Raw genomic sequence first — 72,089 nt, 5'->3', positions numbered from 1 at the left:
AAACTCAGATGGAGCTCGGTTCGAGTCCAGTTGGTGCGGCAATGGCGGGCGGTGCTCCATCCTCTCTTCTCTTTCTTCTCTCATTTCTTTTATCTCCCTCTGTTTTTTTTTTTTTTTTTTTTTGACAAGGGCTGCCCTAAAGGAGGGCCTTTATAAGCCACGTAAACAACCTAGTTATTAATTTAGAACGCTAATCACCGGATTAGCCGTAGTTCGTGTTTTCACGCAAACTAAACGCCCTGAGGATTTGCTGACCGAGTGGAATCCCTTGTGCAAAGCTATAAGGCTTCCACACGGATGTGTTTCTGGCATGATGGTCCATCTGATGGACGTCCCAGATCACAAAATGGAGCCCACTTGGAGCTGGTGGGTTATTTCAGCCAATGGAGAAGATGACCCGGCCGTTAATGGCGGGTCATCGTTGGATGGCTTATCTGATGATCAAAGGCGAATAGATGGCGTGGATAGGTCCCATGATCATCGTAGGGGCCACCAAACGAGCGGTGGTTAGTGTCTTTACTTGATGGTTCCGTTTGTAATGTGCAGCGGCGGACGGAAAAGCTATTGAGATAGCTATGAAGCCCTAAGGCTGAGGTGGAACGGAGGGATGGGATCGCGTCGTGGTGAACGGTTAAAATGGAAGGATTTAGTCTCACGCGGATTTCCAGCGTGGAGGAAAAACGCGGCTTTCCGTTTTTGGAAAGGAAGGAAACATAAACAGCCCGTTTTCACTGGCGTTTGTGTCACAGAGTGCGAACCATGGGAGTGGATCTAGCATCATTCTAGTCTTCAACATCACCCAAATTAAATGGACGGTTTGGATCGAGCACATGTTCGATCGAGGTGGGCCACACTCCATCACAGCAAGGAGCCTCGTTTGAATTCGTCCCGGCGGGAGAAATCCGAAAGAAAGAATGGGATTTTCCTTATTTAGCTCGGGTCAACTAAGCTTGACCAGTCTCCTTGGTTCAGTGCATAGCGGGTGCACGTACCTTCCGTGCATATGCAGCAATTTTGGGGTCCACAGAGATGTCCGTGATCAGATCCACTTCGTTCATGCATTTTTCCATGTCAATTTAGGCCCGGCCCGAAGAATGAGGTGGATCCATGGCTTAGGTGGGCCATATCATTTAAATTGTGGCCCATAAGTGCCAACCACCATCAATTTATGGTGATATGAGGTCCACCCCCGCGATCAGAACCATTCACCTAACTAGTGGGCCAATCAGGTCCACAACCCCTTTATATCACTATCATCTTACATATAAATATGCATTATTTTATATTTGAATATAATTACTAACGTATTATATTTTATATTAATAATCATTTATCAGTTAATAAAGTTTAACTGGTAATATATATATATATATTCATAATTATCATCAAGAATATTCCAAGTGTACTATAGTTAATTTATGAGATATTCTTATACATTCATTATAATAATATTAGTAAATAATATCTTAGATTATATAATAAAAATATATTTTTATATTTGTTTAGTATAATACATTAATAGTCATCGATAAGTATTTATTTACAATCATTAATATTTATAATGTACTTTCGTGATTATATATGCTTATATTACTATAGCAAAATTAGTATTAAGAGATATATATAGTATAATACATTAGTATATAGTTAAAATTATAAAATGTTAATGTTAATTAATATACATCGATTATATAAAATGTGTTGGTATACAATTTGTTTCATATATAGTTTAAATAATATATATAATTCAAATAATTTAAGAAACATACGTATTTTTACAAATAATTATAAAATTATTTTTGTATTATAATATATATACAATTATATTCCATTTAAAATGAATTATTTCGTCTTCCTGGTAACACCCGAGTACTGAAAAGTACGGAGTGTTACATAATATTCCCGGGCTTGAGCATTATCATATAATAGTTCAGCCATAGTAATGATATTGGCTCCAATGTTGACCTGATCTAATTCTCCCAGAAGATATCGAGATGATGCCCCCAAGTCTTTCCATCAACTAATGAATTCATCATCTGATTCATCTTTCTCGTTGGCGAGCAGAGACCAATTCAGTCAAACTGAATTCTCTGGTCTCGTCTATCTTTAACTTTAACTGCTTCAACTTTCTCTGGTATTTTCTGTGGTGATGATTATATATTATGGATGCAATTTTGCATGAATCCATTGAATATGAAGTAAACAATCGCGTTAGTCAAGAGAAAAGCTCATGTATCCACTCGGTCTCGACGTTGCAGCGTCCTCTGGTACCAAGAGGGTTTAGGGATTTTCACCCAAGGTCATATATGACAGCCCAATGATAGAACAAATTTCCGGTGTCTCGTCTGGCCATCCACGATATTCTTATGGAGGCTATGGCCCTGATGTCGCTAGGGCGTACAGTAATCATAATGCAAGATGCATGAGTCATACAATCTAGTCATGCATCAATCCTGCGCATACCGTGCGCTCATGTGAGATAACATGCGTCTATCGGGGAGTCTCATAACGACAAGCTCAATGACATATGCAATGATCAACCACATCTCATAACAAACATGTAGATGATGCGTATGGGCATGTATCATGATGATATGCTGTCACATACTCATAATCAGTATCAAAAACCGACATCGACAATAGACCTTGATAATGTGAACATTTAACCAACATTGCCCCTGGGGAATGACCCTCATAGATCCTAACATATAGTGGACCCATGATCTCACACAAGGGCCAAATATATAACACTATGGGCCTCACTCAATAGCTTAATACACATCATGATGGACCTTTCATATGGGCCTAACATACATCACAATGGGCTCCATCGCCTGACCCTCAAATGCATCACAATGGGCTCTATCGCTTGACCCTCAAATGCATCACAATGGGCCTCATCACATAGACCTCATATTCATCACATTAGGCTTAAAACACGGGCCGAATATACATCATAATGGGCCTCAACTATGAGTCGCATATACACTATATAGGTCTCGACAATCGAATCGACACTCGGACTCAATCTCGACAATCGGAGTCGGCCTCGATACTTGGCCTTGACAATCAAGATCGATCGATAATTAGAATCGGCAAATCGGTCACGTCAATCGGAATTGGCAATCAGCCACGACAATCGGAATCAATCGATAATCAGAGTCGGCAAATCGGTCATGATAATCTTATCGATCGATAATCAGAATCGGCAAATCGGTCACGGCAATCGGAGTTAGTAATCGGTCACGACAATCAGAATCGATCGATAATCAGAATCGGTATATTAGTCACGTCAATCGGAATCGGCAATCGGCCACGACATTTGAGATCGATTGATAATCAGAGTCGGTGGATCGGTCACGTCAATCGAAATTGGTAATCGGCCACGTCAATCGGAATCGGCAATCGGCCACGACAATCGGGATCGATCGATAATCAGAATCGACAAATCGATCGCGTCAATCGGAATTGGCAATCGGCTATGACAATCGGGGTCGATCGATAATTAGAGTCGGTAAATCGGTCACGACAATCGGGGTCGATCGATAATCAGAGTCGGTAAATCGGTCACGACAATCGGATCGATCGATAATCAGAATCGGTAAATCGGTCATGGCAATCGAAGTCGGTAATTGGTCACGACAATCGTAATCAATCGATAATCAGAATCGGCAAATCGGTTGCAATAATCGGAGTCGGTAATCGGTCACGACAATCGGAATCGATCGATAATTAGAATTGGTAAATCGGTCACGTCAATCGAAATCGGTAATCTGTCATGACAATCGAAATCGATCGATAATCGAAATTGGCAATTGATCATGACAATCGGCCTCGATTGCTAATCGGTAATCTGCCACGTTAATCGGGATCAGTAAGAATGGGCCTAACATGGGCCTAACAAGGCCTAATATAAGGTCACGATGTAGACATTAAACCATCATTGCGCATCAATATGGCCATTTAACCGACATTGCTCCCAAGGAGTGGCCCACGTAGAGTCAAACATATAGTGGACGCATGGCCTCACACAAGGGCCTCATAAATGGGCCGCATATGCAACAAGTGGGTCGCATTACATGGACCTCATATACATCACATTCGGCCCCATTCAAAGGCCCCACATGTCTCATTGGGCCTCACTCATGGCCCTTATATACATCACATTCGGCCCCATTCAAAGGCCCCACATACGTCTCATTGGGCCTCACTCGTGGCCCTTATATACATCACATTGGGCATCAACCCATGGGCCGTCAAATACATCAAGCGGATGGCAGCTACGGGCCGCACCAATGGACCTCATATACATCAAGTGGACCATGTCCACGGGCCTTATCAATGAGCCTCATACATATCATGTGGGCCATATCACATGGGCCGCATCACATAAACCTCCAATACATCACAATGGGCCTCACTCGTGGGCCTTACAATAGGTGGGCCCTACACATGGGCCTCAGATTCATGTAGGCAGGCCCCATCATATGGGCCTTAAATACAAGGCAGGTGGGCCCTATCACATGGGCCTAATACACAACAAATGGGTTGCACCAATAGCCACACAAACTTCATATCGGGCCTCACTAATGGGCCATATATATATCACAATGGGACTCATATCTGGGAGTGGACAACGTGGAGTAAAAACACATTCATCAAGGTGGTCTCACGTCCACGTGGCTGGACGACATGTAATTACAATATATACACCATTGTGGGTCGCACGTCCAATGAACCGGACGGAGCGGCTAAAACACAAAATTCAAGGTGTGCCCAGACAATTTAGGCGAGCCCAGCTAATACAGCAGCTATATAAATGGAGTGAGGTACACCAACTGATCCTCTTCCCACAGTCCAGAGATTGGACGGTGAGGATATACAATACATCATTTAGGTGGGCCACACGGATAGGTGGTGTGGATCAGACCCACATGCTGCACACCACAGCTATATAGTTGGTGTACGGTAAACCAGTCAATCCGTTTATACATCAGGTGGGTCCCACGTGAGGCCCACCATAATATAACATTATAATATATATTATATTATAATATATTATATTAATATATATATATATATATATATATATATATATATATATATATATATATATATATATATATATTTATATATCATAAAGAAAAATTAATCGTCCAACTGTCCAGAGATGGACAGACGGCCTAGTTAAGATGCATATATGCAAGGTGGGTCCCACGTGGGGCCCACCACATCATATGTACTATATTAATATATTATATAATATATATATATACACACACTAGGTGGGTCACACCGTTCCACACAGTGGACGGTGTGGATGGAGGGTGCGGTTATAACACATACATTAAGGTGGTGTTCCACCGTGAATGGGACCCACCGTCAGATGGACGGCATGGATCACAAACACATCAGGGTAGGTACCCACTGTCCTGGAATGGACGGTGGAAAAAATACATAAATCATGGTGGGTCGATGGTTGGGATAAAACAAATGCATCATGATGGTGTCCCACCATCCAGATGTTGTTGGACGGCTGGGATAAAACACTTACATCACACGTGGCCCCACATGTATGTCACGTGGGGCCCATGGAGTATAAGGTTGGGACCATCCTAGATGCAGCAGGATGCTGCACGTCCTCCGGCCGTTAGTAGCAACTGTTGCACCTCTTTATTTTATTTTACGATTTTTTCATGATTTTTCTCAGGTGGGACCCACATCAGGTGGATCCACTCCACCCATTGGATTCTATGACTCATGATCGACCAAATGAGCCCAATATGCGATGTATTTTAGTGTGCAGAAGCGTCAAGGTAAATTTTAACGGTAACACCACTATTTCCTATGGTATGGCCCGCTCGACCATCAGATTGGCCTCATATTCTGGCTCAACGTCTAAAATGGGCAAGGGAATGGAATGGACAGCATGGATTTGATTTGTACATCATGGTGGGGCCTATGTGAGTCGTCCACTCAAAAACTCATATATATATTTGATTTTTTTGTTAGCTTGTTAGTGCACACCCATGTCAGTACACGCACTCCATGTTAGCCACACACCATTCCCATCACATCCAACGTCCAGAGGCGCTGGACGGCATGGGTAAACACAGGCATCGTGGTGGGTCCCACACGGACGTGGCCCACATTTCATCAAGGTGGGTCACACATCAGCCCACCTGGTTTGAATCAATCTGATACTTGTGTTTTTCCACCACCATAAGGTAGGGTCCACATGACTTGGATGGTTTGGATAAGACATACATCAAGGTGGGGTCCATCCGAGTGGGCCACACATCACATAAAAATGAGAAAGAGAGAGAGAGAGAGAGAGAGAGAGAGAGAGAGAGAGAGAAGTACCCACCTTTGATCTTCTCTTCCTTCATCCGCCTATAGTCTCTAGAGCTCTAAGGAAACGATTCCAATAGTTGAGATGGACTTTGAATGATAGAGATGAGAGTTAGGAAGGTGGGCTACATTAGCTTCTCCCCTTGGAAGCCATGGACGTGGGTTGCTTGGAGAGAAATGGAGTTTGAAAAATGAGAGGGAGAGAGATGAGAGAGAGAGGTGTAAGAGAAGTGATGGGAGAGAGGATGGTGAGGTGATGAAAAAGTTGACTTTTGAGATTGCTTTTGTACTTGGGAATGGGGAGAGTAATGGGTTGAGTGATGGGTGTACTTTTGACAAGTGAGGTGATTGAGGTGATGGATTCTCTCGGGATTTGCAATGCGTGGCTTTTTCCTCGAATTGAACGTGGGCCCACATCTCCTGGCCAGGGTACCGCATCGGCGTGCAAGACACGGCATCAGAACCGCGGCTACGGCGCGGTCGCACTGGTACAAGTCTCGAGTCGAGTCGACTCAGATATACGGGACACATCTCAAGGTTGCGCGCAAGCGCCGATAATCAATTGCAGGTCGTCGAAATTCGACCGGGATGACCGTGGAAGCCTACGGAACAGTATGGGCTAGGATACATATCTTACAAATATTGCAACCATTTAAAAATAATCTCATACAAAACCTTGCCTAATGCTTTGAAAATAGGTTTTAGTTTTGGGGCATTTAACAATGGAGGAGTAAGAACAAAACGGTTCCATGTACTGTAAGAATTTTATGCATCTTTCAGAACTGAAAAGGAATAAGTAATAATGTAGGAGACATGAATATAGTCAAACCTTCCATTTTTTGTCCACATTTATCTGTTTCACAGTGCTAATTTTAAGGCCCATTTGGACGTCCAGAGAAACAATCAAAAGGAGGATGAATTTCAATAATAATGATAGAAAAGTAGGTCAATTTTGTTTTTTTATTCAATTTGTGGTCGAAAAAGCTCTGTTGGTTTCAATTTTTTTTCTAGAATAGATAAACATCCTTGTTGCAATGGATGTCCAACCAGCTATCAATTTTGCAGATGGGCAGCCTAATGCAGTCTTTGTAGTCATAGGAATTCCAAGTTCATAAAAAGGATGTGCCCTGGGACAGTTAAGAAAATGACATATATTAGGATGATAACTTAAGAATAATTAAATATTTGAAACAGATGAGATAAAATAGCAACATGTTATCAAATTTATCATCATCATCATCATCATCCTCTAAGCATTATACCAGGCTCACAGCTAATTGGGGTCAGCCAAATGAATCCTGTTCCGCTCCATTCCACTCTATCAGGGGCCATAACTTTAGTTGAACCATAGGTCATCAAGTCTTCTTTTACTACCTCTACCCACGTCCTTTTGGGCCCTAAGTGTTTGAAACAGAATGACTAAATATTTGAAACAAATGAAAATCTTTAGCAAGTAGGATATAATTTATCTGAGTAAAAAAAAAAATGTTATCGAAGTGATGCTACGTGCACAAGATTATTTCATTGCATATTTAAATTACTATAACTAGTCATTTAGTACCTAATGACTTATCTCTATATGGCACAAAAACAAACAAGCTAGACAAGACATTTTCTGCAAGTTAGAAGTTGCTTGGGTAAAACATTATGAAAAGGAAAGCAAGTTACAAATCCAAGCTATAGTAAATATTGATGAATGGATTCGAACCTTGAAATAGATATCAAGTGCTCTATACAACCCATCATCAAAGGGCCTTTGCTAGAGATCGCATCTTTTCAGGTTTTAGGTTTACATTTGTCATGGATTCTCTAAAAATAGGTAACACCCATGCAAAAGCCCGTATGAACCCCTGCAAGAGCCAATGAACCGACGTACACAATCGTTAGAAAATGCTAACAATCAAAATCCATATGTTGAATCAACACAAAAACACTCCAATTATAATACAGAATCAACACAAAAACACTCCACATTTACAGCCCCTGCTCATGGGCTCATGCAGGCCCTTCTTTACCTACAACCCATTTATAAAATCAGTAATTTCACTTGCAAATGTAAACAAAGAAAAAAAGAGTAAAGTTTGAATAAGTTTCTTTGATAATCGAGATCTTCAGTCAAGAATCGAAGAAGATTTGCAAAACATAAGGAAATCAATAAAAAGAAAATGAAGAATTGCTCACCTTTCCAAGTTCGTTGAGATAGCGAGAGAGAAAATGCTAGGGCTTTGAAAATGGGATGATTAAGAGAGAGAGAGGGATGATTGAGAGAGAGAGAGAGAGAGAGAGAGAGAGAGAGAGAGAGAGAGGGTTTTGGGTGTAAAGAGGGAGAATCGGTTTTGGGCATAGAGAGAGAGAGAGAGAGAGAGAGAGAGAGAGAGAGAGGAAGAGAGATGGTCGTATATTGATTTGGGCACATGGCTCTCTTTTCAGTGCGCGCCCAATTATTTTGGGCATGGATTGGGTACCTACATGGGGCCCACCATGATGTATATGGTTTATCCCTTCCGTCCATTATTTTTATAAATACATTTAGTGAATGATCTCAAAAATGAGGTATATTGAAGGCCCAAGTGGACCACACCGTAGGAATCACGTGTGATTTAATCTCCATTGTTTCTTACCGTGTGGTCCACTTGAGCCTTCGATATACCTCATTTTATGGGATGATACCCAAAATCATATTTCAAAACAGATGGACGGTTTAGATAGAACACATAGATTGTGGTGGGCCTCAAAAAGTCCTTACTAGAGTAAACTCTATGGGGTCCACTGATATTTATTTATTTTATCCACTCCATTCATCCATGTTAATAGATAATTTGAGGTCTAGAGAACAAAAAGGAAGCATATCCAAAGCTCAAGTGGACCACACCATAGGAAATAGTGTGATTGAACCTCTACCATTTAAAATTTCTCGAAGGGCATAGAAGTTTTTGGACAATTTGATCAGTCCAGATTGAAGAGTAAATAACTTCAGACGTTTAAATCAAAATTCACTCAAATTGTTGATCAATCTTGTTTGCCCAATATTTTTCTCATATGTAGCATGGTCAGGGCGATTAACTAGTCAAATTGAGGGTAATGACCAGTAAAATAGAGTGAATGGACCAGACATGTAAAATGGGTCAAATATTCTGGTCAAAATTGCGACCCAACTTATTAACACCTTGAGAACCTAAGAATTAATGTTAGTAAGTTTTGTGGGGCCCATCATGATATGTGTCGAACATCAACACCGTGCATTTGATGTGTCCCCTTTAGCTTATGAGATATCTCAAAAATCATCCGTATACGAAACTCAGGTGGGCCATACCACCTAAAACCATGTGAAGACATCCTAAAAATTATAAAAGCACTTGGTGGGGCTTACATGAGTTTTGAATGCGGCTAAAACTGGCCCACCTGAGAGGGTTTTAATGGTGGAGATTCAATCACTACTGTTTTCCCACGGTGTGGTCCACCTGATATTTAGATCTGCCTCATTTTTAGGAACAACTCCTAAAGTGATTTGTAAAAATAAATGGACGGCGTGGATATCAGATAAACATTAAGTGGACCCTAAGAGGGTTTTAATGGTGAAGATTTAATCACTACTATTTTCCCGTGGTATGGTCCAGCCGAGATTTAGATCTGCCTCATTTTTTAGATTAACCGCTAAAGTGATCTATAAAAATGAATGGACGGCGTGGATATCAGTAAAAATGGAGATTCAACCCATTAATTCGATGGTTAGGATTGTCCTAAAACTGTACTTTTTTTCATGCAACTAATTAGACATAAGACAATCGATATCTTTTCAGGCCATTGATTAGACGACTGAGATTAAAAGTAAGAACTAAATGATGGATCAAGAGATTAAACTATTCTATCTCATTAAATACCATAAACCATCTCTCTTTTCTTTCATTTCATTTTATCTCCAACAACATCCTTTAGTAGTGTGTGATGAAACTATATGAAGACATCCTAAAAAATATAAAAGCACTTGGTGAGGCCCACATGAGTTTTGGATGTGGTTGAAACTTGGTCTGACCCCTCGTCCAAGTGGGACACACATAATGAGTGGGTTGGATATGTGAATCACATTTAGGCAAACCTAATATATGATTATGAATGTTTTAAGGAAACCCCTCTCCATTATATTATGTGGTGTGGCCCACCCAAGTCATGGATTGACTTTATTTTTAAGCTCTTGGCCCACCTAAGTCATGGATTGACTTTCTCCATACTGTTCAACACTTTTCTCAGATCATTTTAAGATATTAACTAAAAAATGGGCCGGGTCCAAAGCTTAAGTGGACTACAAAGTAGGGACTGAACGTCCACCATTAAAAGTAACATTCATAAAAGTTTTAGATCAAGCTGATGTTTGTGATTTCTCTTCATTTATATCTTTTTGATATTATGAACATGTTGGATGTCAAATAAACATTATTGTGGGCCCAAGGAAGGTATCAACGATGGAAATCATTATTCCACACAGTTTCACGTGGCATGGTACACTTGAGTTTTGGATTTACCGAAAATTTGGTATCAACCCACACCGTTCATCCATTTTTTGAGATAATTTTAGAGAATTATCCAAAAAATGAATCATATCCAAAGATTAAATGGACCACACCACAAATAAGGGGAATGGATTGGCTACTCCCCCTGACACCATCCAATGGCTGGTGGTTGGTGCTCTGTGAGCCCTACCATGATGTATGTGTTTAATCCATGTCGTCTATCTATTTTTAAAGATCATCTTATGGTATGAGACCAAAAATGAGATATATCCAAATCTTAAGTGGACCACATTCCAGGAAACAGTGTTGAATGAGCGTCAACCATTAAAAAACATTTTGGGGCCATAAAAGTTTTGGATCAAACTGATTTTTGTTTTTCCCCTTCATCTGGCCCTGTATGACCTAATCAACATATTGGATGTCAAATAAATAGTACAGTGGGCCTTAGGAGGATTTTAATGATGGATATATAATAATTTTATAATTTGTTATATATATATATATATTTGTGTGTGTGTGTGTTGGGGGGGGGGGGGGGGGCTCATGGGAACTTCTCATACGGTCAAGCTATGTGGGCCCCACTGTGATGGGTGTCGAACATCTACCCAATCAATCAGATGCACCATTTCATGGTGGGCCTGGGGCTTAAAAATCAAGTCAATCCGTGACTTTTTTGGGCCACACCACATACAAAAGTTGAGAGGGGTTATCCTCCATTAAAATATTCATAATCATTTGTTAGGACCACCGAGATGTGGTTCACAATTCTAGCCCATCCATTATGTGTGTCCCACTTGGATGAGGAGTCGGACTAAGTTTCATATGCATCAAAATTTCAGGTGGGCCCCACCAAGTGATTTTATATGTTTTAGGCATTTCTTCACATGATTTTAGATGGTATGGCCCACCTAAGTTCCATATACAGTTGATTTTTGGGATATCCCATAATTTAAGGGGGGCCCATCAAATGCACGGTGTTGATAGTTGACACGCATCACAGTGGGCCCACACAGGTCGACCTCCTGGGAAGTTCCCATGAGCTCAACCGTACAGAACATTTTCCCTATATACCCAACCCTAGCCCCTTTCCCTTTCTTCTCTTTCTCTACCCGCTGCACGCCCACCCGACGCCTGACCTAAACAGAAATCCCTCCTCTCTCTCTCTCTGTCTCTCTCGCACCTTCTCCCTCTTCTCTCTTCTCTCTCTCTCTCTCTCTGTCTCTCTCTTCCTCTCTTTGATCTCTACACCCTACCGTTGCCGCACGCCCTCTCTCTGTCTCTGAAGCTCGGTGAGGTATCTCTCTCTCTATCTCTCTCAATCTTAATACCAATTTAGGGATTTGGGGATTTAGCTATCTGTGGATTTGGGGATTTAACAATTAGGGATTTGGGGATTTAGCAACAGGGATCCACCCATCTCAGAAATTTTGGTCTCTGATAGTAGCAATCATAGCTGATCCCAGAAATATTTTCAGCAATTTTGGTTTTTTACTGTAGAAAACTCGGAACTTCCGGTCTCTGATAGTAGCAATCATAGCTGATCCTAGAAATATGATTCTCGAGATGGAAACTGAGTTGTTCATTGGCATGGCCCACCATGCATGTGGCCTGGTGAAAAACAAGCTGCTCATTAGGTGGGACACTTGTGTATGGAAAGGGTGGAACTTTAAAAAAATTACCAATGTTCCACATTCAACGTATGCATCTAGCATGACTGATACAGAATAACCTGATTTTTGGGCCATGGCAGAAGAACAGTGGGGCCTGCTTGATGAATGACCTAGATCTTACACATGTTTGTCTGCAAGGGGAATTGTAATCCTACACCTCAAGTAGCCTAGGTTGTTGAATATTAGCAAGGTTTAAGACTTGTGAACGTACTTGACTTGAAACAAGTACATTGAAGAGCATTGTCTAGTCTTGAACACCAAGACTCTGTGATATACTAATATCTAATATTTGAAGTTATATTATTATTGATTTTTGGTGAGTCGAGTTGAGCTTGGTCCAGTTTTATTGTGTTCTGTCAAGATTTTTTTACTTTGTCATGTTGAATCAATTGGGTCTTTAACGAGTCTTGACTCAATCTATGACCAAATCGTTTTGTTTTTTTTTTTAATTAAAAAATTGTTCTGTCTCCATCAAATCTGATTGAGTTGGAGTCAATTTGGCCCAGTGGAGTTGAGTTTTAGAACATAGATGTGTAGATGGGATTCGAATGTCGCTTGTAATGGGAAAAGGATAGTTGGCACACTCCACAAGGCACCAAGGGGTCATTTGGATGCCTGTAAATGTGGTTAACTGTAAATGATTTATAGGTAAATGGTTTATAGTCTGTGTTTTCCCATCATTCATGTCTGTGTGAGCTTATGAATGGATATAAGCTGATAGTTGTGTTTTCCCTTCATTCATGTCTGTGTGAGCTTATAAATAAGTTAAATAAGAGATGAGATTAGCACATAGAAATATTAAAATAAGTTCCGGCCATATGGAACCATTAATCATGCATTATGATACATTTCAAGTGATTTCTTCTTTTTCTTTGAATTTTGTATTCTAAGTTGTAATTTTTTTATTTTATAGATGTTGAATTCCTGGAGAATGGGGATTATTTTCTTGTGTGGATGGCTTGATGAATAGTCTGGAAGATTGGATCTCATTTGTTGGTCAATAGCTGTATAGATGGAATATTTCATTGGAGGGACTACCTGATGAATAGTTTGGAAGATCGGTTCTCATCCACAAAAAAAATAGATGCCTAGCTTGTTTTTAAATGTATTAGCTCGAAATTGATGGAGCAGACCCGGATGTACGTCGGAACGATCCAGATGTTGAATGGGGGTCCTTGAAAGGTGGGAACTACTGTTATGACCATGATGAAGCTGTTCATTTCCTATGGAGAGCATTGGAGTGGCCTGGCCATTTGGTTAGGCCATGTTTATGTATTAGCTCGAAATAAATGGAGCAGACCTGGATGTGCATCGGAGCTATCCGGATGTTGAGCGGGGGTCCGTGGAAGGTCGGAACCGCTGTTATGACCATGATAAATCTGTCCATTTCTTATGGATAGCATTGGAGTGGCCTAGCCATTTGGACAGGCTGTGTTTATATATTTACTTGAAATTGTTGGAGCAGACCCTAGTATAACCCTAAACCTAAAACTAATACCTAAATGTATTCTCAAATCCCTATTCCTAAACCTGCACCTGCACCTAATCTCAACTCCTTAACCTAAACCCAAACCTAAACTCGAACCCGAACCTGATTTCCTAAACCTAAACCTTAACCTATTCTCAATTCTATACACCTTAACCTATAACCTAACCTAAACCTAAACCTATAGCCAACACTTATAACCTAAACCTAAACCTAAACCTATAACCTATAACCTAACCATAACTTATAACCTAACCTAAACCTAAACCTATAAGCTACACATATTACCTAAATCTAAACTTAAACCTGTAACCTTAACTTAAACGTAAAACCTAAATCTAAACTTAAAACCTAAATGTATTCTCAAATCCCTAAACCTAAACCTACACCTAATCCTAATCTCAACTCCTTAACCTAAACCTAAACCTAAACATGAAAACCCAAACCTAAACGCGATCTCGAACCCGAACCCGATTTCCTAAACCTAAACCTTAACCTATTGTCAATTCCCTAAAGCTATAACCTATAACCTAAACCTAAACCTTAACATAAACCTAAACCTAAACCTAAAACTTAAATGTATTCTCAAATCCCTAAACCTAAACCTAAACCTAAACTATAACCTACAACATTAACATAAACTTATAACCTACAACATTAACCCGAACCTATACTTATAACCTAAACCTATTCTCAAATCCCAAAACCTATAACCTAAACCTAAACCTTAACCTAAACCTAAACCTATAACCTAAACCTTAACCTATAACCTAAACTCAATTCCCTAAACCTTAACCTATAACCTAACCTAAACCTAAACCTATAACTTACACTTATAACCTAAACCTAAACCTAAACCTGTAACCTTAACCTAAACATAAAACCAAAACCAAAACCTAAAACGTAATTGTATTCTCAAATCCCTAAACCTAAACCTAAACCTAAACCTATAACCTACAACATTAACATAAACTTATAATCAACAACATTAACCTAAACCTATGCTTATAACCTAAACCTATTCTCAAATCCCAAAACCAATAACCTAAACCTAAACCTAAACCTATAACCTAAACATAAACCTTAACCTATAACCTAAACCTTAACCTATAAAGTATAACCTATAACCTATAACCTAAACTGAATTCCCTAAACCTTAACCTATAACCTAACCTAAACCTAAACCTATAACCTACACTTATACCCTAAACCTAAACCTATAACCTAAACATATAACTTAAACCTAAACCTAAAACCTAAACCTAAACCTAACACCTAAATGTATTCTCAAATCCCTAAACCTTAACCTACACCTAATCCTAATCTCAACTCCCTAACCTAAACCTAAACCTAAACTTGAAATCCCAAACCTAAACCCAATCCCAAACCCGAACCCGATTTCCTAAACCTAAACCTTAACCTATTCTCAATTCCCTAAAGCTATAACCTATAACCTATAACCTATAACCTAAACCTAAACCTATAAACTAAACCTATAACCTTAACCTAAACCTAAAACCTAAACCTAAACCTAAAACCTAAATGTATTCTCAAATCCTTAAACCCAAACCTACACCTAATCCTAATCTCAACTCCTTAACCTAAACCTAAACTTGAAAACCCAAACCTCAACCCAATTCTAAACCTGAACCCGATTTCCTAAACCCAAACCTTAACCTATTCTCAATTCCTTAAAGCTATAACCTATAACCTATAACCTATAACCTAAACCTAAACTTAAACCTAAACCTATAACCTAAACCTAAAACCTTAGCCTAAACCTATAACCTAAACCTATAACCTTAACCTAAACCTATAACCTAAACCTAAACCTAAAACCTAAATGTATTCTCAAATCCCTAAATCTAAACATACAACTAATCCTAATCTCAACTCCTTAACTGAAACCTAAAATTGAATACCCAAACCTAAACCAAAACCCGAACCCAATTTCCTAAACCTAAACCTAAACCTATAACCTACACTTATAACCTAAACCTAAACCTACAACCTATAACCTAAACCTATAACCTTAACTTAAACGTAAACCTAAACCTAAACCTAAAACCTAAATGTATTCTCAAATCCCTAAACCTAAACCCAAACCTATAACCTACAACATTAACATAAACTTATACCTAAACCTATAACGTACAACATTAACCTAAACCTATACTTATAACCTAAACCTATTCTCAAATCCCAAAACCTATAACCTAAACCTAAACCTATAACCTAAACCTAAACCTTAACCTATAACCTATAACCTATAACCTATAACCTAAATTCAATTCCCTAAACCTTAACCTATAACCTAACCTAAACCTAAACCTATAACCTATAACCTAAATTCAATTCCCTAAACCTTAACCTATAACCTAACCTAAACCTAAACCTATAACCTACACTTATAACCTAAACCTAAATCTAAACCTAAACCTGTAACCTTAACCTAAACGTAAAACCTAAACCTAAACCTATAACCTACAACATTAACATAAACTTATAACCTACAACATTAACCTAAACCTTAACCTAAACCTAAACGTATAACCTAAACCTAAACCTTAACCTATAACCTAAACCTTAACCTATAACGTATAACCAATAACCTATAACCTAAACTCAATTCCCTAAACCTTAACCTATAACCTAGCCTAAACCTAAATCTATAACCTACACTTATAACCTAAACCTAAACCTATAACCTGAACCTATAACCTAAACCTAAAACCTAAATATAATCTCAAATTCCTAAACGTAAAGCTACACCTAATCCTAATCTCAACTCCCTAACCTAAACCTAAACCTAAACTTGAAAACCTAAATATAAACCCAATCCCGAACCCGAACCCAATTTCCTAAACCTAAACCTTAACCTATTCTCAATTCCCTAAAGCTATATAACCTATAACCTATAACCTATAACCTAAACCTTAACCTAAACCTAAACCTATAACCTAAACCTAAACCTTAACCTAAACCTAAACCAAAACCTAAACCTAAACCTTAACCTAAACCTAAACCTATAACCTTAACCTAAACCAAAACCTAAACCTAAACCTTAACCTATAACCTATAACCTATAACCTAACCTTAACCTAAACCTAAACCCTAAACCTAAAACCTAAAACCTAAACCTAAACTTAAAACCTAAATGTATTCTCAAATCCCTAAACCTAAACCTACACCTAATTCTAATCTCAACTCCCTAACCTAAATCTAAAACTAAACTTGAAAACCCAAACCCAAACTTAAACCCGATTCCGAACCTGAACCCGATTGATGTAATAATGTATAGCCTAATCACATGGCAACAAACAAGAAAATCTTGCTTTATTGGCAAGCATACTCGAACTCAGGGATCACAATGCATTTATTTCCATCTCCACTATCTCCTATAGCATAGATTATTTGAGATTTGGATTTATCTCATTTTTAAAGTCATGTCCTAACACAATATGATAATATTAATAGACAAGGTGGATTTGTCACCAACATTATTCTAAGACCCATATAACTTCTCCTTATAGGAAGTTGGGTAGGGCATATGTAGCTTGAATCCATCAAAGGAGATAAGGATCACCTCTCATATGTTCTCTCTCTTTTCATTTGTTTTTTTTTTCCATAGGATTGTTTATTTTGTGGTGTTTGCTCTAATATAAGTACAACATTTTATCATGTTAATATAATTATAAGTGGCCTAATATCACCTTTCTAAACATAACTAATAATAATTTCTACCTAATGAGAAATCACCAAGTACCATTAGGCTCAACCCAAAAGATAAATCAGCATTTTCTTTCTTTCTTTTTCTTTTAACACACACTCACACATCAGAGTCGCTTATGGCCACAATGGGTACTTGAACTTGTGACCTTGTATTGAAACTATTTTGAATCTACCATGAAGGCATGAGTAGGGACCTAAGTGTGTGTGCACAGTTGGCAATGTGTTCACCACACTGAATTTTGTGAGCCCCACCAGGAAATAGGCTATGATAATTTTTTGTATTTTATTTATTATGTTAAACTTATATGTATTTATGCGTGGATGAATGTAATCTGGAGAAGATTGTTTATGTTTGGATGAATGTAGTTTATGTTTGGATGGATTTACTTAGTTTGGGTTTAGATGGATGTGAATGTGAATATGATGAAATATACTATATAACAGGTGTATATCAGGAAGAATATGATGAACTACATTGTAACTGCTGTATATCAGGAATTTTGAGCTGGAATATTGAAAAAAAAAAAAAGACTTTTACCTACGAAATATTTCATAGATAAAAGTTTCATTCACATTTTTTACCTACGAAATATTTCGTAGGTAAAAGTCTCATCCACGTTTCCACCCGTAATAATGTAACACTTTTATCGGCGACACTTTTCATCAATAAAAGTGGTTTTTTTGGTTTTTTTACCGACGAACATTTTCGTCGGTAAAACTCTGCACCAAAATTTTTAGTATTAAAAATATAACAATTTTACCGACAAAACTTTTCGTCGGTAAAAACATTATTCCCGATGGTTTTAATTCGTCAGTAAAACTCAGAGTGAAAATTTTGTAAGTTACGAAATATAACATTGTTACCGACGAAACCGTTCGTTGGTAAAACTGGTTTGTGTTTTTTACCGATGAAAAGTTTCGTCGGTAAAATTCAGCGTGAAAAGTTTTAATCTGAAAAATATATGATTTTTACCGACGAACAGTTTCGTCGATAAAAATATTATTCCCGACAGTTTTGGTTCATCGGTAAAACTCAGGGCGAAAATTTTCCAAGTGAAAAAGATAACACTTTTACTGACGAAAATTGTCGTCAGTAAAAACATTATTCCTGGCAGTTTTAGTTCGTCAGTAAAACTCAGGGCGAAAATCTTCTAAGTGAAAAAGATAACACTTTTACCGACGAAACTTTTCGTCGGTAAAAACACTATTCCCGACAGTTTTAGTTCGTCGGTAAAACTTAGGGCGAAAATTTTCTAACCAAAAAAGAAAACACTTTTACCAACGAAAATGTTCGTCGGTAAAAACATTATTCCAGACGGTTTTAGTTCATTGGTAAAACTCAGGGCGAAAATTTAGTAAGAGAGAAACAACACTTTTACTGACGAAAATTTTCATCACTAAAAACATTATTCCCGACAGTTTTAGTTCGTCGGTAAAACTTACTGACAAAAATTTTCGTCAATAAAACCATTATTCCCGACGGTTTTAGTTCGTTGGTAAAACTCAGGGTGAAAATTTCTAAATGAAAAACATAACACTTTTACCGACGAAATTTTTCGTCGGTAAAAGTGGTTTTGTGCTTTGTACTGACGAAAATTTTTGTTGGTAAAACTCTTTCCATGAAATTTTCAAAATAGCGCGAAAATTTTCTATCTTAAAAATTAAAATAGTTTTACCGACGAAAATTTTCGTCGGTAAAAACATTATTATCGACAAAAAAAATTTCGTCGATAAAAAGGTACTTTTACCGACGAAATTTTTTTCTTCGGCAAAAATTTCATCGGTAAAAGTGTTATTTCTTGTAGTGGACTCGTTTAATGTTTCCTGTAGACTCGTATTTCTTAGCCACCCTTATTTCAGTAGATTAGTTGTGGTTGTGGTTTATGTTCTAGTTGATTTCTTTATTGCTCATTTAAATTGATTTATATATAAATCACTGCAATTAGGATATAAGTGACACCCGGGAACTTGGAAGTCGAGTGTTGCTCAACTCCCAAATTTCAGGGCGTAACAATATTGTTGTTGGACATGAACCATTACTCTAAAGCTATGGAGAACAGTTCAAGCCCTTTATCATTGGCGTAACAACAAATATTCAGTTGGCGTAGCAACAACTATAGGCACATTTGAGACTATCACAACATGCGATGGTCTAGAACAGACTGCCCAAGTAAATTTCAATAGCACTTCACCTTAGGAAAGGTGAATAATAAAATGAGCAAGTTTTGTTTCTTTTCTACTTTAAATCTATTAAAGTTTCCTTTGTAGTTATTTTTAATGACTATTACATGGAGGACATTTTATATTATTCTTTTTAGGAGTATACTTAGACATTGACTGAAATATCCAATCCAAATATTTTGGAATTTGGATGATATATTTGATTTTAATTTATTCCTTTTCTTTTGTAGACTTACCTTCTCAAATTGATTGGTTCATTCAAGGCTTTGGAGAAATGGGTATATCTAGTTTTGGATGTGTGCGTTGATTAGGCAATTAATTTTCATTAGTTTTTTAATTAATGAGAATCGTCGATGGTTATCCGATGGTTTTGACCGTTGCCCTTAACCATCAGAAACGCCGACGGTTTTAGCCGTTGAAAACGTCGACAGCTAAAACTGTCGCCCTAGCCATTGGAAACGCCTATGGTTTTAGCCATCAGCGAGCAAGGCCGACGCCCCCTTTCCCGACAAACCATCCGACAGCTTTTAATCGTCGAGGAAGGTCATTGTCGACGGTTTTTAGCCGTCGGCATTGCCCTTTTTTTTTATAGTGAAGAGAGTGTATCCGTCGGGAGTAGAGTATGAAAACTGAACTACTATACATGCTTGTATTTACGATTGTCATTTGAGCATAATTCTATTTTTTCTTATTGTTTGATTAGTTAAATCATATGAATGCTTGAGTTGAATTGAATGATAAGTACTTGACTTGCAAAGCACACAAAAGTTCACTATCTCCTATAGAATAGCTATTTAATTAGAATATCATTTGTAATGTATATGATTGGATCCACTTTGGCTTGGAAGCCTTAGTGTTTATTTACCTTGTTAGTTTAATTGGTAAATTAACTTATTATGCAAGAATTTTTATTTGGTCATAATCCCCCCTCTAGTACTTAGACGTAATTCTATAGATCCGTCAAAGTTTTGCACACGTCGTGATGACAATCCACTCAATTTCAAAGCTAACAAAGGTCAAATACCTATGGACCCTTGGGGGTATGTTTCCTTTTTTCACTTACAAAAAGGAAGCTTTTAAGGAAAGTTTTGTGGGGAAAAGTTTGAGTTACAAATATAAAGAGAGTTTCCTTACATCAAGAGAGAGTTTAAGATAGATTTTTTTTTTTGTTTTTTTCCTTAGGCAAGATTCAAGGGATACGAGGCTTTTTCAAGAGATATTCAAGAGTACTCTTAAGGTTTTCTTTTGAACGTGTTTAAGCTAAGAAGGTTTATTGCTAGCATATACAATAATTAAAGAATTTCCTTTCCAAAACTTGGATTCAAAGGAATTTTAATTTTAATTTTATTTGTGTTCTTGAGAAATAGATTCTTTAGTTTATTGTTTATAATCTCTACTTGTCATAATGGATTTTTCTTTTCTGGATTTGTATATAATTGTAGTTCAAGTGGTCAATCATGCATATGTTAGTGTTCTTTTGTAACTTGTGGTTGACTTTTTTTCTTATTTTCTTTTTATTTATTGCACATAATTCTTACATATTTCATTTAACATTAGAATTTAAAAGTATTTAATTTTATTAACAACAGTTATATTCACATCAGATTAAAATAAATATTATGGCAAAAGTCTTGCAGTACGTCGGTTATTGAAGCAAACTTCTGGCTTAGATACTATGAAACCCATGCTGCTAGCGTAAATTTGAGAACGAAACCACTGTGTATGCGTTGGGGTATGAAAGTTACTGGCATGAGTTACCAGGTCAGATACATCGGGCAGGGCCGCGAGTTAATGCGGTACTAACAAAGTAGAGAGAATGGAGGGAGGTGGACAGATGTTTTTGGCATCCGTGCAGCCCCCCCTGCCAATAGAAAACGGAACAAATGCTTCTTGTCGATCCCACCTCATATCCCGAATGTCCCAATTCAAACACCCCTTTTCCAGTACTTTTTTGTTTCTTTGTTATTATTCGTTTTCTCCTTGTTTCAGGTGGACGCAGATTGCTAACGGACGCTACTGGACAGTGCTGTGTGGACCCACCATTGTATGTGTTTTATCCACGCCATCCATCCATTTTTCCGGATAATTTAGTATGAGCCCAAAAAGAGGCACATCCAAATCTCATGTGAACCACACTACAGAAAACAGTGGTGATTGAAGGCCCACCATTAAAACGTTCCTGGGGCCACAAAAGTTTTGGATGAAGTCGATGTATATTTTCCACGTGTTTTCCCTTCATCCAGGTGTGTGTGACCTAATCAACAGGTTGGATGGAAAATGAAAACTACGGTTGGCCCAGAGACGTTTTTAATTGTGGGTGCTCAATCATCACTATTTTCTTGTGGTGTGGTCCACTTGAGACTAGGATCTAACTCATTTTTAGGCTCATATCCTAAAATGATCTTAAAAATAGATGAACGGCATGGATAAAACAAATACATCATGATTGGCTCACAGACCACTATCCAATAGCACAAGAGATAATGATTTTCACCGGCCCAACATAACGTTTATTTTCCATCCAATCTGTCCATAAGGTCACAAAGACCTAGATGAAGAGTAAAAACAAATTTCATATTGATCCAAAACTTCTGTGAACCCCAAAAGATTTTCAATGGCAGATGTTCAATACCACACTGCTTTTTTGTAGTATGGTCAACTTTATCATTAGATCTGTCTTATTTTTGGTCAAAAGCGTTAAGACGAGCTCACAAAATGGATGGACGGTTTGGATATATCAAATACATTATGATGGGACCCACATAGCTTGCTGATGTCATTACACCAACTATATAGCTGATGTGTGGTACACTAGCCAATCCGCTTCCGCTTCAGGTGGCGTGCTACCAACCTAACGTTTAGACTAGAGTGCACCACGTTGTACAGGAGTGTCAATTTAGACCACTCATATCTTAAGGCCTAATGTGGTTGTATCATTGCGCCTATATATATATATATATATATATATATATATATTATCATTGCCTTATTTTATAGGTGAAATCAATGGTTAAAATTTTTCCAATGATGTGATTCAGATATTATGATCCATCCACGTTGGATCCTTGATTCGGATGGTCTAGACAGAGAAGTGGGCATTTCACAACCATTCTAAAAATCGCCAGTGTAGAACTTTTCTTTGCCCTTGCTTTGTATTTGACTGCTCGTCAGGCTTTTTCCGCCTCTGCATCCCTGTCCTGAAATAAATGGCGCTTTCCGGTGGGCAAGCTGGGGCTAAGCTCCCGCCCAAAAGGAAGAAAACAGAAGTCTGACACTTTTGGAGCTTTTCCGCGCGCGTGTATTCGTCGTCCCATCCAAACGCCTGCTACATGCATGAAGAACATCCAATCCCTTGAGCAGGTGGGCCACATCACCTATATGGCCCAGCCTAAAATTGATACCAATCCGCTTATTAGGAAAGCGGATCTGTAGCAAGAAATTGGATGCATGTTGCTCTATGGATGTTGGATGTTGCATGTGTGTGTTCTTTGGTACATGCAATGCCCTGTACACTGTGACGAAAGGACGCGAATTGCGTCCTACCCCTGCCTGGACGGACCCTGTCATGGCAGGGGCTGTGTGGGGACCACCGAGATTATCTGCTGTATCCATCCGGTCCATCCATTCAACAGATCATTTAAAGCATGAACTAGAAAAAGGAGGCAGATCCAAGGCTCAAATGGGCCACCCCACAGGAGATATTGTAGATTCAACGCCTACCCTTGAAAACTTCTTGGGCCCACAAAAGTTTTTGATCAAGCTGATCTTTGTGTTTTCCCTTCATCCAGGCGTACGTGACGTTTTGAATACGTTGGATGGGAAATAAACATCATGGTGGGCCCTGCCAAGGTTTCTACGGTGGCATCATTATCACAATGGGTGTACATCGAGTCAAATCAAGTCGAGCTGGCCTCACCTCTACTCGGCTTGGCTACTAGCTAACCTTAGCTCGAACTTGTCTCGGCTCAGTCCTTGAGCTTGATTGGCCAGCTCAGCTCAGTTCGGTCAGCAGCTCAGGCCAGTTCGAGCCGAGTTCAGTATTGCAGCATTTTCACGAACACCTAGACTACACCTTCGAAATCTCAACTCCCTATAACTTAAATGTATTCTCAAATCCCTAAATCTAAACCTACACCTAATCTTAATCTCAACTCCCTAACTTAAACCTAAACCTAAACTTGAAAACCCAAACCTAAACCCGATCCCGAACCCAAACCCGATTTCTTAAACCTAAACATTAACCAATTCTCAATTCCCTAAACCTATAGCTTATAACCTAAATCTAAACCTAAACCTAAACCTATAACCTAAATGTATTCTCAAATCCATAAACCTAAACCTACACCTAATCCTAATCTCAACTTCCTAACCTAAACCTAAACCTAAACTTGAAAATCCAAACCTAAACCCGATCCCGAACCCGAACCCGATTTCCTAAACCTAAACCTTAACCTATTCTCAATTCCCTAAACCTTAACCTATAACCTAACCTAAACTTAAACCTATAACCTGCACTTATAACCTAAACCTATAACCTAAACCTAAGCCGAAAACCTAAACCTAAACCTAAAACTGAAATGTATTCTCAAATCCTTAAACTTAAACCTACACCTAATCCTAATCTTAACTCCTTAACCTAAACTTAAACCTAAACTTGAAAACCCAAACCTAAACCCGATACCGAACCCAGACCCGATTTCCTAAACTTAAACCTTAACCTATTCTTAATTCCCCAAAGCTATAACCTATAACTAAAACCTAAACCTTAACTTAAACCTATAACCTAAACCTAAACCTAAATCTTAACTTAAACCTAAACCAAAACCTATAACCTAAACTTATGACCTATAACCTAAAACTTAAACCTAAACCTAAAACCTAAAACCTAAACCTAAACCTATAACCTAAAACCTAAACCTAAACCTAAAACATAAATGTATTCTCAAATCCTTAAACCTAAACCTACACCTAATCCTAATCTCAACTCCCTAACCTAAACTTGAAAACCCAAACTAAACCCGATCCCGAATCTAAACCCGATTACTATAATAATGTAGCCCAATTACATGGCAAGAAACAAGAATGTATCTCTTTTAACACATGCCCCTTTTTACAAAGCTTTAATTTTTGTTGTTGTTTCGATTAACTTGAATTGTAGCCCAATCACATGGCAACAAACAAGAATGTATCCCTTTTAACACATGCCCCTTTTTACAAAGCTTTAATTTTTGTTGTTGTTTCTATTAACTTGAATTGTAACCCAATCACATGGCAACAAATAAGAATGTATCCCTTTTAACACATGCCCCTTTTTACAAAGCTTTAATTTTTGTTGTTGTTTCTATTAACTTGAATTGTAGCCCAATCACATGGCAACAAACAAGAATGTATCCCTTTTAACACATGCTCCTTTTTACAAATCTTTAATTTTTGTTGTTGTTTCTATTAACTTGAATTGAAATACTTTTTTGCATTATTTGCTTGCATTAGTTTTATTTTAATGATCAGTTTTATTTTTAAAAAGTGCCCACTTTTTTAGAAGAAGTTTATGCAATTCTTCATGATTCTGAATTATAATGTTTTGTTGGTTTAATATTTTTTTTTAGATGAAAAACACAAAAAGAAAATTGTTGTTGATTTTTTCATTTTTTTTATTTATGATGTTAAACTTATATGTATTTATGCGTAAATGAATGTAATGTGGATAAGATTATTTGTGTTTGGATGGATGGATGTAGTTTATGTTTGGATGAATGTAGTTTTATGTTGGATTTACGTAGTTTGGGTTTAGATGGATGTGAATGTGAATATGATAAAATATATTATATAACAAGTGTATATCAAGAAAAATACGATGAAATATATTGTAACTAGTGTATATCAGGAAGAATACGATGAAATATATTGTAACAAGTATATATTGACCCTCTCAAATTTGAAAATGAGCTTTAAAGACTCATAAGGGACGGTTCATGGCCATCCTTTGAAGGCTCATAAGAGACGATCCATGACAGTCCTTTTTAAGGACGGTCCATGACTGTCATTTTAAAGGACGGTTGTAATGCCCTAAAATTCGGGGGTCGAGCATAACTCAGCTCCCAAGTTTCAAAACATCACTTATGCAACATATTTTATGATGGATGTATATTGTCTGTAAGAGTACATAAACCATGGAATAGATTAAGCCAAACTGCAAACATAATTCAGGGATAAGTGAAAGACGCAAGCGGAAGACTTAAAGAAACATAAGTGTACATGTGTAAGTCCCTGAAATACGTATACATACCAAGTCATATTACAAGTGTTGCTAACAAAATATAAGCATTAAATGATAATATCTATTCCCAAAAGAAACCCAGAATTCCTGCGCATCAGGACATGGCTCACAAGAACCTGCCTGAAAACTGCATGAAAGAAAATGCAGCCTCATCATCCTCGAACTCCTGCTTTGCCTCAGGGGTCGCATCAATATCTGCAACTAAGGCAGAGTCTGGTGGGTGTTTAAACACCGCCCCAGAACGTGGGAGTGAGTGATCAACTCAGTGGAACAATAAAGCAAAGGTTAATATGTTATCAATTCAATCAAGCAGTAATGATAAAGCAGAATAATCAAACATGTCCTAAGTACTTTTGTTAGTGCAAGGATGTATGTAGAATGATGCGTGCCCTCGCCGGTACACCCTCTGCGTCTTCATCTTACGTTACGCATGACATCACCTCAAGTGCTCCACCTCTTCCAGGCACATGCAATGCGGTGCATGAACATGATTACCAAGTTGTTATTAGTCCTTTTCATACAGCAGGATTGTGAAGCTAAGGTACCTTCCTCATATCAATTTTCAAATAGTGATCCATTCTAGGGTCGTCAGTCCTAGACAATCTCATACGATCATATGGTTTTAGGTCGTTGCAAAGGGCTCATCACCAATCAATGCACGCCTATTATACCTTCGTTACTACAATAAGGCTCGTCACCTCAATGCGGTATCCAGGTATGCTCGAGGTCACTACAAAGGGCTCGTCACCAATCAATGTAGGCCGACAGCACGAATGTAGTGTCCTATACCACCATAATCGGCTCACGAGTTTGGTTGCTCACTGGTCACTAATATATTATATAACAGGTGTATTTCAGGAAGAATACGATGAAATATATTGTAATAGGTGTATATTGACTCTCTCAAATTTGAAAATGAGCTTTAAAGACTCATAAGGGACGGTCCATGACCGTCCTTCTAAAGGACGGTCCATGGTCGTCCTTTGAAGGCTCATAAGAGACGGTCCATGACCCTCCTTTTAAAGGACGGTCCATGGCCATCCTTTCAAAGGACGGCAAGGTGCATCAGAGATGGTCTATGACAGTCCTTTTTAAGGATGGTCCATGACCGTGCTTTTAAAGGACGATTGATGGTCATCCTTTGAAGGCTCATAAGAGACGGTCCATGACCGTCCTTTTTTCGTAAATAAGAATGATGGTTTTCGACCATACTTTAAGTAATACGACACGTCAAAATTTGACGGCCCATGCGACGGTCCATGACCGTCCTTTTCGGTCATTTGAGACGGTTTTTGACCGTCCTTTTTTCACTGTTTTGGCGTAGTGAGGTTTTAGGTGAACCTTGAAAAACCTATTTGATTAATGAATGCTAATATCCCGAGGGAGTGGATAGTTGTGTGGTTGTTTTCAGACAGTTGGTGTACACACACAAACCACTATAATTCTCAAGTGTTTGGTGGATGTTTGATTTATTTATTTATCATTTTGTGATTTAAGATTGTGGGATGTATTTGTGGATGTGAATATTGTAATCTTTATTATTGTGTGGTGAATGTTGTAATAGATTAGTTCTTATTTCTTTCACCTCCATTTAAGTTTGAGTTTTTGATACTCACCCATGTTCTAGTAAGGTTGTCCTACCATAAACCGTAGGTTTTTGGTGTTAGATTATCCTTAAAACCAAGTTTGTATCATCCTCTCAATACTTAATTTTAGAGGTTGCTTTCTATTATGCTATCATTTGTTTATTAAGTCTTTATTTCCACGCTTTATTTTTAAATTTAGTATTGTCCTATTTACCCCCCCTCTAGGACATTTAACTCGATCTTTGCATGTGGTATCAGAGCGTAATAGCTCGTTTTATTTTTGTTATTTGGATTAAATTCCTGAGCGAATCGATCTGAGATTTTTAGGATGTCAAATTTTGATAGCCTCTTAATCACTAGGCCTCTACCATTTGATGGCTCCAATTACGCCTATTGAAAAGCCAAAATGAGGATTTTTTTTTTTTTTAAGTTCATGGATGATGTAAGTGTCATAGTTTATAGCCCTTTGTGTTGTCAAATTTGTGGTGCTAAAGACACTACTATGAAGCTTGCATTTATGAAGAACAAAACTCTACTCAAGATCAACTTTGATTAACAAGCACTGTTCACAAGTCAAGACTCGAGAAAGTGAGATTGTTCGACTAGATTCAAGAAGCTTTCAAGTTCAAACTCAAGATCTCAAGAAGCTTTCAAGTTCAATCTCAAGATCTCAAAAAGCTCTCAAGTTTAAACGACATTAAGACTTCAAGCCCCATTACTTTCAAAAGTCACTCGTCTCTAAAGTTTCAATGTCCTTACTTCACTATTGAGGTATGACTGACCTTAGGTTGACCTTTAGAGTAGGCCATTTTGGATACATAATTTATATGTTTTATATAAGTGAGTTTGGTCTATTCTAAGACTAGTCTTAGACTTTGTTCGACTAGTCCTAGCACTGCTTCGACCTGTCTAAACATTTCCTAGATCATTCGCAAGTTTATTACAAAAATCAGAAATTTTTTGTTAGGCTTCGACTAGTCCTGGGGACTGTTCGACCAGTCGTAAGAACAGTGTTGATTGCATCTTCGACCATTCGTAAACCTACGACTCAAAGAACAGCGTTGAAATTCAGCTACCTACGACCAGTCGAAAGGATCCTACGACCAGTCGAAGGAGACCTACGACCAGTCGAAGGAAACCTACGACCAGTCGTGAAACTGCCAAATCTTATCACACCCAAATTTTCAAATATATGTTGGTTCTACGACCAGTCGTAGAGGTCCTTAGACCAATTGAAGGCATGATTTTCTCACCTATAAATAGAGCACGAATCTTAGAATAAAATAAGAACTTCAAGCTAAATTAATTCGGCCTTCTGAGAGATAAGTTGGTGCTCTATATAAGCTAAGTGTGCATATTTAATATTCTCTTTCTTTAGCTTTCTTAATTGATTTTGTTTACCTTCCTCATATCAATTTTCAAATAGTGATCCATTCTAAGGTCGTCATTTTAGAGTCTTTCATACGATCATATGGTTTTAGGTCGTTGCAAAGGGCTCATCACCAATCAATGCACGCCTATTATACCTTCGTTACTACAATAAGGCTCGTCACCTCAATGCGGTATCCAGGTATGCTCGAGGTCACTACAAAGGGCTCGTCACCAATCAATGTAGGCCGACAGCACGAATGTAGTGTCCTATACCACCATAATCGGCTCACGAGTTTGGTTGCTCACTGGTCACTACGGGGAGGCTCGTCACCCCAGCGTAGGCCGACAGCTCAACGATGGTGTCCCATACCACCATGTCCGGCTCATGAGTCTTAGCGGATCAAAGTACGATGGTTAACAGGATTTGCACTGGTAAGTTTGGTACCCTAGATTCAAACAATAGCGTCCATACATGGTGAACATACATCGGACAATCTGGTTACTTGACGAACTCGAGTAGCACGAGCGCACGTTGGGTTGAACGACATAGAGTGCGCAAACACTCCATGTGGCCAAACCACTGCCGACAACTCTAATACGACTCGGGTTCGTCAAATCACGTCCTACGTGGCGAAAATAACCTCAGCCACGATCTCAAGGCCGATTACCGATTTCCTGGACTATTCATAGTCCCAAACATATTCCACTTCAACAGATATTCATATCAACAATTTAGAATACTAATGGAACAACAATTCAAACCATGTAGTATGTGAGCATTTGCAGAATATCAACTTAACATAGATTTAAACATAAGTAATACTAGAAGTTAAACAACAAAGAATGTGGCTTGCATGTAGGAAATCATACACACCAAGAAGAGAGTTGAGAATCGCTTCTCAACGCCCACAAATAGGATAGTATTTTGTACTGTAGACCATTCAGACATTTCTACAAACACTTAGAATACATAGTTCAACATACATGAGGCATGTTGAAATACATGCATTTGGACAATTCCTTTTACTAAGAAGTTGTCACACATACATCTATCATAAATACACCATAAATAATCATGGCAAACACCTGCTCATATTTTATACGTATACGATACTTCCTACATATACATAGAATACACAAATCTCAATATAACACATGCAAATTAGGAACGCAAAATGAACATAGCATTTAGCATGTGAAAACTCATCCATAATAAGAATAAACTATTAGCTGGTATTGAAAGCCTTGAAAACCATAACCTATACGATTAAAGTCCGCACCTTAAACCAGAAATAGAGCACCGAACTGATTCAGACGATATGTCTTCGTCAACAGCGACAAGATAACATAAGGCAAGAATAGAAATGAGCTACAACAACATATAGACTCTTCTAAGCTCTAAAACAGATTAGGGTTAGATTAACTTATCCAAGAAGGAACTTAGAATCGCCGGAATAACGATTCAAAAGTGATGGTTTAAGGATATAGAGTCATAGAAAAGAATCTTAAGATGATTCACCAACTTCTTTCTCACCTTCTCTCTCTTTTCCTCTCTCTTTCTTAACTAGGGTTAGGAAATTCGTATGGAAAAGAGAGTGAGGGCTTTAAGGTCTATATATAGGCCTAACATTGATGAAAATAGCCCCAGGGCCAAGGTATACTTAGGTTATAACCAAATCAGGCCTCTCTCGATCCAACGGAACACTTCTGTTTTTTCTACGTGCGATCGGACTTAAGCTCACCGGACCATGAATGGAGGTAGAAAACCAATGGTTTTCGATTCGATGGAACCCTCTTGAAAAAGACACATTGTGAATTAGTGAATGGTCATGAAAACTCGATTTAGTCCACAAGCAATTATGACCTGGCCTAGGCCATATTAGGATGGAGGGTAAATTGGGTCGAATCCAAGTGATTGGTGAAAATCATCGCGCAACACAACTTTGTGTTGTGAAATCACATTTAATTTCTCACCGTTATCACACTCTTCACTCTAATCAAATCGACCCATGACATCATCTAGACTTGATTTTTGAGGTGATGGCCAAGTCCAACATGGTGACCATACATTTCTAAGATCATCGCTATCTGACTTTCGATCTTTGAGCCCAGTCCGATCCTAACTTCCTAAAAGGTTTCAAGAGCAACTTGGATTTAGCGATGAATCTCAGATCCAGAGTAACATAGAGCTAATGATTCTAAGGGTTTTGAGTCATGTGTATTTAATTTAAAGTGACTTGATGCTAGTATTAGGAATGACCAACTAATTGTTGGGCCATACACTTCTATGGAAAAGCTTGGACCTGACTGTAGACCAATGGACTGGACCTGGATATATTTGCATAATCCAACCCTAGGTTTGATAACCTTTCCTTTTTAGGCCCTTATAGTTCTTGGTCCTAACTCTGTTTAAGGCGCGCGCGCACACACACACACACACCAAATGGTACTCCAACAGTTAAAATATTTGGCAGGTAGTTTTTAGTGAGATTAATTACTTGTAAATGTTCTCGGGTTTTTTTTTTTGACTGTCCTTTTTTCGTCAATAAGAATGATGGTTTTCGACCATCTTTTAAGTAATACAACACGTCAAAATTGGAAGGCCCATGGGACGGTCCATGACCGTCCTTTTCGGTCATTTGAGACGGTTTTGGACCGTCCTTTTTTCGCTGTTTTGGCGTAGTGAGGTTTTAGGTGAACTTTGAAAAACCTATTTGATTAGTGAACGCTAATATCCCGAGGGAGTTGATATTAGGAGTGGAGTAGTTGTGTGGCTGTTTTCAGACAGTTGGTGTACACACAAACCACTATAATTCTCAGGTATTTGGTGGATGTTTGATTTATTTATTTATCATTTTGTGGTTTAAGATTGTGGGATGTATTTGTGGATGTGAATATTGTAATCTTTATTTTTTAAGCATTGTGTGGTGAATGTTGTAATAGATTAGTTCTTATTTCTTTCACCTCCATTTAAGTTTGAGTTTTTGATACTCACCCATGTTCTAGTAAGGTTGTCCTACCATAAACCGTAGGTTTGTGGTGTTAGGTTATCCTTAAAACCAAGTTTGTATCAACCTCTGAATACTTAATTTTAGAGGTACGTTTCTATTATGCTATCATTTGTTTATTAAGTCTTTATTTCCACGCTTTATTTTTAAATTTAGCATTGTCCTATTCACCCCCCCCCCCCCCTCTAGGACATTTAGCTCGATCTTTTCAAGTGGTATCAAAGCCTAATAGCTCATTTTATTTTTGTTATTTGGATTAAATTCCTGAGCAAATCGATCTGAGCTTTCTAGGATGTCAAATTTTGATAACCTCTTAATCACTAGGCCTCTACCATTTGATGGCTCCAATTATGCCTATTAGAAGCCAAAATGAGGATTTTTTAAAAAAAGTTCATGGATGATGTAAGTGCCATAGTTTATAGCCCTTTATATTGTCAAATTTGTGGTGCCAAAGACACTACTATGAAGCTTGCATATATGATGAACAAAGCCCTACTCAAGATCAACTTTGATTAACAAGCACTGTTCACAAGTCAAGACTCGAGAAAGTGAGATTGTTCGACTAGATTCAAGAAGCTTTCAAGTTCAAACTCAAGATCTCAAGAAGCTTTCAAGTTCAATCTCAAGATCTCAAAAAGCTCTCAAGTTTAAATGACATCAAGACTTCAAGCTCCATTACTTTCAAAGGTCACTCGTCTCTAAAGTTTCAATGTCCTTACTTCACTATTGAGGTATGATTGACCTTAGGTTGACCTTTAGAGTAGGCCATTTTGGATACATAATTTATATGTTTTATATAGTGAGTTTGGTCTGTTCTAAGATTAGTATTGGACTTTGTTTGACTAGTCCTAGCACTGCTTCGACCTGTCTAAATATTTCCTGGATCAGTCGTAAGTTTATTACAAAAATCAAAAATTTTTTGTTAGGCTTCGACTAGTCCTGGGGATTGTTCGACCAGTCGTAGGAACAGTGTCGACTGCATCTTCGACCAGTTGTAGACCTATGACTGAAAGAACAGTGTTGAAATTCGGCCACCTACGACCAGTCGAAGGGATCTTACGACCAGTCAAAGGAGACCTACGACCAGTCGAAGGAAACCTACGACCAGTCGAAGGAAACCTACGACTAGTCGTGAAACTGCCAAATCTTATCGCACCCGAATTTTCAAATATCTGTTGGTTCTACGACCAGTCGTAGAGGTCCTTAGACCAGTCGAAGGCATGATTTGCTCACCTATAAATAGAGCACGAATGTCAAAATAAAATAAGAACTTCTAGCTAAATTAATTCAGCCTTCTGAGAGATAAGTCAGTGCTCCATATAAGCTAAGTGTGCATATTTAATATTCTCTTGCTTTAGCTTTATTAATTGATTTTGTTTCTTGTATTCCAATCTAATCTGAAAAGAGGAATTGTTGTTTTCTTTTTTCTGTAATCAAAATCAATTAGAGCTAGCCCTTTTGTTTTAATTTAAAATCTATTAGAACCTAAAACCATTAGTAAGTATTGGACATTGAACTTTGACATTCAAATCTCTACTCCGACTTGGTTCTTCTGGACTGCTATAACGAATGAGAAAATTAGATATTTTACAATTTGTGTAATTTACATTGTTTGGTTTTATTTAAGGTTAAGCAAGAAAAATCTCAAAGTTGTTGGTTATCTGAGGAGAGCCAGAAAACTCATAAGTGAGGGTTTTTGAATTGTGTATGCCCTTTGAAAAAGACACGATTGTGAAGGTTTTGGGTGAACCTGTGAAAACCTATTTGATAGTGAACGCTAATATCCCCTGTGTGAGGATATTAGGAGTGGAGTAGCATTCTCTGTGGCTGTTATTTAATAGTTGGTGAACACACAGGCGAACCACTAAATTCTGTGTTGTGGATGTGTGATTTATATTTCCTATCTCTTATAATTCAGAATTGTGGAATGTATGTGTGGATGTGAATGTTGTAAATTTTACATTTCAAGCACAGTGGGGAATGTTGTAGTAATTTAGATTTACATTTCAGCATAATATTTTTGTTATCTCTTTATTACTTTGAGCTTCAGTTTCTCTATTTGTTCTAGTAAGGTTGCCCTGCCATTTTTATGGTGCATGGTTATCCTTAGAACAATCAATATTTTGACCTAGCATTCAGCTGTGTGAATTGATCTATTTATTCATTTCTATCTTTTTATATTTTCGCTGTATTTATCTTAAAATTTGGCATAGTCCTATTCACCCCCTCTCTAGGACATATAGCTTGGCCATTTCAGAGGCGCACCGTACAAAATCCACAATGACCAATTGGACCCCTCCTACCACTTAAGTGACTGGTACTGATGGATCCAAAACTATAAAAGGTACACCTTACTTTTCTTGGACCGCTCTTCAGAAAAGTAAGAGTAGTGTCAATGTAAAGGCTTCAAATGCTATTACTTGTGCACTATCACCGGATGAATTCAAGAGAATTATATCATGTGATACTGCAAAGCAAGCTTGGGATATTTTGGAAACGACACACGAGGGTACAACAATTGTCAAGAAATTTAAAGTTCAAATCCTCACAACTAAATTTGAGGAAATACGTATGGAAGAAAGTGAAACTTTCATGGACTTTTATATAAGATTGAATGACATTGTCAACTCTATGTGGGGTCTTGGTGATAGGATTCCAGAAAGTAAAGTCTGTGCAAAGATACTATGCTTGTTGCTTGATCGGTTCAATTCAAAAGTGACCGCGATCCAGGAACTTCGTGATACAGATAATATGAGGGTAAAAGAGTTAGTTGGGTCTCTTTAAACATATGATTTAAATTTTAAGGCCCCTAAATATAACTCAATCGCCCTCAAGTCTTCTAAAATTATTTCTCATGAAAATAGTAATAATTCTGATTTAGAAACTTCTAAAGATGATATGACTCTTTTAGCCAAAAAGTTTTACAAGATTTTCAAATGTAAAAAGAGGGTTGATTTGCAAAAACCTATTGAAAAGCAAAGACCTAGATCTAAAAATTAAAAATTTCTAAAAGACAGTTAATGCTACAACTACCATGAATATGGGCATCTAGCGAATAAATGTCCTAAGAAGGACAAGTCTAAAAAGAAAGATATGTTGGCTACCTGGGATGAATCTTCCTACTCTGAAGTCTCTTCTGAGTCAGAAGATTCTGAAACCGACTTAGCTAATGATGTTAAAGCCCTAATGACTCTAGCCAAGTTTACTTTCTCAGATAATGATGATTCAACCAGTGAAGAAAATCTGGGTAGTGAACGTGAAAATGAAGAAGACCTTCAAGATGCTTATGATGCCCTATACAGGGAAAGTTGCAAAATAGCTGTAAAGTTAAAATTTCAGAAAGAAAAGTTTTCAAAACTAAAATAGAATTTTGATAATTCAGTCTTAGAAAAATCACACTTTTCAAATTGCTCTGAAAAAACTAAGTGCGACTTAGATTTCAAAATGTCCCAAGTTGAAAACTTAAAATCTGAAAATGAAAAGCTAAAACTAGAAGTCTCTTCACTTTTGAGTTTGAAGGACACATGGAGGTATGCCCAAGGTGATCCTAAATTAGAAAAACTTTTATCCAGATCCAGAAAATGTGGCGATCGATCTGGATTGGGTTATGATAAAAGTATTCCTCCCAAATATAAGAATACTCCACCTAAATTTGTTAAAGGGGAGTCTTCTAACTCAAAAGGGAAAAGTCTGAATCAAAATAATTCTAAAAATACTAAAACTTTTTCAGACTTTAAAACCTAAAAGCAACCATATCAACTATAAAAATTAGAATCGTTATCCTTTAGCCAAGAAAATTGTTGACTTGCTTAATGAGCTCTTAAAATCTAACTCAGTGGGTAGGACTTATAACAACTATAAACATAGGAAGACCAACTGTGCTCCTAAACCCAAAAATGTAATGAAATGGGTCCCTAAGGTTGCTTGTTTGATTGCCCACACCGCTTTTAAGGCTTCGAACCATTTAAAGTGGTACCTAGATAGTGGTTGCTCCAGACATATGACAGGTGATAAAGGTCTATTCACCAGTGTTAAAGACATGACTAATGGTTCAGTCACATTCAGTGATGGTAGCAACTGTAGAATTGTTGGCCAAGGTACGGTTCAACTTTTTAACCTCCCTCTATCTGAGAATGTTTTATATGTATAAGGTTTAAAACATAATCTATTAAGCATCTCTCAAATATGCGATAATAATCATAGTGTAAAATTTACTAACCAAGGGTGTGAAATTTTAAATAAGAATGGTTCTATAATATTAACTAGTCGTAGAACTTCTGAGAACTGCTACATAGTCAATGATTCAAGCTCATCTAAGCTATCGTGTTACATGGTCCAAACCGATGAGACCGAATTATGGCATAAGTGCCTAGGACATGTACACTACCGCAACTTGTATAGATTAACAAAAGTGAATTGGTAAGAGGTCTACCCAAAATAAAGAAAGTGGATAAAATATGTGGTGAGTGCCAGATTGGTAAACAAACCAAAAGTGCTCACAAAAAAGTGAACTCCAGTTCCACATCTAAACTACTTGAACTTCTCCACATGGATGTCACGCCCCAAATCCGGGGACGGACAGCTTTCGTGATGCCCCGAATCCGGCACTCGATTTTCATATACCAAGTCCCGAGTTCGGTGCACTACAAGGAAGATTTTTGATTAATTTTATTTATATATATGTAATAATACCTGAGCATGAAGATCCATGATCAAAATACCAAGCAACACTCTCCATTATAAATCCTGATGAGTACAAGTACAATGCTTTCTAAAAGGTACATGACGTCAATATTGCCAAATCGAAACATAGATACAATGCATTGAAAAAGGTAAGTCTTCCAAGTTACTCCAGCCCTGAAAAAATGGGAAATAGGAAGTTTAGGCAAAAAGCCTAGTGAGTACACACGTGTGTGTAGTGTGTCCTATATGCAAGCAAGATAAATATGCTGCAAGGAAATCATATACGTGAAAGGCGTAAAGCACGTAATGTGTGATGTCAATGTCAATGCAATGCATATGCATCATAGTGATACTCCGAGTCAATGCTACCAGCATCACCAAGTCATCTTTTCATTTCTCCTATACCACAGCCATAACTATATTACACGCATCCGTAATCACATAATCATCATCATATTGTCATACCATATCATAACTGTATATCTCGGAAAGCACTGTGGTCGATACCATGCACTAAACACTAGTAATCGACCTCCCATACCCGCCCTGTGGTGGACTTTCACCAATTGTATATCATGGGAAACACCGTGGTTGATACCCTTGCACCAGACACGAGTAATCGACCTCGTATACCCGCCCTATGGTGGACTTCCACCTGGCATGCCAGTAGCGGACTTCATTTGCACTTCTCGCCGACGAGTTAGACCGGTCCCTGTTTGCACCTCAACCCTTAAGCAGTTTGGACCCACCTCTTCTCAACCCGACCTCATCAGTGGGAGTCAAATTCATGACCCATGTATCCACTCCGCCCGACAGTGAGGCAACCCTAGCTAGCATCGGGGTTTAGGGACTTTCAACCCAAGGGGCACATCATCCCCTACTATTTCCACACTTCCGGTGTCCCGTTTATTTTCAAGGATAACCCAAGTCATCATCATAGATGTACATTTCGTCATCAAGATCCAACTCATGTTATAAGGCACGACTGTGGCATTTCGATCATCATGTATGCCATGATTATGCATGAATTCAAGCAATTATGATAAGGCATATGTTCAAGTGCATGTGATATGTATATAATGCCATGAGTTTAGGGTCTGCTTAACCTTTAAGCTAAAAAATCATCATATGCCACAATCGACTATATCAATCCATAGTCATGTGACTAAACTGAAGAGGACATATCTTACACATGAACAAATGTATTGAAGTACACTTGCACATACCATCATTCCATAGTGCATGAGTATGATTAATAATAACATGGTCAAATAAATGAATTTAGTATGCTAGGAAATGGAACGACATTAATCAAGATATTAAATCACATACTTCTATTAACCATAATAACTAACATCATTGATATCATCCATAGCTATTATAATCACGGGCATTAATTGTATTCAGAGTTACACCATATCCTTCGCAAGATAGATATTCCATTAGCGACTTTGGCCCAACATGATTTTCTTCTATTGGGACCACATGGTTCTACCCTAACTGGGCCTTATGGTTAATGAGTGGTGATGACACAAAGTACATGCACCAAGTGATTATGAGATGAGAGGCATAATTATAACATGAGCCACAAGATGGATGGTGCTGGTGAAACTCATATAATGTAGTAGACTTCACCTTCACGTGGGTTGTTAGCAGATTGGATTTACAAATAATTATTGTAGTAGTTCTACAATGGTTTGGAAGGCACAGGTAAACCTCATAAGATATAGTGAGCCCTAAGTTGAACGACTTGGTATATAATATACACATAAGGGTTAGTCATAGTTGGATGACATGGGTTTGTCTCATACAACGTAGTGGGTCCTACTTTCAAGTGATCCTGCAAGCAGATGGGTCACACACAAACACTACGGTGGGTCCCATCATGTAGATAATATAGATAACTCACATATAATAAGGTAGTACAAGGAAGAACAGTTCAGATGCACAAGGCACACGTTAGCGAGCTCCATGATCGTACTGCTTGGTTGGCAAAACAATTAAATAGTGCAGATAAAATACATACATTGAGTGGCTTCACAAGTGTTCGAAATTTATACATTCAATTGACACTATTTCATATCGTCTGACTCATTTAGGAATTGGATATAGGTCATTTTGGAGTCATGTTCTAGAATTAGCTAGCCTAATGGATAAATGGTGAAATATGCAATACTTACATCAAGGTAGGATCCAAAATCAATCTGACATACACCCTAAGTTCACATAGAAAAGAGGTTACACCATCAGCATAGTCCACGAGTCTGAGTAATCACACAATTCTCATATACCCATATGGTCTTATGGCCACTCCATTATCAGAAGTCCATATGGTTGAGTGGCCACACAATTGTCACTCTACTTGTCATAATAATTCAAAATATCCAAACCTACTTGAACAATCACAATTGCACCCGCCATTCATGGCTACACTACATTATACTAAGTCTTATACTACAACCACTTCACACGTCACATACCTAATGACTCATATTCAGTGTTACATAATTAAGGGCCAAGTACTACCTTCCATCACATCGCATATATTTTAGTGGTCCCAACATCAGTCTCACTAATAAGCATAATATAATAATTGTATTTATGTCATATTACACTGAATTGAGGGTCATGCTAATATCACGTTGTATAATCCAACTGCACATCACAATTCATATCATGACTAGGTAATCCAAACATACAATCTGGTTGTACATGATTCAAGTACCATAAAATGTCCATAAGAATGTGGTCACGTTGTTGGGCGGCTACCAATGCCACTTAATTTCATACTATTAGGTGGCCTTGTACATCTTTCACAATTATATGATTAGATGGCTATATATACACCACCTTTGTACAAGATTAGGTGGCCATACTTATACTACATGACCTCATGATCAAGGGATCGGCCTCAACTCACTACATTGCATTGTTCATACCCATCCACTCCATCACACCCTCACACTAGATTAAGCGGTTATTCACACATCTTACAAACATAATATTAAAAGATAAGAACCATCATTTTGAACCAGTAAGTGGGCCATACAAGATCACGAGGTCGCACAGGTAAGTGGCTCGTAAAAATCACCAGTTCATCGGTTTAAGTGTGCTAGGGAATTTCAACTCAAATGATATCTTCATGTTTTTAGTTAATCTAATGGCGGATAACTCTTCTATGGTTTGGATGGCCTATAAACATAATAGTGGGGCATGCAACAGTCCCCAACAAACTTGGATGGCAAATAAACTCTATAGTGGGTCCCACATGCTAGTGGACCCACTTGGTTTTGGGTGACAAATAAACATTAAAGTGACCGTGAGAAGGTTGGCAACGGTAGAGGGTCACCATCTGTGCAACACAAATGGACTGGTTAGATATCTTCTAGGCATTATCGTGGATCATTAAAGGTTTCAACTATGGGCATTTGGGCTTGTCCAAGTGGGTGAGTCCCACTAACGTGGTAGGGCCACACTTATTAGGTCTGTAAAAGCTGATAGATGGTGTGGATCTAACATACATATTATGGTGAAATTATAGGAGGTTTTAAGGGCAGGCATTACAACAACATTGTTTCTTTGGCGCCAAAATATACAGATGGTTTGGATGTAGCTTATACATCACAATGGGCCCCGTGGTCTGGCGGGCCCTACATAGGTATCAAAACGAGCTCCTACTCCAACTTATCCCCCTTTATTTATTTATTTGTTTTTATCCAGGTCTACATATCCTTATTAGTAGGTTAGATGTCAAGTATAACAATATAGTGGTGTAAGTGCCATAATTTATAGCCCTTTGTGTTGTCAAATTTGTGGTGCCAAAGACACTATTATGAAGCTTGCATCTGTGAAGAACAATGCTCTACTCAAGATCAACTTAGGTTGACAAGCACTGTTCACAAGTCAAGAATCTCAAAGATGCTTTCAAGTTCTACCTCAAGATCTTAAGAAGCTTTCAAGTTTGAGCTCCATTAAGACTTCAAGCTTCACTACTTTCAAAGGTCACTTGTCTCCTATGTTCAATGTCCTTACTTCACTCCTGAGGTATGACTGACCTTGGGTTGACCTTTAGAGTAGGTCATTTTGGATACATAATTCATATGCTTTCTATAAGTGAGTTTGGTCTATTATAAGACTAGTCCTGGACTTTGTTCGACTAGTCCTAGCACTGCTTCGACCTGTCTAAGAAATTCATGGATCAGTCGTAAATTTGTTACAAAAATCAGAAATTTTCTGTTAGGCTTCGACTAGTCCTGGGGACTATTCGACTAGTCGTAGGTACAGTGTCGACTGCATCTTCAAGCTGTCGTAGAGCTACGACTCAATGCACAGTGCTGAAATTCGACTTGCTTCGACTAGTCGTGTGAAACCTACGACCAGTCGTAGGAGACCCACGACTAGTCGTAGACCACCTACGACCAGTCTAAAACTGTCAAATCTTATCGTGCTCGAATTTTTCAAATATCTGTTGGTTCTACGACCAGTCGTAGAGGTCCTTAGACCAGTCGAAGGTGTGATTTGCTCACCTATAAATAGAGCACGAATCTCAGAATAAATTAAGTAATTCAAGTTAATTTAATTCGATCTTCTAAGAGATAAGTCGGTGCTCCATTAAGCTAAGTGTGCATATTTAATATTCTCTTTCTTTAGCTTTGTTAATTGATTTTGTTTCTTGCATTCCAATCTAATCTGAAAAGAAGAATTGTTGTTTTCCTATTTCTGGAATCAAAATTAATTAGAGTTAGCCCTTTTGTTTTAATTTAAAATCTATTAGAACCTAGAACCATTATAAAGTGAGTATTGGACATTGAACTTTGACATTCAAATCTCTACTTTGACTTGGTTCTTCTGGTCTGCTATAACAAAGGAGAAAATCAGGTATTTTACAATTTGTGTAATTTACTTTGTTTGGTTTTATTTGAGGTTAAGCCAGAAAAATCTCAAAGTTGTTAGTTATCTGAGGAGAGCCAGAAAACTCAGAAGTGAGGGTTTTTTGAATTGTGTAAGCCCTTTGAAAAGACACAATTGTGAAGGCTTTAAGTGAACCTGTGAAAACCTATTTGATAGTGAACGCTAATATCCCCTGTGTGAGGATATTAGGAGTGGAGTAGCATTCTGTGTGGCTGTTGTTTAACAGTTGGTGAACACACAGGCGAACCACTATAATTCTGTGTTGTGGATGTGTAATTTATATTTCCTATCTTTTATCATTCAGAATTGTAGAATGTATGTGTGGATGTGAATGTTGTAAATTTTACATTTCAAGCACAGTGGAGAATGTTGTAATAATTTAGATTTACATTTCAACATTATATTTTTGCTATTTCTTTATTACGTTGTGCTTTTGTTTCTCTATTTGTTCTAGAAATAAGGTTGTCCTACTATAAACTTTCATTTTTGGTGTAAGGTTGTCCTTAGAACAATTTGTGTTTCTATTTCTCTATTTTAGGTTGCTTTCCATTCCTATACTGTGATTGTTGTATAGTGTTATCTATTCTTTGGTTCATATTCTGCTGTATTTAAATTTTAATTTGGCATAGTCCTATTCACCCCCCCTCTACGACATATATAGCTTGGCCATTTCAAGTGGCCCATTGAAATTTTTAACGATAGACCTATAATCCACTACGGTTATGGTGTGATCCACCCTGACGCATGTTGACCCTCAACACCATCGGTCAGATGCACCAATCCGTGGTGGGCCTGGGGCTTGAAGTCAAGTTAATCTGTAGCTCATATGGGTCACACCACACACACAAGTTGAGAGAGTCACCCTCCATAAAACATTCATAATCATTTGTTAGGCCACCGAGGCATGGTTCATAAATCCATCCCATTCATTATGTGTGTTCCACTTGGTTGAGTGGTCAGTCCAAGTTTCAGATGCATCCAAATTTCAGGTGGACCCCAGCAAGTGCTTTTGGTCTCCGAGTTGTACAAATAGTTTAAAGGAGATCAAGGTTACATGGGTTCCATAATGATATATTTATTATGTCTACACTATTCATTTATTTTTAGAGATTATTTTAAAGCATTATTTAAGGAATGAATCATATCCAAAGATTATCTGGACCATACCACAAATAGTAGTGGGGATAACAATACACAGGGCCCACATAATGTTTATTGTCCATCCAATCTGTTCATTCGGTCATAAGGATCTGAATTAAGAGGAAAAACAAATTTCATATTGATCCAAACTTTTGTGACCCCAAGAAGGGTGACAATGGTAGACGTTCAATCCCCTACTGCTGTCATGCCCCAAACTCAAAAATCGGATTCATAGGAATCCCGATCGCTGAATTTGGTGCCGACAGCCTCTGTAGTACCCCATTCTCGGTTCCTAGCACTCATACACCAGATTCCGATCCTGGGATCCTACAAGGAGGATTTTCAACATGAATTTGTCTCATAAGAAGCATAACCACAAGTATACCCAAATCATAAGAACTACATCATCACCACATATCCACTAATATAATCATTTGAGTACAATGCTAAAAAGGAAATACATGCATATAATAAAATCTCTAGAAGCTCTGCCACACACTCCTGCCCCAGCTCGACTGCGTCCTATCGTCACCTGCACACATCTATCGTGCATAAGCTTATAGAAAGCTTAGAGGGTGGTATAAGTGTGTGCACAAGATAAGTGTCAAGTATTCAATATAATGCCTTAATCATACAATATCGGAATTACTGGCATGAATCATATGATATCAGAGTAAGCGGAAATACTGCAAGCCCATAAAAATATCATCAACCTCATCCAGGATATGCGATGAAAAGACATAGCAAGCCAATGTCATATACTAAGAAAGTAATGTAAATCGGCTATGTAATGCGGAAACATAATGAATCAGATATCAGATATCGAGGATACAATATAATATGCAATTCGAAAGAGCTACTAATACCATCAGCCTTATCTAGGTCATATAAATGCAGAAATATAGCAACCCAAAATGCCATATGCCGTGGATGTAATGCGATATGCAGTGCGAATGGAATGACCATGCTGGAGTGTGAAGTCGGGATGATAGTACATAGTATCGCAGGCTATGGGGTCCATCACAAGGGACTTCTATCCAAACTAGTCTCATACCTAATTTGGATAGTCAGACTCAATGTGGTAAACTCCTGATCTCAGGTTAGTCACGTGCCCCAACCGAAATCCTAGCCATTGCGAATGTACACGTAATAAATAGTTGCGCACCACCAGCCCGAGTGGATAGTGAATGAATGAATGTATGAGTATGCAACTCCTGCTTAATAAGTCCACATAACAATACTGTACATCTCTGGGATTATCACCGGGGTCTAGTACACTCCAAACTGGCTACCGCCCCTGCAGGCCGCGCAGCCTAATGAGTGGAAAAGACCTCATTATCTGTCTACCAGCAGTATACCAATGCCTACCCAGCTCATCGATAGCAGACCCATTTAGGAGCTGGTTAGAGTCAGCCTAGCTATGCCTACTCCCCCAGGTGGGTAAGGCCACACCCCCTCCCAACCGACCACGATATAGTGGGAGACGCGACATACTAGTATACGGCCTTCATGCACTCATATATATCCACTCGGTCTCGACATTGGGGCGTCCTTTGGTACCAAGAGGGTTTAAGAATTTTCACCCAGGGCCATCTATGGCAGCCCGATGCTAGTAACAAATTTCTGGTGTCCCATTTGGCCATCCACGACATGACTATGGAGGCTACGACCCTGATGTCGCTAGGGCGTACAGTAATTACAACACATAATGTGATGTGCATGAGTTATGCAGTCCAATCATGCATCAATCCTGCGCATACCACGCGCTCATGTGGGATAACTCCGCCTATCAGGGAGTCCCAAAAACCATCTGTATTATAGCATATGCAATAGTCAATCACATCTTATAATAAACATGCAGATGATGCATATGGGCATGTATCATGATGCTATGCTGTCACATACTCATAATCGGTATCAATAACTAGCATCAACAATCAGCCTCGACAATGTGGACATTTAACCAACATTGCCCCTGAGGAATGGCCCACATAGAGCTTAACATATAGTAGACCCATGGCCTCACACAAGGGCCTAATGTACAACACCATGGGCCTCACTCGAGAGCTTAATACACATCACGATGGGCCTCTCTTATGGGCCTAATATATATCACAATGGGCTCCATCGCCTAGCCCTCAAAATGCATCATAGTGGGCCTCATCACATAGGCCTCATATACATCACATTGGGCCTTAAACACGGGCTGAATATACCTCATAATGAGCCTCAAATACAGGCCGCATATACATCACATTAGGCCTCGACAATCGGCCATAAATACATCACAATGGGCCTTATCAAATGGGCCACAAATACATTACAACAAGCCAAATACTTGGGCCTGATACACATCACAATGGGTCACATGACATGGGTCTAATATACATCGGAATGGATTACTCACACGGGCCTAACATACATTAAGTCGGGCCTCATCACATGGGCCTAATATGCATCGCAATGGGCCGCATGACATGGGCCTAATACACATCACTATAGGCCTCGGTACATGAGCCATAAATACATCACATCGGGCCTCAAATATACATCACAGGTGGGCCGTGCACATAAATCTAGTGGGCCCTGAAAACTGATGGATAACAAGGATAAAATACATATTACGATGGTCCCCTGTCCCTGAACAATGTGGATGAAATCACACATCAAGGTGGATCACACGTCCCACGGACGGTGTGGATAAAACATACATTGTGTGAGGTCCACGTCCTATAGACAGTCAGGATATAAGGCACATACATCACCTGTGTCCCATGTGGATAGCAGAGATGAAACACATACAAAATGGCAGGCCCACCATCCCATGCTGGACGGTGCGGTAGATACATCACCTAGGTGAGCCCCAAGGTGTAGGTATCATGATGCTATGCTATCACATACTCATAATCGGCATCGATAACCAGCATAGATAATCGGCATCGGCCTTGATAATCGAAATCGGCCTAATAAAGGGCCTAAGGGAAGGTCATAATGTGGACATTCAACCATCGTTGCCCATCAATGTAGACATTAAACCATCATTGCTCCCAAGGCATGGCCTACCATAATCATCATTACATACATCATGGAGTAATATACATCGCAATGGACCTCATATGCATCACATTCGGCCCCATACAAAGGCCCCACATACGTCTCATTGGGCCTCACTCGTGGCCCTTATATACATCACATTGGGCCTTAACCCATGGGCCATCAAATACATCAAGTGGATCACATCCACGGGCCGCACCAATGGGCCGAATCAAATGGACCGAATCAAATGGGTCGAATCAAATAGGTCGAATCAATGGGCCAAATCAAATGGCCGAGTCAAATGGGCCTAATCAAACGGGCCGAATCAAATGGGCTAAGTCAAATGGGCCAGATCAAATGGGCCGAATCAAATGGGCTGTATCATATGGGCCGAATCAAATGGGCCAAGTCAAATGGGCCGAGTCGAATACACCATTCATTCATTGTTAGAGATCATTATAGAGCATAAAAAATGAATCATATCCAAAGGATCATTTAGACCATACCACAAATGATAGTGGTGATAATGATTTCCACAGTAAATTTTTAGTGGGCCCACCATAGTATTTATTTTCCATCCATATTGTTCATAAGGTTATAAAGACCTGAACTGGGAAGGAAAACAAATATTATATTGAATCAAAACTTCTGTGACCCAAAGGAGATTCAAGGGTGGACATTCAACACCACTGTTTTCTGTAGGGTGGTCCACTTGCTATTAGATCTGCCTTATTTTCATCTCAGCCTTAACATGAGCTGACAAATGAATGGAAGGTTGGGATGAATCATATATATCAAGGTGGGGTCCACATACGTGGCTGCCCACCAAAGAATAAACGGTTTGGATGGAAAGCATCCATCATGGGTGGGGCACTGACTGTCCAGCAGATGGACGATCCAAAACCCACTAAGTGGATGGACAATTTGGATGGAAAATACCCATCAAAGTGAGGCCCATAGCTACGTCAGATGGATGGATAGTAGGGATAAAGCACAGGCATCATGGTGGGGCCGTATGCATGTCAGATGGATGGATGGCATGGCTGTCATGCTTGTTGCACCGTCCAGTAACTAGACAGTGTAGATATATACATCATGGTGTGGTCCACGTAGTGGCCCACTGTAATATATATTATATTTTACATATACCTGCACGGTGGCAGCACTGCCAATACTCACCGTCCAAACCCATCTGGACGGTGCAGATCTCATAAAAAGAGGTGGGTGCCACAAAATTTGGATGGACAGCGTGGGTAGCACAATACATCAAGGTGGGGCACATGTGGCGTGCCAGATGGATGGATGGTTTGGGATCCATCAGCGTGGGGCCTACAAGAGCGAGGACACCAGCCACTCTGCTCGTCGGGTGGGTCCCAGGTATGTGGGCCACCCCACTTCCCTCACTCTCTCTCTTATATATATGTGTGTGTGTGTGTGTGTGTGTGTGTGTGTGTATAATATACACGTGCATGTATATATGTAATATAATATAATATAGTATAATATATAACAAAACATATAATAATATAATACATATATTCATAACTTAAAGTACCTACCGTCCAGACTCTCTAGACGTTTTAGACGGTAGGGATTCATTGCATATATGATGGTGGGTCCACACGTGTGGCCCACCTCAACGTGTTATGATATATATATATATATTATTTAAATATTAACTCCTCTCCTTTTTAAAAAATTTTTTAAAGCTGCTAGAGTGTTTTCCTTACACAGTCCAGCAGTAGAGACTACTGGATGTCCAAGGTATGGATGTAATACCTTCATCAAAGTGGGGTCCACATACTCGTGGCCTACCAACCACATATATATGTATAGAGGTGGCCCCACTTGTATATGGTCCTTAGATGGACGATGTGGATCTAATTCATTCATCACGGTGGGGTCCATACGTCCCAAAACAGACGGTATGGATATAATATATACGTCATAAGCGGGCCACTCTCATCATCATCACCACCAAAAGAAAAGGAGAAAGAGAAAGAGGGAGAGAGATCGGTGTAGTGGAGGGACCCCACCACTATGGGCCCCTCATATGATTACAACACAAATCAAACTAGATCCCATCACAAGTGGGCCATTAAATTAAAAATCAACGGTGGATCCCCCACCTATCGGCCTCCTTCTTTAGCTCCTTGGACTCCTATGCTCCTTACCTTTAGTTTTGATGGAGGTAGATGATGAATGAATGGCTGAGATGAGAGATGAGAGAGCGGAAAAGAAAATGGGCCACACTTGGATTGCTCTTGAAATGCTTGGACATTGGGTGTTGCCTTGGAGGTTGTTGGAGAAAAATGAGAGAAAGAGAGGAGTGATGGGATGATAAGGGATGAGAGTTGTAAGGAAGGGATGGTTAGGGTATGGGCTTGGTTGAAATTTGGGTGAAAGAGTGATGGGTGGAGAGAGAGAGTTGACTTTGGGAAAGGGAAAGGGATGGGTTGCTTGTACTTAGGGTATGGAGTGTACTTGACTTGATTGATTGATTGATTGATGGGACATGTTGTAGAAATTCTCTCAAAATTTGCAACACGCGGCATTTTTTCAGAATGAACGCTGGTCTACATCTCCTGGCCTGGGTATCGGATCAGTGTGCGAGTCATGGCATTGGAACCGTGGCTATGGCGCGGTTGCAGGGGTATAAGTTTTGAGTTGAGTCAACTCTGATATACAGGACTTGGCTTAGGATCGCGCACAAATGTTGGATACAAGTCGAGGGTTATTGGAATTCGATCGGAAGGACCGTGGAAGCCTATGAAACGGTATGGACTAGGATACAGGTCTTCCAACTACTTTTTGCAGCGTGGATCACCTGATAGTTAGATTTTTCATATTTCTCTTCTCAAGCCTTAGGACGAACTCACCCAATGGGTGGACGGTTTGGATGTAATAATACATACCTCATGATCAACTTATTTATATTTTTATTTAATTTTATATGATTTTAGATGGTGTGGGACACTTGAGTTTCGTGTACGGCTGATTTTTGGGGTATCTCACTTTTCAAAGGGGACCTATCAAATGCACGATGTGGATGTCTGACCTACATCACGGTGGGACCAGTGGTGGAGCCCACCTTCCTCCAGCGTCAGCAGCAGACACTGCTTGTTGCAACGTTAGACGTTGACAACAACAATGTCAATGCTGTTGTTATTTTTTTTTATAGTTTTTCAAATGTGGGGCCCACAGCAGGACGATCTAGTCCGTCTGCTGGGTTCTACGGCCCGGGACAGATGTAACAAGCCCAATATTCAATATATTTTGACATGCAGAAACATTTTAGTGGGCCCTGACAGATTTTAACAATTAATATCACTGTTTTCTATGATGTGGCTTGCTAGAGATTTGTATTGGCTTCATTTTTTGGCTTAATGCCTAAAATGAGCTGGAAAATTTAATGGACAGTGTGGATTGAATATATACTTCATGGGTGGGGCCGTTGGGGACCCACAGCCCCTTCCCTTGCATTCATGTAGCTGTGACGCTACTGGACGTTGGCAGCAGCGTCTCTCTCTTTGTTTTATTTATTTATTTTTATTATGTGCACGTGTGTGTCATGGGTGTACATGTGTGAGTTATGGGTCCCTCATCTTCATCCAAGTGGGCCACAAGTCTTTGATCAAAACAATATTTGTATACTCCCTTCATCTAAATAGGCATGGTTCTGTGAAGGGTTCAGATTGCATCCAAATGCAATGGTGGGGGCCATGGTTAGGGAGTCCCATTACATCATCATTATCATTATCATCACATTATCACTACAATTAATCAACAAAGAAAGCAAACCACAAGAGTGGAGGGGGGTGTACTCACCTTGATGGATTAGATGGAATAGTTGAGATTGATGGAAGGGATGGGATTGATGGAGTTGATGACTCACCAAGATCACTCCTCTCTCTCTCATGTGTAGAAAAAATGGTGAAATGCTAAGGGATGGAGGTGCATTTATAGAGAATTGGATAAACTTTTGGTTAAGTTAGGCTAATGTGATTAATATTAGCTTAAGCTAGGATTATGATAAGTAATTTATGATTTATAATTAATGGTGGATTAAAGATACATGAGATGGCATGGTGTGATGATGTCATACATGAGGTGTGGCATGGAGGAGAGTAGACTTGAGGTGTACATGAGAGATGGGAGGTATGAGTTGTGACATCACACACATGTATGATGTCTCTCACCCATGTGTGGCATGTGCATATGTGTATGACATGTGTTGTGCACATGTGTGGAGTGGAGTACGTGGCGCCTTGCGCGCATGATACACTAATTATTCTTCACGGCGTATCTCACAAACGGAGTATCGTATAGATGCACGGGTTGTACCTCCACGATCACGGCGACAGGGCGGTCGATATGAAATAGGTTTCAGGGTCTTGAGGTTCCGGTCAGTTGGGTGTGTACTATGAACGGTCAATCCAGGTCTAGCTAAGAGCGCCAATTAATGTGTACATAAGCATAGAAAGTCGTACGGAACAAACGAGGTCTTACAATGGATCTCATTGGACCAACTAGAACGAAGAGTCGAGGTGGCAAGAAGTATATTCTGGTCATTGTAGATGACTTTACCAGGTATACTTGGGTAGTCTTCTTAAGAAATCAAAAACTCTCGACGAAGTGAAAAATGGTACTTAAACATATCCAAACTGAAAAAGAATCACAAGTCACTAAGATTCATAGTGATCATGGTTCTGAGTTTGAAAATAGCAGTTTTGAGAAATTTTGCAGTGACCAGGGAATATCACATGAATATTCTACGCCCAAAACACCACAACAAAATGGGGTAGTGGAAAGAAAAAATAGAGTACTTCAAGAAATGACAAATGTAATGCTAAATAGTATGAAGCTTCCTAAAAATCTTTGGGCTGAAGCCGTAAATACTGCTTGTTATATAATTAACCGTGTTTATATAAGAAAATAAAATAGTAAAATAGCTTATGAAATGTGGTTTGATAAGAAGCCTACTGTCAAATACTTTTGAGTTTTCGGCAGCAAGTGTTACATCTTGCGTGACCGAGAAAATCTGGATAAATTTGACACCAAAAGTGATGAAGTGATATTTTTAGGGTATGCTCTGAATAGTTAAGCGTATCGGGTTCTTAATAAGAGGACTGGTGTAATTCAAGAGTCCATTAATGTGGTTATAGATGATCACTTGAATACACCTGTCTCAAGTTTAGAAAATGATGAAGTCCTTTCATTTGATAAACCAGACTCTTCATCTAGTCAAAATAATACTGAACTGCAGACAGTTAAAGACCATCCATCTAATCAAATCCTTGGAAACCCTCCCACTAGTGTGCGCACCCGTAAACAAATAGAATATATGTGCAACTACGTGTGCTTCACATCTTAGATAGAACCGGCTAACGTAAAAGAAGCCTTTACTAATGAAAAGTAGACATAGAAATGCAAGAAGAGCTCAATCAGTTTGTTCGAAATGATGTTTGGTACTTAGTTCCAAGACCAAAAGATAAACACATTATTAGAACTAAATGGATTTTCAAAAATAAGTCTGATGAACTTGGTAATCTTATTAGAAACAAGGCTAGGCTAGTTATATAAGGGTACACTCAAATTGAAGGCATTGATTATGATGAGACCTTTGCCCCAGTAGCTTGTCTTGAATCAATTAGACTATTTATATTCATTGCATGCTTTAAAAAATTCAAAATATATCAAGTGGATGTAAAGAGTGCGTTTTTAAATGGCGATTTGCATGAAGAAATATATGTTGAGCAACCAAAGGGTTTTGAAGACCCTAAGCATGCTAATCATTTCTATCGCCTAAAAAAGGCACTCTATGGTTTGAAACAGGCTCCCAGTGCATGGTATGAGAAATTGACTAAATTCTTGTTAATTCATTACTTTGTTATGGGGAGTGTAGATAAAACATTATTTGTTATGAAACATAATGATCATATACTAATAGTACAAATCTATGTTGATGACATTATCTATGGATCTACCTATGTTAACATGACTATTGAGTTTGCAGATCTTATGAAATCTAAATTTGAAATGAGCATGGTTGGAGAACTAAACTATTTCATAGGGTTGCAGGTCAAATAGCTTCTTAATGGATTCTTTATCTCTCAAACCAAATATGCTCTGAACTCAGTTAAAAAGTTTAAATTTGAGAGTGGAAAAAATTTTGATACTCCAATGGGTATTATTCTAAAACTCTCTAAGGATTCAACAGGTAAGGGTATGGACCCGAAGTTGTATCTTAGTATGATAGGAAATTTACTTTATTTAACTACGAGCTGACCTGATATTGCTTTTAGCGTAGGAATTTGTGCTAGATATCAATCAGACCCTAAAGAGTCCCACCTGATTGCTGTTAAGCATATTTTGTGATATGTCACTAGTTGAGCTAATCTTGGTCTTTGGTATCCACATGATACTAATGGGCAATTAACTGGTTACGCGAACGCTGATTAGGCTGGTAATATTAATGATCATAAATCGACCAGTGGTGGTTGTTTCTATGTCGGGAACTGTTTGGTTTCTTGGCTTAGTAAGAAACAAAGTTTCGTATCACTCTCCATAGCTGAGGCTGAATATATTGTTGTGGTAATGCATGCACTCAGCTTGTGTGGATGAAGAGAATGCTAAGCGATTACGGAATTGTGTAAGAATTTATGGTTTTATATTGTGATAATTCAAGCGCAATTAATGTTTCTAAAAATCCAATTCAGCATTCACGAACCAAGCATATTGACAATAGATATCATTATATTCGTGAATTGGTGGAAGATAAGATAATTTCATTAGAATATATTCAAACCGAGAATCAACTTGCAGACATATTCACAAAACCACTCTACAAAAACAGGTTTATAAAATTGAAATTTGATCTTGGTATGTGCAAAATGAACTAATGATTTGTGCCTATTTGTATCATAATGTATATATTTATTATTTAAAAATTTTTAAAATTCAAATAAATGCAAAATTATAAATTTTCAGTAGTGCACGACCAGTCGAGTACACACTCGACCAGTCGTGGCTCGACCGGTCGAGTATATAGACGACCAGTCATGGAACTCGGGTTTTGCCTTTTATTTGGGAAAAACACATTTTTCTTCACTTTGTTCTTCTTCTCCAACAAGCCCTACCACGACTGGTCAAACCCTTCTTCGATTCCTCTTTAGTTAATGCTTCATTTTCAAATTCCTTGTAGATTTGAGTTCATTGATGTTCCTTTAACTTGATTTTACAACTTGTTTCAAGTTCTATAGTGGTTTGAAAGGGTTTCTACCCAAAAATCTGATTTTCTTGGAATCCTTTCTCTCCTTTTTGCAATCCTTATTTTCCTTGAGTTGTTATTGTTATGGAAGGAAAAAATAAGAAGAAAACTGTTTGTAGTCCCTCTTCATCTCGTTCTGCACCCATTTCAGTGCGTCATCTTCGGTCACCCGAAGAGGAACCCAAATATGTGTGGGATATCCGACATCGGAATGTCATTGTTGAGTGTGTTGTTAATGTTGATCATATTGAACGCTTCAACATCGTCCCCCTCCTTCAAGCTGTAGAATGGGATAACATATTATCTTGGGGCAATTCGGCATACTGGTCCATTGCGCAGGCTATGTATGTTTGTATTACCAACTTTTCTTAAGAGAATTTGACATTTACTATGTCAACTAGAGAAGGTTCAATCAAAGTAGACTGTCATTTGATTTCTTCTATCATGAATATACTTATTGTTGACGACGGAGTTCCCATATCTACTTTGACCTCTAGACCTTCTAAGAATGCAAAACGTTTGATTACAAGAGTTCTTTACAACATGGATCGGAGTGGAACGACGGTATTGCACTCAGTTCCAAATTTATGTTACCCAAATACAGGGTCCTTCATCGCATTTTCATTTCAAATGTGTATCCTCGCTCAGGTAACAAGACCGAGTTGACTGCTTTCATGTCTCGTATTATGCATTCTGTTGTGTCTGGTATCCATATATGTCTTCCTTCTCTTATTTGTTATCATTATTCAGTTTCGTCTCCATCCCGGTCATAGCAATATTCCTTTTACTTATCTTATGACTGCCCTAGCTACCCATGCTTTGGTAGCTATGCCTATTAGAGAAGGTTTCATTAATCTCCATCCTTTTCTATCTTATTTACTCTCTTATTATCTCCATTTATCATTTATCATCTATTTCTTTCCTTTGTCATGTTGTGACGAAAAGGGGGAGTATTGTGTGGAATAAGCTTGAAGCTTGATTTTGATATGGAATAAGCTTGAGAATATTGTGTGGAATAAGCTTGAAGCTTGATTTTGATATGGAATAAGCTTAAAGCTTGATTTTGATATGATGATGTGGATGAGGAGTTTAATTTGAAGGGAGTAATGGATTAAGGGGGAGAGTTGCATGGTGTGCATAGATGGTGCATGATTCTTTATTGATCATATGTTATTGATCATTTGTTAACTAAATGGTGCATGATTTTTATTGAGCATGTGTTCTTATTGAATATCTATTACATGACTCGTATTTTGGTTTTTGTTACAAATTTGACAAAGGAGGAGATTGAAATTAATATATTGGAAACCTTAAGTTTAGTCAAATTTTGGTGTGCCAAACAAATTCGAGTTTGTGTCATGCTTATGTGTTTATGTATCAAGCTTGTGCTTTGATTTTCTTTAAATCTTCGACAATCGTGCTAAATCAATCTTACCAATATCTATGACAAACTTGCCAAGATCTTCAAGCTGAAGAAAGTGTATGAGTTTCAAGTGTTGGTTGAAGACTCAACTTTCAAGAACCCAATCACAATATTGCGGTTTAAGTTCTGTAACCAGAAACGTCCAAGAACTCAAGTCTTAATTGAAGACTAAGTTTGATATGTTGAGTTCACGCTTCAAATATCGCAAGAATTAAAGTTGCCGATGTGATCGATAGTTTGATGGTTCACATATTATATCTCACAAGTAAGGTATGAATGACCTAGATTGACCATAGGGCATGTTACGTTCATTTCATACTTGGTATCTGTCATTTTATAGGTTAATAGGTTGTTTGTTCGACTAGCCCTAGCACTGGCTTGACCAGTCCTAGAATTTTCTCGACCAGTCCAGGATTTGTTACAATTTTTCAGAATTTTTCTGTTGGTCCTCGACCAATCCAGGAAACTTCTCGACCAGTCAAGTGAACAGTGCTTGACCGGTCGTGCAGGGCTCGACTCAAATTACAGCAAGCAATCTGGCCCCACTCAACCATTTGTGTGTAGTCCATGACTAGTCGAGCAGGCCACTCAACCAGTCATGGGACCCACAAGGCCAGTCGAACAGTTGTCAAATCTTATCGTGCTAGAATTTTCAAAAATCTGTTGGACTTAAGGCCAGTCGAAGCGAACCTAAGGCCAGTCGAGTGAACAGATTTTTCACCTATAAATAACACTCGAATTTCAGAGTTTTATATTCAATTCTAATTATTTTTAAGCATTCACTCTGAGATAATTTTGTGCTCATTCTAAGCTATTTTGTATACATTTTCGATTCTTTATATAGCTCTTGTTATTTGATTTTAGATCTCTATTCCAATTTGATTTTGAAAAGGGACATTTGATTTACCCTTTCTTAAGATCGAAATCAAATCAAGGTAGTCCATGTTGATTTAAATTAAAAATCATCTAGATCTAGAACCCTATACACTTGTGGGACTGAACGTTGAATATCTACGTCGTCATCAAGTTGGTTTTACTGGGCTACTTCAGAATCTTCATACAAATAAGTGTTTCCTTTTCTGTAATTCCTTTTTGTTTGGTTTATGAGTTAAGCTAGAAAATCTCATTTGGTTTTTCTGAGATCAACTAGAAAATCTCAGAGTGTGGGGTTGTGATTGTGTGTGCCCATTTAAAATACAATTGTAAAGGTTTTAGGTGAACCTTGAAAAACCAATTTAATTAGTGAACGCTAATATCCTGAGGGAGTGGATATTAGGAGTAGAGTAGTTGTGTGGCTGTTTTCAAACAATTGGTGTACACACACGGACCACTATAATTCTCAAGTGTTTGGTGGATGTTTGATTTATTTCTTTATCATTTGATGGTTTAAGATTATGAGATGTATTTGTGGATGTGAATGTTGTAATCTTTATTTTTCAAGCATTGTGTGGTGAATGTTGTAATAGATTAGTTCTTATTTCTTTCATCACCATTTAAGCTTGAGTTTTTTATACTCACCCACATTCTAGTAAGGTTGTCCTGCCATAAACCGTAGGTTTTTGGTGTCAAGTTGTCCTTAGAACCAAGTTTGTATCAACCTCTTGATACTTGATTTTAGAGGTTACTTTCTATTGTGCTATCATTTGTTTATTAAGTCTTTATTTCCAAGCTTTATTTTTAAATTTGGCATTATCCTATTCACCCCCCCCCCCCCTAGGACATTTAGCTCGGCCTTTTCAATTATGAACTTGAACTGAGGAGGAGTACATAGAATAGGAAATTGACATTTCAAAAGACCAAAAGAATACTCTATGACATTTCACAATTAGGCGTGGTGATAATTGAAAAGTTCTTTCTTAATGGCAGGCTTCCTTCCAGTACGAAACTCATTCAAGTGATATCGAACACCTCGATAGGGTGCCATAAACCCGGGTGAATGTGCATATCCAGCATCAACAACATAATATTTTCCTACACATTGCAAGATATGTTTAAGTTATGTTTCACACATAAATTCCCATAATGTAAACAATCACACCTATATAATGATTACCATGAGGAATAAGAAAACATTCAGAGCGCCGGGTTAGTGTATTTTGTAAGACACGAGCATCAGATGCAGAGCCATCCCAACCAGCAAGCACATACACGAATTTTATATCAAAAGTACACACAGCCAGAACATTCTGTGACAGAATTCTTTCCTATTTCTGAAAGTTGAGCTTACTTCTTTTAGAAAATAAGCCGAGATATGGGTACCATCTAGGGCCCCAATGTAGTCCTATAAGTAAAAGTGTGCCACACAATCAGTTAATTCCTTAACTGTGCAAAATTTTAGCAATGACTTGAGACATGTATACAATATTACATGAAAGAATGGAATCCATAAATGGTTGTCAGATATTTCTTTTAGTGCGTGTAATCCAGGGAACTTCACATATTTTGGATAACGACCGATTATAGCATCCACACTCTAGTGAAGTGTTTGTTTACCGTCTCACTGGATCGTGCAAAGCGATGACCAATCACATGATTACGTACATTGTGACCAATAGTATGTAGGAAATTACAACCTACTCTTCTATACTACACCTCCTTATATCAGATAGGAGATTCCGATCTCTCAACAATGAACATAATTTAAAAAAATTATCCCTACACATTCTTAATTGTGCAAGACAATCAACATCGCTCTTCCTTATAATTTCATTGATGAATTTATTTCTCTCAATGTGACCATCCTTGGGCAGTAACTTCATACAGTAACATCGATGATATTCAGCGGCTACCATTACACATGTAGAAGCTGCAATGACTATTAATGCAGCAACTATTTCATTCTCACTCCAATCACTACCAGAGGATTTCTCATCACTATTTTCCCTACTATCGAAAGCCATGAGAATATTGGAGATGAATACTATTTGAATGGGAATTACAATTTTAGAGAAAGTTTATATATCCACAGAAACATGAATTTATGCTAAAAAATTCACTCCAATGACGTGGTTAAAATCAGTGATGGCTTTCATCATGGCAACACTCTTTAAATCATTAAGATAATAAGAAGTAGAAACTCATATAAACTCAAATTTTCACAACCAACAACACCGAACAAATCATTATCGTTACATATACAAAACTAAATTGCTGATATACATACTTATGGGATATTTATGTAAATCCTACAAGGAACATAATACACTACATAATCATGGGAATACAACATAGAATAGTTCACGCACCTGTTGAGCCGAAATGAAGTATGTAGAGAGCTGACTATTTCCCATAGACTCCATAATGGGGTGTCCTGTCTGCATCGTCGAATCAGCAGGCTTGTGGTTAGGAAATATTTTAGTGATTATCAAGAGACTCAACCTAGTGGTTCGTAAAATTATGGAAGGTGGTAGTATGTCATCATACAACGGACATGCTAATGCGATCTATAAGTATCCAGACACAAGTAAAAAGGGAGAACAGATAAGGAAGGGAAGGTCGTCTTAAAAAAGGGCCTACATTTTGAAATTTCACAAACGGATTGAGTTTAAATTATGAAAAAAGAATAGATGAGTAATACCTCCACCAATGATCAACCCAGATGTAGCACAGTTTTATTGCAAAAAAAAAAAAAAAAACTTTCCAAAAACAAATGTTGTAGAAGAAGAAAAAGGAGTGTGAGTTTTTATAAATCGTAGCCTTCTTGAAATCAAGGTTTATCCACGCCCTTCACTTACCTTTAATGGTCGCATGCATTGGTCATATCTCATCTTCCATACTGACTTAAGAAGATTGCAAAACCCTTTGATACAACGTCCTGAGTTTTACCTGAAAATCTCCTTATTCGGCAGTATACCTAGATGTGGAAAGTAAAAAAGCTCTTTCATAAACATAGGTGTATACGCAGACCGTACACACCCCACTGGGACAAGGGCTACTTGAGTTCGAAGAGGCTGGTGTGACCTAACTCCTAAATTCGGTCATTTTTTCAGGAGAGAAGCGTACCGATATGGATTCGGGGAGGACATCAGTTCCTAAATGATTTGGTTTTAGACCTCCGATCTGGGAAAAGAAATCCCAGATTGTCCCATTCCAACTCTCTGAAATGAGTTTTGCCTATGATATGAATCGCAAACCTTCGAAAGAGATTCAGAGGAGGTGACTGACCACATGCAGTAGAAGGTGGAGAATGGGGGGAGGTGAGGGAGTAGCATGCAATGGTCATCCATAGATGCAGCTTCCCTTCCATCCCAGATTTCTTACCCAATATTGCACATGAGTGTGTTGTACTACTCGATGCACTTGCCGTTGACAATACTGCACCACCATCTGATAATCTTCATTCCATGATGTATTCATGAGGATGGTAGACCCTGGATTTCAACTCTGTATCAAACATAGTATATGTCCTATTTCGACATTTAATACAATACAAATGAATCCCGACCGTCAATCCAAACAGGCCCCAAAAATGCTTAAGATTTAGAACCCAAAGATTCTTAACCCTAATATGACTCGCGAGTTTACATTCCAGATATTCTAAGACCGTGGTTATAGAGAGGGAAGGTGTTAGGCACCCACCCTATCTGTATGAATGTATGGTCTTTAATTCACAAAATCTAACTAATTATCAAAGAATAAGGGTAGTTCTTACGTGTAGAAAATGTAATGCTGATTTACTGATCCAAATTTCTGATGTGGAAGATTTGAATATATCAGTAAGCCGTAGAGCATACGTTCGAAACAATCAAGTACAGGGTATATGTGTGGGATACTTACGATGTTGTATGGATGCTTATGATGTTGTATGGATGCTTATGATAAAATGACAACCAACTAGCTAAGGTTCTTAGTGGACCTACTACGATAGTATCCGCTGGTTTCAAAGCATACGCCCGCCAGCCAGATATGAGAAAATGATGGAATGTAATGTGTATGCTTAAAATAATGGCTAACTGGCTAAGGTTTCTGGTGGGTAAGATCTGATATATCGGTAAGCATCAGATCATACGCCCGCCAATAAAATATGAGGAAATGGTGAAAATGCACTATGATGCTGATGATATGAGGAGTATAGGGGGTTGAGAAATGAATGAATGTTGCACGATGTTAATGTGTTGATTTGATAAAACAAATAGAAGCTTTAATGATTGGATGAACGGTAGTGTCGCAAGGCTAGATTGAGCAGCTAAGATTTGAACTTAGGTGGCTCAAGAGACTTGGACTCTGGCTAGGCTAAAGTAAACCAGGGTTAGGCTCTCTCTCTCTCTCCCACTCTCACTCTCCTTGGTGGAAGGATGTCTTCCTGAATTTCCTCCTGATACTTTTGTATGGGAGTGGATGCTTCTTGAAATTAGAAGGGATGGTCGAAATGAGAAGGGGAGGGGGATATTTATAGTCTTCTAACTCAATTTTTCTAGTAATTCCTAATGATCTTAAGGGGAAAAAGTGGTTAAAGAGTTAGGATTAGAGATTTTCACATAACATCATCTTATAGGATGGATGATGTGGTAAAAGGGTAAGTTTGGGCAAGGAGATGGGCATCAGAGTAAATGCACCTTAGCTGTAAGGTCTGTATCCTAGTTCGTACCATTCCTTAGACTCCCGGGGTCCTCCCGGTCGAATTCCGGCAACCCGCGACCTATAATCGGCGTTTACGCGTGACCCTAAGTCGCATCCTGTATATCTAAGTCGACTCAACTCGATACTTGTACCTTAGCGACCGCATCGTTGCTGCAGTTCTAACGCCGCGACTTGCGCACCGATACGATATCTAAGCCAGGAGTTGTGGGCCCGCGTTCATCTAGAAGAAAATGCCGTGCATTGCAAATTCTGAGGGAATCTCTACCAAACATCAATCAATCAATCAAGTACACATCACATCACACCCATCCCTCTCTGACCAACAAAGCATGACACCCCTCTCTCTCCCATCCCCAAATCAACCCTTCCTTACAACAACCCATCCCTCTCTCCTTACATCTCCTCTCTCTCTCATTTTCTCCACCATTATTCTAGGCACCAAGAGAGAGTGGACATCCAAGCTTCCTAAAGAGAGAAGCTAGGTGTGGCCCACTTCCTACCCCCTAATCTCCCATCCCCACCCTTCAATCTTCATCTCCCACCATCAAAGAAGAAGCCAAGGAGCTTAGCTTGCCACTGATCCAAGAAGAAGAGTAAATGGTGGGTGATTTGAGGATATCCAACTGTTGATTTTCATTTGAGGGCCCACTTTTGATGGGACCTATCTTGATGTATGTACATGAAGGAGTTCATAGTGGCAGAGCTCCTCACATCTCTGCCGTTTCTTTTTCTCTATCTCTCCTTTCCTTGTTGTATGGTGATGATGATGATGTGTATGGCCCACCTGATGTGTGTGTGTGTGGCCCACCATGAAGTATGTATTATATCCATGTCATCCATATGTTGGGCCCACCTTGCTGGACCATCCAACGGTAGGCCCGCTGGCCTGTCCGTCTGGACAAGCCCAGATGAAGAGAAAATGCAAATATATGCTTAATTCAATGCAACTAGTGGGTCCCACACGTGTGGACCCACCTGGAAGAGGATTGGTCAGTCTACCGCACACCAGCTACATGGCTGATGTATTGACGTCAGCAAGTGGGGTCTAATAATCCAGACCGTCCATCTCTCTCTTGCGCACGTGAGATATGGGTTTTATCTACACCGTCTGTGCAGTAGAAACCCACCATGCATGCGTCTCATCCAACCGTCCAATCAGGTGGGACGCTGCTGGATGTGCTTCATCCTTACCGTCCATCCAGCAAGGATGGGACCCACATGATGTATGTTTTATATGTACACCATCCAGCTGTCTAGACGGTGGGACCTGCCTGGCACGTGTGGCATCCACACCGTCTAGCATTGGACGGTGGAGCCCATTAATGTATGTGTTGGATATCAATGAACCTTATCATATGGGCCATATATATACATCATATTGGGCCACATCCCATGGGCGTTGAATACATCACAATGGGCCACAACCCATGGGCCTTACACATCGCAATGGGCCACATCTCATGGGCCTAATACACATCACAATGGATTGTATCACATGGGCCTAATACACCACAAAATGGGCCTAATGGGCAGCCCATAACCCAGGAAAAATGGATGGGCAGCCTGGATGTACAATACATTCATCAGGGTGGGCCGCTGTCCTAGACGATGCGAATATACAACACATATATCGCGGTGGCCCCACGTCCCATGGACGGTGCAGATATACATCATAGCAAGGTCCACGTCTAGGGATCGACGGCCTAGATAAAATATGTACAGCATGGTGGGCCCACGTCCAGCTCGTCTGGACAGATGGTGCTGATAAAACACATATATCTCAGTAGGCCCCATGGTCTGAACGGACGGCCTAGATATACAATACATACATACAAGATGGGCCACACGTCCAACGTGGCTGGACGGAGTAAATACAACACACACATCACGTTGGGCCCACGTCCCATGGATGGTACAAATAAAACATGTACATCATGATGGGCCCACATCTAGCCCATTCCGAATGGACGGGATGGATAAAACACATACATCGCGGTGGAGTCCCATGGAGGGACAGTGTGTGCAACACATACCTCAAGGCGGGCCCCACATAGTCCAGCCAACAGATGGATGGCGTGGCACAAAACACATACGTCATAGGTAGGCTCCACCGTCAGATGGACGGTGTGAAAATACACATTAGCAAGGTGGGCCCCACCCCCACACGTGCAACATGTGTGGGGTGGGTCCTACGTCCCAGAAAAGGGGACAGGTAGCATACATATATCATGGTAGGTTGCCACCATCCAGCAACTGGACAATAGGGATGAAACCCATACCACATGGTAGGCCCCACTCAAATGGATGGATGGATGTATATAACACATATCTCATGATCAAACACATAGACATGCTGACGTCACTACATCAGCTATATAAAATGGTGGAGTCCACATAATGGACGATTTGGATGTAACACATACATCATGCGGGACCCACAGAGCTATTGACATCCAGCTATCTAATGGACGGTTAGATATAAAACATACCTCATGATCAGGTCCACGGACCTTGCTAACGTCAATTCCACAGCTAATAGGAGGTGGGGTCCACAAATATGGATGGTCTGGATGATCAGACCCCACTTGTTGATGACGTCAATACACCAGCTAATATAGTTGGTGTGCAGTAGACCAGCTAATCCGCTTCCAAGTAGGTGGGTCCCATGTCGGGCCCACCATAATATTATATATATATATATATATATATATACACACACACACACATACATACATAGAGGTGGGTCACACCGTCCAGGAGGCTGGACGGTGTGGATCAACCACATGCATCACAGTGAGATCCACAGAACTTGCTGACGATATATAGCAGTTGTGGCTCCTGGGACCTACCATCCAAGGGGTCTGGATGGTGTGGGTACACCACATACATAAAAGGTGGGTCCACGTGGTGGCCCACCAAAGATTTGGATCGACTAATATTTATGTTTTTCCTGCAATCAGGCCCATCCAAATGGACAACCAGGTGGGCCCACTCGATGGACGACATGGATAAAATACATACTTCATGGTGGGGTCCATCCGGGTGGGCCACATGGCTACATCATCACCAAAAGAAATGAAAGAGAGGGAATGAGAGAGAGATAGACGGTGTAGTGGAGGGACCCCGCCTTTATGGGCCCCTCTTAGGATTACAATACATACATCAAAATGGGTCCCAAATGGGATCTATACCATCAATTGGTAGGCCCCATTTGGCCCATCACAAAAACACAATCTAATCCTATAAATCACCCACCGATTCCGCTTCTTCTAGGTTCCTTGGACTCCCTAGCTCCTAGGTTTTCCCTTTGATGGTGGAAGATGAAGATTGAAGGGTGGAGATGGGAGATTAGGGGGGTAGGAAGTATTTGATCCAAGCAACCCATGTGATGTGGCCCAATGTGATGTTTGTGTTGCCCATAAGTGCAGCCCAATGTGATGTTTGTGTGGCCCATAAGTGCGGCCCAATGTGATGTTTGTGTGACCCATAAGTGCGGCCCAATGTGATGTTTTGGTGGCCCATATGTGCAGCCCAATGTGATGTATATGTGTCCCACGCGATGGGGTCCACTTGATGCATTTGAGGCCCAGTTATGAGGCCCATTATGATGCATTTGAGGCCCATGGATGTGGCCCATTGTGATGTATATGAGGCTCGTTGAGATTGTATATGGCCCATTGTGATTGTATGAGGCCCGTTATGATTGTATGTGACCTGTTGTGATTGTATGGGGCCCATTGTGATAGTATGTGACCCATTATGATTGTATGAGGCCAGTGTGATGTACGTGAGGCCTATGTGATGAGGCCCATGGTGATGTATATTAGGCCCTTGTGTGAGGCCATGGGCCCATTATACGTTTGGCTCTATGTGGGCCAGTCATTGGGAGGAATGTTGGTTAAATATCCACACTGATGGGTAATGATGGTTAAATGTCCACATTATGACCTTTCCTTAAGCCCTTTGTTAGGCCGATTATCGATACCGATTATGAGTATGTAATAGTATAGCATCATGACACATGCCCACACGCATCATCTGCATGCTTGATATGAGATGTGGTTGACCATTCCATATGCCATTGGCCAGGTTGTTATGGGGCTCCCTGATAGGCGGAGTTGTCCCACATGAGCGCGTAGTATACACAAGTTTGATGTATAACTGGATGGTATGACTCATGCATCTCACATTTTATGATATGACCACTATATACCCTAGCGACATCAGGGTCGTAGCCTCTACAGGCATATCGTGGATGGCTAGATGGGATACCGAAAATCTTTTTCTATATGGGGTGTCATAAATGTCCATGGGTGAAAGTCCCTAAACCTCCGTGGCCAAGAGATGCTCCAACATCTAGACCAAGTAGATACATGAGTGCCTAAGTGTCGAATACCAGTAGGCCACGTCTCCCACTGTATCGTGGTCGGTTGGAAGGGGGTGTGGCCTTACCAGCCCGAGGGTAGGTGGTATAGTTAGGCTAAGTTTGACCATCTCGTAAATGGGTCTGCTATTAATGTGCCGGGTAGATATTGGCTGACAACTGGCCAGGCGGATAGTGAGGTCTCTTCTACTTGCATAGTTGCGCATCCAGTGGGCAGCGATCTATGTAGAGTGTACTAGACCCCAGTGATGATCCCAGAGATGTACAGTACTAGTATGTAGGCTTATTAAGTAGGAGTTGCATACTTAGCATTTACTCATTCATTCATTCGTTCACTATCCACTCAGGCTGATGATGCGCAACTAATTGTTATGTGTACCTTCGCAATGGTCAGGATTTCGGTTGGTGCGCATGATCAACTTAAGATCAGGAGTTTACCACATTGAGTCTGGCTATCCAAATTTAGGTATGGGACTGGTTTGGATAGAATCCCTTATAATGGACCCCATAGCCTACGATACTATGTACTATCATACCAACTTCACACTCTAGCTTGGTCATTTCATTCGCACCGTATATTGCATTGCATCCTCAGTGCATAGCATTTGGTTTTCTATGCTTCTATATTGCATAGCTTGGATAAGGCTGATGGTACTTATGGACTTACTAACATGTTTTCGCATTCCTTTGATATTGCATACTTGACACTTACCTTATGCACACACTTACACCACTCTTTAAGCTTTCTATAAGGTTATGCCCGATAGATGCGTGCAGGTGGTGTTAGGTCGCAGCAACATTGAGCTTGGAGCGTGCAACGGTCTTCTAAAGCTTTGATTTTTGATATATGTATATTTTCCTTTCAGTACTATATTCAACTGTTTATATTAGTGGATATGTGATGATGATGTTGCCTTTGTGATTTGGGTAAACTTGTGGTTATGCTTAATACGAGATAAATGTATGTTGAAAAATCCTCCTTGGAGGATCCCATGATCAGAATCTGGCGTATGGGTGCAGGGAGCTAAAAATGGGGTATTACCGAGGCTGTCGGCACCGGATTCGACGATTGGGAATTCTGTGAGCCCGATTTTTGAATTTGGGGCATGACATCAACTGTTTACTTAAGGTTTGTAAAAGGGGAGTTTTACATGCTTGAGGGACATTGCCTCAAAGAGGGAGAGTGCCACGAGGTCGGCGATAGCCATGCTGTCGCCGGTCTCCACTCGAACTCCCTGCTTTGGCAGGAAGTATCCTCCAAGTATAGGAGACTCTACTGTGAGGGTTGTGGCTTTGATGTTTTGACCATTTCTCTGATTAAGATTGCTTTTGGGCTTGGGTTTGGGCTTAACTAAGTGACTTAACTAGGTTGTTGGGTTGGGTAGGCTGACCGGGTGAGTTGACTTCAAAAGTTGATTATGTGAGTTGACTCACCAAGCTGAGTTAAGGCTCTAGGGTTTTAGGTTCTTAGGGTTCAGGGTTAGGCTCATTGGGTTGACTAGGTTAACTAGGTTGAGTTTAGAGTTTAGGATTGGGGTTTTTACGGTTTAGGCTTCTAGGTTTAGGATTGGGGTTCGGTTGTTCATCCATCAGTTCAAACTCAATCAGCTTATCATCTTGGGGTGGGGTGTCTACAGATGCCCCTTTTTGGTGAAGGTTGTGTGTAACCGAATGCCAAAGTGAGTGGACACCTCGCATTTACTAGTCAGTCGTGAATTGTAATCTGTATTTGTAGCCTGCCTTTGTGTCTATGTCAACTGGTTGCTTGGAAATATATAACTCACACATATCGTGAGGGTTTGAGAAAAACATTGCGTTGTCCCTGCATGGGCCACCAATCGTAACCCTTTCACTCCTGATTGGTACTAACATCAGAAAGGTACAATAGAGCCCATGCGCTTTCTATGGCCTTATGAGGATACTGACCCAGTACCGGATTATATGTTGCTTCTTAGATCACCCTAAGAGTACTTATTTTATTTGATCATTAAAGTGGTTAGTTGTCATATGCTTTTCGCGGCCTTACAGAAAACTCATTATGCCAACTTGGACTCGTTCAAATTCCACAAGCATCCATGCCTAGGTATGTGTGGGTAACCTCTTTCCATGCAATCTTTTGGTTCTTACACTTTGGTTACAATTTATCTTTTTCACCGTTTGGATGATTTCTTCTGACTAGTCTTGGCCTATCGTCTTTTCAAAGCATTAGCATTTTATATAATAGAGCTAACACTGGAGTTCAGTCCTATCGTATTTTGATGTGCATTCAGATCCAATAATCTCTGAGGAAGCCATAAGATATCGGATGAAATTGCGGTAGGACCACTGTTACTATAGTATGAATATCTTACCAAGTGTCCTAGAGGGGGGTGAATAGGACTTTTCAAAAATTAACAACATACAATGCCTAAATTTTAATCAAGATTAGTAAGACAAAGTAACTCTATGACTTCCAAGTCAATAGAGGGTTCAATCACATAGGCTACACAAGATTTGTATGTAAAGCACCTAGCCTATGGAGATAGTGTAAGTGAGAGTGTGTGGGATGTGATTCCTATCAATGCTTAGATATTCATTTAATCATGCATCATAAATAATCATTCAAGAGACACAAGCATAATTAAAAAAAAAAAATCCTAAACATAATCATATATAGTAGTTCGGCTATGTGCCTACTCCACTCTTGGCTGACGCTGTCATGCCCCAAACTCAAAAACAGGGCTCACAAAATTCCCGATTGCCGAATCTGATGCCGACAGCCTCCGTAGTACCCCATTCTCGGTTCCCAGTACCCATATGCCAGATTTCGATCCTGGGATCCTACAATGAGGATTTTCCAATGTACATTTATCTCATAAGAAGCATAACCACAAGTTTACCCAAATCACAAGGGCAAAATCATCATCACATATCTACTAATATAAATAGTTGAATACAGTGCTGAAAGGGAAATACATATATATAAAAGAATTAAAGCTCCAGAAGACAGCTACATGATCTAAGCTCAACGTTGCTGCAACCTAACGCCACCTACATGCATCTATCGTGCATAAGCTTATAGAAAGCTTAGAGGGTGGTGTAAGTGTGTGCGTAAGGTAAGTGTCAAAAATGCAATATCAGAGCAATGCAGAAACATATTAGTAAGTCCATAAATACTATTAGCCTTATCCAAGCTATGCGATGCAAAAACATAATAAGCCAATAACATATACTGAGAAAGCAATGTAGATCAGCTATGCAATATGGTGACATAGTAAGCCAAATATTAGATACCGAGGATGCAATGCAATATGCAAATCCTGACGAGTCCACGATTACCGTCAACCTCATCAAGGTCATATAAATGCAGAAACATAGAAACTCAAAATGTCATATGCCACGGATGTAATGCAATTTGTGGTGCGAATGAAATGACCAAGTTGGAGTGTGAAGTCGGGATGATAGTACCTAATATCACAGGATATGGGGTTCATCACAAGGGACTTCTATCCAAACTAGTGCCATACCTAAATTTAGATAGCCAAACTCAATGTGGTAAACTCCTAATCTCAGGTTGCTCGTGCGTCCCAACCGAAATCCTAGCCATTGCGAAGGTACACATAATAATTAGTTTCGCACCACCAGCCCGAGTGGATAGTGAATGAATGAATAAATGAGTACACAACTCCTGCTTAATAAGTTCATATATCAGTAATGTACATCTCTGGGATCATCACCGGGGTCTAGTACACTCTATACAGATCGCCCCCCACTGGACGTGCAACCATGCAAGTGGAAGAGACCTCACTATCTGCCTGGCCAGTAGTCAGCCAATATCTACCCAGTATGTTGCTAGCGGACCCATTTACGAGCTTGTCAAACTCATCCTATCTATGCTTCCTACCATCGGGCAGGTAAGACCACACCTCCTTCCAACTAACCACGATAAGGTGAGAAATGCGGCATACTGGTATTTGACACTCAGGCGCTCATGTATCCACTCAATCTAGACGTTGGAGCGTCTCTTGGCCACAGAGGTTTAGGGACTTTCACCTAGGGACATCTATGACACCTCATGTAAAAAAATATTTTTGGTGTCTCATCTGGCCATCCATGATATGCCTGTGGAGGCCACGACCCTAATATCACTAGGGCATACAGTAGTTATATCCCAAAATGTGAGATGCATGAGTCATACCATCCAGTCATGCATCAAACCTACGCGTACCGCTGGCTCATGTGGGGCAACTCTGTCTCTTAGGGAGTTCCATAATAGTCTGCCCAATGGCATGTGCTATGATCAATTACTCCTCATATCAAGCATGCTATACTATCACGTATTCTTAATCGGTATCGATGATCAGCCTAACAAAGGGCCTAAGGGAAGGTCACAATGTGGACATTTAACCAACATTGCTCCCAAGGAGTGACCCACATAAAGCCTAAAATATAGTAGGGCCCATGGCCTCACACATGGGCCTAATGTACTCTTCAATAAGCTTCAACATATGGGCCTTGTATACATCACATCGGGCTTCATCATAGGGGCCAATATACATCACATCGGGCCTCACTCATGGTCCACATACACATCATAATGGACCTTATCATATGGGCCATATATATACATCATATTGGGCCACGTCCCATGGGCGTCGAATACATCACAATGGGCCACAGCCCATGGGCCTTACACATCGCAATGGGCCACATCTCATGGGCTTAATACACATCACAATGGACTGCATCACATGGGCCTAATACACCACAAAATGGGCCTAATGGGCAGCCTATAACCCAGGAAAAATGGATGGGCAGCCTGGATGTACAATGCATTCATCAGGGTGGGCCGCTGCCCTAGACGGTGCGAATATACAACACATATCGCGGTGGCCCTACGTCCCATGGACGGTGCAGATATAAATCATAGCGAGGTCCACGTCCAGGGATCGACGGCCTAGATAAAATATGTACAGCATGGTGGGCCCACATCCAGCTCGGCTGGACGGATGGTAATGATAAAACACATATATCTCAGCAGGCCCCATGGTCTGAACGAACGGCCTAGATATACAATACATACATACAAGATGGGCCACACGTCCAACGTGGCTGGACGGAGTAAATACAACACATACATCACGTTTGGCCCACGTCCCATGAATGGTACAGATAAAACATGTACATCATGATGGGCCCACATCCAGCCCATTCCGAATGGACGGGATGGACAAAACACATACATCGCGGTGGAGTCCCATGGAGGGACAGTGTGTGCAACACATACCTCAAGGTGGGCCCCACATAGTCCAGCCAACAGATGGATGGCATGGCACAAAACACATACGTCATAGGTAGGCTCCACCGTCAGATGGATGGTGTGAAAATACACATTAGCAAGGTGGGGCCCCACCCCCACACGTGCAACATGTGTGGGGTGGGTCCTACGTCCCAAAAAAGGGGACGGGTAGCGTACATATATCATGGTGGGATGCCACCATCCAGCAGTTGGACAGTGGGGATGAAACCCATACCACATGGTAGGCCCCACACAAATGGATGGATGGATGTATATAACACATATCTCATGATCAAACACATATCTCATGATCAAACACACAGTTATATAAAACAGTGGAGTCCACATAATGGACGATTTGGATGTAACACATACATCATGCGGGACCCACAGAACTATTGACATCCAGCTATCTAATGGACGGTTAGATATAAAACATACCTCATGATCAGGTCCACGGACCTTGCTGACGTCAATTCCACAGCTAATAGGAGGTGAGGTCCACAAATATGGACGGTCTGGATGATCAGACCCCACTTGCTGATGACGTCAATACACCAACTAATATAGCTGGTGTGCAGTAGACCAGCTAATCTGCTTCTAAGTAGGTGGGTCCCACGTGGGGCCCACCATAATATTATATATATATATATATATACATACATAGAGGTGGGTCACACCGTCCAGGAGGCTGGACGATGTGGATCAACCACATGCATCACAGTGGATCCACAGAACTTGCTGACGATATACAGCAGCTATGACTGCTGGGACCCACCATCCAAGGGTTTGGATGGTGTGGGTACACCACATACATCAAAGGTGGGTCCATGTGGTGGCCCACCAAAGATTTGGATCGGCTGATATTTGTGTTTTTCCTGCAATCAGGCCCGTCCAAACGGATTGCCAGGTGGGCCCACTCGATGGACGACATGGATAAAATACATACTTCATGGTGGAGTCCATCCGAGTGGGCCACATGGCTACATCATCACCAAAAGAAATGAAAGAGAGGGAGTGAGAGAGAGAGAGAGAGAGACGGTATAGTGGAGGGACCCTGCCACTATGGGGCCCTCTCAGGATTATAATACATACATCAAAATGGGTCCCAAATGGGATCCATACCATCAATTGGTAGTCCCCACTTGGCCCATCACAAAAACACAATCTAATCCTATAAATCACCCACTGATTCCTCTTCTTCTAGGCTCCTTGGACTCCCTAGCTCCTAGGTTTTCCCTTTAATGGTGGAAGATGAAGATTGAAGGGTGGAGATGGGAGATTAGGGGGGGTAGGAAGTGGGCCACAAACTTGACTATCCTTGGAGCTCCATATCCATGGACGATCCTCTCTCTTGGTTGCTTAGGTAGAGAATGAGAAGGAGAGGATGGGTTGTAAGGGAGATGGGATGGAGGGTATGGGTTCTCTTGACTTTTGGTAAGAAAGGAATGGGCTAAGCATGGGTTGCTTTGACTTTGGGTGAGAGAGGGATGGGTGTGATGGGATATGTACTTGACTTGTACATTGATTGATTGATTTGATATTTAGTAGAGATTCTCTTTGGATTTGCAAATGCACAGCATTTTTTTCAAAATAAATGCTGACCCACAACTCCTGGCCTAGGTATCGCATTGATGTGCAAGACGCGGTGTTGGAACTGCGGCGATGGTGTGGTCACAAGGGTACAAGTCTTGGGTTGAGCCGACTCAGATCAACAAGATGTAACTCAGGGTCACGCGTAAATGCTATCTACGCGTCGCTGGTAGCTGAAATTCAACCGAGAGGACCGCGTGAGTTTAAGGAATGGTACGGTTTAGGATACGGGCCTGACAGACGCCCTCTCTCTTAGAGTGTGCTAGATTTCACTATCAATTGGTTTAAAATCAGGTTGACCATTAACCTTCACAACCTATACAAGGTTAGCTAAGGAGTCTACACAAGACAACCTTAGAGGCCTACACAAGACGAACAGGTCCTAGACAAGGACATAACCAGGAGCCTACACAAGACTACCTATGCCTACATAAGGCAATCACAAGTGCCTACACAAGGTAACAAAGTCCTACACAAGGACTCAACATATTCTCCCGTTGGAGGCCTTTGAAGGTCTTAGTATGTTAAGCACTGAATACTAGTCCTACACAAGGAAATATCTTCAGGGTCACTAGACTCTAATGACTTACTTATAAGTAGGTGAGCTCCATTGTTAGAACA

The sequence above is a fragment of the Magnolia sinica genome, chromosome 9, assembly GCF_029962835.1.
Source record: "Magnolia sinica isolate HGM2019 chromosome 9, MsV1, whole genome shotgun sequence".
Lineage (NCBI taxonomy): Eukaryota > Viridiplantae > Streptophyta > Magnoliopsida > Magnoliales > Magnoliaceae > Magnolia > Magnolia sinica.
This window is presented reverse-complemented; position numbering follows the sequence as displayed.